At 43.4% G+C, this 67,955-nt stretch overlaps 2 protein-coding genes and 1 long non-coding RNA gene across 4 annotated transcripts; 2 read left to right on the forward strand and 1 right to left on the reverse strand.

Moving 5' to 3' along the window:
- Nucleotides 1-7,418: 7,418 nt before the first annotated feature.
- On the forward strand, nucleotides 7,419-19,889 carry LOC310860896 (uncharacterized protein; the record flags this gene model as incomplete). Its single annotated transcript, XM_083768084.1, has 14 exons — nucleotides 7,419-7,819; nucleotides 8,981-10,262; nucleotides 10,648-10,787; nucleotides 13,211-13,411; nucleotides 14,082-14,406; nucleotides 14,609-14,748; nucleotides 15,250-15,278; nucleotides 15,476-15,510; nucleotides 16,465-16,639; nucleotides 16,968-17,127; nucleotides 18,176-18,305; nucleotides 18,718-18,752; nucleotides 18,864-18,951; nucleotides 19,811-19,889. The coding sequence occupies exons 2-14, from the start codon at nucleotides 9,463-9,465 to the stop codon at nucleotides 19,887-19,889; spliced, it is 2,337 nt and encodes a 778-aa protein (XP_083624210.1). The 5' UTR covers nucleotides 7,419-7,819; nucleotides 8,981-9,462.
- Nucleotides 19,890-19,972: 83 nt separating this feature from the next.
- On the forward strand, nucleotides 19,973-21,751 carry LOC310859667. Its single transcript, XR_014569325.1, has 3 exons — nucleotides 19,973-20,090; nucleotides 20,249-20,370; nucleotides 21,729-21,751. It is a non-coding gene; the product is annotated as an uncharacterized lncRNA (long non-coding RNA).
- A 3,490-nt stretch (nucleotides 21,752-25,241) lies between these two features.
- prkaa2 (protein kinase, AMP-activated, alpha 2 catalytic subunit) lies at nucleotides 25,242-55,635 on the reverse strand. Of its 2 annotated transcripts, XR_014569408.1 has the most exons (11): nucleotides 55,444-55,635; nucleotides 51,664-51,805; nucleotides 49,583-49,676; nucleotides 41,091-41,235; nucleotides 38,637-38,724; nucleotides 37,702-37,926; nucleotides 35,697-35,859; nucleotides 33,957-34,295; nucleotides 32,103-32,229; nucleotides 29,577-31,036; nucleotides 25,242-29,525 (listed from the first exon to the last, which is right to left on the reverse strand). XR_014569408.1 is itself a non-coding variant. In XM_083767734.1 (10 exons), the coding sequence occupies exons 1-10, from the start codon at nucleotides 55,538-55,540 to the stop codon at nucleotides 30,783-30,785; spliced, it is 1,674 nt and encodes a 557-aa protein (XP_083623860.1). In that variant the 5' UTR covers nucleotides 55,541-55,635; the 3' UTR covers nucleotides 25,242-30,782. The 2 variants fall into 2 exon arrangements, 1 of the variants encoding a protein (XP_083623860.1); XM_083767734.1 differs by having other exon boundaries at nucleotides 25,242-31,036.
- Between the last annotated feature and the right edge of the window lie 12,320 nt (nucleotides 55,636-67,955).

Genomic DNA, 67,955 nt, shown 5'->3' on the forward strand with positions numbered 1-67,955 from the left:
AAAAGGCATTTTCAGTATCCAATCAGGAGAGAACTCATACAGATGAATTGAATACACAGGACCACAATGGAAACAAGCTCTGAGGGCTTTTAAACATTGTATAACTGTACTCAATCAATCATAGAGGTGGACAAGAAGTGAACAATGACCATCATTCGAAGAGATCCAACCTGTCACACATAGATTGGAAAATGTCTACAAATGTTACATGACAGTCTTGTTCACTTACCATTGCAACCGTGATCAGCCACCGACATTGGATCATACTGGTGGTAGAAGTCTAGAGGGAAAAAATGCTAAAAAAGATTACATTTGTATAAATGGATCACGTTACATTTCAGTAGTAAATTGGGTTCCTTAGTGAGGAATACAATGACATACCATTTTGTGCACGTCGCTGAAGACCAGGGGGTGTGTTGTACTCCCCTGAGCAGTATCCCGACATACCTGTAGAAACAAAATCAGTACGTTTCACTATAGCTTGACTGCATTGGATCAAACTGGTGGTAGTTTCCTCTAAAGAAGTCTAGAGGGGGAAACAAATGCTGCAACATTTACACAAAACATGACACTGACAGGGTGATTTAATTTGTATACCAATGGATCACATTACATTTTAGTAGTAAATTGGGTTCCTTAGTGAGGAATACAATGACATACCATTTTGTGCACGTCGTTGAAGACCAGGGGGTGTGTTGTACTCCCCTGAGCAGTATCCCGTCTTTTAGCCCAATAAGACATCTTAAGAGTGATGAGGAGCTGTAGTCAGTGTACATAAATTGTGTCCATTTACTTTGCTGCAACGGGCTGAGGAGTCTTCTTCAATGCTGCTAGTCTTGAAACTGTTCTGGAAGAAGAAAAAAAAGGGGGTCCTGATTAATGTGCTGCATTCCAATGTGAAACAAGCTGAAACATTGCATAATTGTACATTTGGATGAACATCAAGCTTGTTCATCATTATAATTTAATAGTATTGTTAATTATAAAATACCAGCATAACCAAACGTCTAACTATAACAGGACCAATGCAGTCTGACTGAGACTTCTCTATAAAACACACGTCCATACTTCAATGGAAGTTAAGCAAGAGAGGCCATTATTTCCTAATGCATTCTTAAAACTTTATCTTTAGCAGATCAAACAATGTACAATTACTTTTTTCTCCTGTCTATCCACGCCGTCTCCTCAACTACGGCTAAGAGCCGCAATTCTTCCTGTTTTGGTATGGGTCACCCGATATGGACGATTGGCTGACTGGCACAACGTCATTCAGTACAAAAGCACGCGATTGGTCTGTTCGTTTTGAAGCAACGCCGGTTAGAAGAAGATAAAAACGTTTCAAAACACATCGAAATGTTAAATAATGTACTGGTTATAGGTCTGAGAACAGACACAGGAACCGTACGGTTCCACTTGTACACTCCCGAGTTAAAGGTAGGAATAAAGGTAGACAGAGGAGCCAGGGGGGTGCCGTACTTAGTTTAGACAGTTTTTGGTTTAGACTAGTCATTGGTTAGAGTAGACCATTGACTAGTCTAAACTAAGTATGCACCCTAAGCCAGGGGCCTCAGTCATTCAGTGTTGTTGATATCTCAAGTTAATCTATTCTGTTGTCTGTTGTTTTGAGTTGTGATAACTGGGTTTGTACTCTATGAGTTATTTACTGTTCAGAGATGAAGTGCACATAATGGCACACTGGGCTATGCTTCAGACTGGTGTGCTCCTGCTGACATTGGGAGGAGTTCGAATCCTGTGAGATGTTGACAATTCTTTATTTATTCAGTCATCCGTTGATGCATTTATTTTGACGCTTTAAATGGGCAGAATATTGTGTGTGAAACTGAAACATTAGCACCATTCGCTTTGATAATTTGGAGCACATTGACTGACCAAGTCACGTCAGTGTAATGTGGCATTTGGGCATATTTAGGTCATGTTATAAAGAAATTGTTACTTTAACCTATCATGCATCATATTTACTATTTATATGTGGCCTGTATGACATTAATTACCATAAGGTGAACTTATATAGGTGATGATGGTGAGATGGTGATGTTAAAAACAAATATGTAGGCTTATTAAACAGTTTTGGAAATCGGTGTGAATCTGAATGAGATTTCAAGTTGATCTAGTTCCCAGTTCGTTTTGAGTTGTGATGGCTGCTTTTATAACCTATGATTTGATTACGATTACAAATTTTCCATACATGGCTAGAATGGCTCACTGTAGTAGGCATAATGTTCCATGACTGGGGAACTTTATGCCGACAAACGAAGGACCAAGTTCGAACCCCGTCAGAAAAAAAACGTTCATTTATTTACGGTATGTATTTATTCTTTCATCGATGCGTTTATATTGACGCATTGCATGGGCTGCATAGTTAATGTATGTGACACATGTTTACTCATAGTTGCATTTATAAAACGAATTGTTGTACATAGACAGTCACAGGAAGAATGCGAGTGTCTTCCTGTTTCTCAACAACAATCACAACAACAAAATACAGGGCTAAAGGGTGTGCAACCACAACGCAATGTGAGTGTCCTTCCGTCTCCCCGACGCTTCTTATTCCAAACGAGAATCAGATCGGTATGTTTTGATAAGTTGGCATTGACGAGGACAGCTACGCAGTGTAGGGTCCGTGTAGGACCACAATGGAACATCAGCCGTTACTAGGACGACGGAGACGCGATTTCAAGTTGATCTGCTTTCACGTTAATCTTTGTCACCCTGTATCGGGCTACACCAGGCATTTCTCGCGCGTTTTGTGTAGCCCGGCCGTTATGTTATGTTACATCACATATTCAGCTATCAAGCTGCAGCATATGCACAAAAGAATGCAGTTATGTCACTAAAGACTAAACACAGTTAATATAAAAGTAATATCGCCAAACTTACTGCAAAAGCGCTCAAAGTAGAATCCGGGGGACGACAGACGAAAGCCAGCCAGCAACCTGAGGCTCCTGAGCGAGCGGAAAGTGGAAACTTCCGGAAAGGGGGGGTGTGTGTGTGTGTGTGTGTGTGTGTGGTTGGAACATACCACTAGAGCTCGTTTAAGTAGGGGGGGGACATTTGGACCGCTCCACTCCTTGTATAGTGACTTGTAGATGTTTTGTGACTGCACATTTGGTACAAACCGCAAGGAAGAAGATTTACAGACAAGTAAGAAAATGTACAGAAAAAACATTTCAAAGTAAAACATTCCAGCATGTGTCTCCACAGTAAGCTGAATAATAAAAAGTGTGAATGGAGTTTCTAGGTGAAAGTGATTTTTTGACGTGCCAAAATCTGCCATTGAGCCCCATGTTAAAAGTCTCAAATTTGAAAGCACTATATTTCTAAAACTATGACACCTTTCAAAGATTCCTTTGCAGGCAAATATGTCCACCGTAAGATGAACCTAAGTAGGCTAGAATGGGGTTGGTAGGTTTAAGTATGTAGGACTAGTAGCATGCCAAAGTTTGTGCTATTGCCATAGAGAATGCATTGGGTGTTTAAGTTAAATAACTCAGAAACTACAAAAGATTTCAAAGTAAAATGTTCCAGCATGTGTCTCGGATCTCCACAGTAAGCTGAATAATAAAAAGTGTGAATGGAATTTCTAGGTGAAAGTGATTTTTTGATGTGCCAAAACCTGCCATTGAGCCCCATGTTAAAAGTCTCAAATTTGAAAGCACTATATTTCTAAAACTATGACACCTTTCAAAGATTCCTTTTCAGGCAAACATGTCCACCGTAAGATGAACCTAAGTAGGCTAGAATGGGGTTGGTAGGTTTAAGTATGTAGGACTAGTATCATGCCAAAGTTTGTGCTATTGCCATAGAGAATGCATTGGGCGTTTAAGTTAAATAACTCGGAAACTATAAAACATTTAAAAGTAAAAAGTTCCAGCATGTGTCTCCACATGCAGTAAGCTGAATAATAAAAAGTGTGAATGGACTTTCTAGGTGAAAGTGATTTTTGACGTGCCAATGTCTGCCATTGAGCCCCATTGTAAATTTGAAAGCACTATATTTCTAAAACTATGAAACATTTCAAAGATTCCTTTTCAGGCAAACATGTCCACCGTAAGATGAACCTAAGTAGGCTAGAATGGGGTTGCTAGGACTTGAACCTGCAGCCTCCTGATTCCCAGGCAGGCTCTGTATCCAGTGAGCCACTGTGCATGCTGTTCTCAAAAGGCTGAATAGATAATGACAGAAGAGCCAGAGACTTGCTTCCATTGTGGTTCATAAACATTAGAACGTCTAGAGATAAACAACAGCAAAATAAACAATAGACAAATCTCCTGTTTTATTTTTTGTATTCTATTTTTGTATCAATGTGGTTACTCAAAGGGAACAGCAGACTGCATTGTGGCAGGTAGCAAATAGATCAGTGACTTAGCACACTGGCTGCATGATCTGGAGGTTGTGGGTTCAAACCCCACTCAAAACTTTACTTGTCAAATTCTGCCATTTCTCAAATTTAAAAGCACTATTTCTAAAACTATGAAACATTTCAAAGATTCCTTTTCAGGCAAACATGTCCACCGTAAGATGAACCTAAATAGGTTTGAATGGGGTTTCTAGGTGTAAGTACAGTATGTAGGACTAGTAGCATGCCAAAGTTTGTGCTATTGCCATATAGAGAATGCATTGGGCGTTTAAAAGTAAAAAGTTCCAGCATGTGTCTCCACAGTAAGCTGAATAATAAAAAGTGTGAATGGAGTTTCTAGGTGAAAGTGCTTTTTTGACGTGCCAATTTCTGCCATTGAGCCCCATTGTAAATCTCTCAAATTTGAAAGCACTATATTTCTAAAACTATGAAACATTTCAAAGATTCCTTTTCAGGCAAACATGTCCACCGTAAGATGAACATAAGTAAGCTAGAATGGGGTTGCTAGGTTTAAGTATGTAGGACTAGCATGCCAAAGTTTGTGCTATTGCCATAGAGCAGGGGTCTGCAACCTTTTCTACATGAAGTGCCGTGTCTTTATTTTCTCAATAGTGAGCGTGCCATATCGACATTACGTTTAATTATGACACCACATTCAAATTATATATTTCCATCCCATGATTGTTCATACACACATAGCAACCTTAATTTTTTTTTCTTTCACATCAGCATGTATGAGTTTTAGACTAAATGTGTATCTGTACCACTGTCTCCCCAGTCAGAGTTCAATGAATGTGAGTTTAAATGAATGTAGAATTATGTGCAGGATGTAATTTGTATACAGATGTGAGTGGACTTAATTTAACTTTAAACCTTTTTATATACATTTAAATTTAAAAGAAAAATCATCTCTCTCACACTTGTGCCAGTGACCACCCTCTGCTGTGCCAATGTTGGCACCCGTGCCTAAGGTTGCCTACCCCTGCCATAGAGAATGCATTGGGCGTTTAAGTTAAATAACTCAGAAACTACAAAACATTTAAAAGTAAAAAGTTCCAGCATGTGTCTCCACAGTAAGCTGAATAATAAAAAGTGTGAATAGAGTTTCTAGGTGAAAGTGCTTGTGCCAATGTCTGCCATTGAGCCCCATTGTAAATTTCACTTTGCGCTTTCAACTATGCGCCCCTATCGGTTGGTGCATTATAACTCTGATAAAATGGCCACCGATCGGATTAAAACGCTTTTTATTGAACAATGCGGAAGATACGGGTACTTTTACCCACCGAGGAGGATTGTAACATCCGTGGCTCCGGGGCGAGCACTTCATATTTGAAATTTGAACATGTATGTAGACGTTAACGTTCTAAATGGGAAAAGTGCATAAAACAGATTGAAGTTCCGCCATGACAGACGAGCACCATGATTGTGTACCATGGCTAAATCGTCTCGTATACGTAATAATAAGTCAACTTTCATCAATTATTTTCCAAATTGAAACTATACGGTAACAATGTAACAAGATTATAATAGAATCTTGCAATAAGGCATGTTTATTTGTATAACAACGAGGCAATTTAAAGTGCTTTATATAAAACATTAAGCATTAAGACTTTAAGATACAGAGCATTAACCACTTCAACCCCAGATGGCCTGGAGTCTCCCAAGGCTGTAAATCTTCTAGGACCACCTGTTTTCAATCGATACTAAATATACTTGCAAACAATTGATCTACAAGCTCACAATGTGTCACAACGAGATGCAATGTGAGCTTGTAGATCGGCATTTTTTGCAGAATGTTCTCCCCAGTACATCCGGCTATCGGTTCAAGTTAAGAGTAAGACACATTATAAAATCACATTTGAATATTGTCTCTGTCGGGTGGAAACCTTATAATGTCCAAAGTCCAAACAGACTATAGCAGTCCCAAGATGCCATATGCATCTCTAGTCTGTTGGCCAAAGAGTGGCACTATAGACTAGACTAGAGCAAAGGTCACAGGTTTGTAACACAATTTGAGTCCTTCCTCCTTTACGAAATGCACCAATGCGGTTTGTTTTTTGGTTTGGTTTCACCACTCCCAATTTCACTTGTGTATATATTTATTATCCTATGAGTTGAGTTCTCTTTCCTGATTTCCAATTGGGTGGTGACAGGCATTTGCAAACTGACCTGACCTGTAGGCTCTTTAGCCTATAATAGGATGCAAGGCACACACAGTTTTCCCAAGCTTTGCTGCAACTATACTGGTTCATCAAGTATGACAATTTGTAATAGCATTCTCTTTTGATCACATTGATTAGGCTATTGATAACTTGGTTTGAGCATTTTATTTTGAGTATAGGCTATTATCTTGTTTTGCACTCCTATAGGCCATCAGTGGTGTACTGTATAGGCCTACTCGTACTGTACTCTACGGTATTTCCAAATTTAAATACTTTTACTTCTACTCCATCTCAGAGGCAAATATTGTACTTTTTATTCCACTACTATATTTGACAAATTGAGTTACTTTGTAGATTTAGTTCATTATTACATTAACAACTTCAGGCCTATAATTTGGCTATTTGAATAATTTTTTATACTAAAGTTTATTGCTTTTTTCAAATCATTTTTTAAATTGGAGATGCATCTCAAAGGAGATGCATGAATCAATCATCAATTTAGACAAGAAATGAACAAAACAAGACAAAGTAAACAATACAATACCATACCAAACTCTACAGAAAAGATTGAAATGGGACATTGTGTATAAGTATACAGCCTACTTTTAGGCTAACAGAGTATTCCAACAGTGATAATACTTTTTACAAACATATGTGTCAGTCCATCACTGGTGGATAGGCCTACTGGCCTACAGTATCACAAGTCATCAGATTCGTTTATATGGAACAGCGCCACGCACACGCCTATATCCATCAACTCGCGGTGACACGCGTTTGCGTTCGTGAGCGCGCGCACGCTGTGCCAGCCAGGCTGCATTCCAAAGGTATGAAACCAAGCTGTTGATCATCACGTCTCCATGTGGCGTTACAAGCTCTGCAAAACCGGCGAGAGACCAGTTCGACGAGACAGTACTGTTTTTTTTTTTTGTTAAAGATGCGAGTCAATTTCCCCACTGGGTCATTCCTATTTCCTACACCGAAACCGTGCCAGCCTGCGCACGGGACGCACTCTTCTTGAGCAGGAGTCTGGTGGCTTATTGTGAATAGAACAACTCCAGAAAGGAACACATCGACGAAGAGCATCGGCAAAGGGACATATTTATCGAAGGCGAAGCGTTATAATTACACACATTTAGCCCTACGGCTACTTTGTATATTTGTAAAGAGTGACGGGGGAATGGATCATGCGCGCAGCATGAGATAGGCTACTGAAGAGGCCAATTGGAGTTGACTTTATACCTGCTGACGTTCAAGTGGATAAAGCTGAATAATGGATCAGGTATGGAGCAGTGTTATTAATATCATGATGTAAACACGATAGGATAGCCCACGTTTTCTTTTCACTGATAGTGCTTCGTGTTATCGTGTATGATATGAGGGTGTCACTTTATTTAATTCCACAACGAAAAGTTGTGATATTATAAAGTAACACAAATCAAGTTCAAAACATGGCAAGCCAATTGGCATCTCTAACATAAATAATACGTTTGTATCTTTTATAGCACTTAATTTCCCCGTAGGCAATAGGCATGCAGGGCCATTCTGACCGGGCACCCATTTTGGTGTCAGCATCATGTTATGCTTTAGCTATTTAAAAATAGCAGATCTACAAGCTCATATCGCGCCACCGAGTGGCGCGATACGAGCTTGTAGGTCTGCTATTTTTGAAAAATCGAAGAACGACTGACATTTTTTTAGAATTTGATCTCAGGTCAGAATTGGTTAATCAGACCAGTGTGTGTCCGGCGGAAACCTCGTATGAATCTGATCTCAGGTCAGAATGGGTTAACATATACATGTACAATAATGATTGTGACATGTATCTGTGTTGGGATCGAGCCCCTCGAAAACGAGATGGTAGCCTACATCTCAAGGGGTATTTTTCCTTGAAACTTGAATCATCATATAAATATAGTAGCCTATACAATAGCATGGTATATAGTGGTAACTATGCTATTTCAATTCTAACAGATACCCTGTATTGTTTGTATTTTCGCATAAGTGTGTCTTGCAGGGAGAGCAGAGCTGTGGTGTGTGTGTGTGTGTGTGTGTGTGTGGGGGGGGGGGGGGGGGGGGGGGGGGGTGGGACAGGGACAGACGCTATTGTTCAGAAGTGATTTAGGTTGATCTGTGACAGGATTCCAAAGCTGGTCCATCCACTTTCTCTACCCACAGTCAGCTGCACAGCAACACGAGTAGACAAACGGCCCATTAGTCAACAACATATCAAAGGGTTGCAAATTACAGTTATTACTGAAATGATTCACCTGAAAAGCATTTCCTTTTCTTGATATCTAGGCTATACAACAGTAGTGAGGAAAACACAAACTACCATTTCAATAAACGGATGCGTTTTTTGCAAACCCAAACATAATGTCTTAATATTGACAGTGATACCATATACATTGTCTGTTTATGCATCATGCATTCCTTTCTCCAGGACGATCTGATGGACTTCAGCGCCCTGCGGGCTAAGTTCCAGGATGAAGTCATCCTCCCGAAGCAGCCTAGGACCAAACCCGCTCTCCCACAGAAACCCAAGGTCGTCTCCCCTCCCCAGAGCCCCACCCGCATGGCTAACAGCCCCACCCAATATCTGCCGGGCTGGGGCGCGCCCGTCCATCCTCACCTCCATCTCCCACACGACTGGACGCTAAGAACTCCCAGGGTGCCAAGGTGGTCCTCAAGGAGGACAAAAAGGAGTCCAAGAAGCCCCTGATCCCGATTAAGAGCAAGGTCAAGGGCGAGACCAAGTCCAAGGGTGGCAAAGACAAAGCCACGAAAGGCAAAGACAAGCAGAACGGCGAGGAGAAGGCGGACGCCAAGGTCAAGAAGCTGCCGCTGCTTCCGGGGTTGATCCGCAAGGTGAGCACCGGCGAGCTGGTGCCCGCCAAGGCGCCGCCCAAAATTGCGCCGAAGAAGATGGGCTTCCTGGGCTTCAGGAAAAAGTCGCTGAAAGAAGAGGTCCCCGCAGTTCCGGCCCATTCCCTCCTCGACATTCCCAGCCCGGACGTCCCTGGACTGGACCCGGTCCTCCTGATGTCCCCGTACCCCGCCCCGGGCCAAACCGAGCCGGAGCTCGCCTGTGACGTGGAGCCCCTCCAGGTGCGGAAGGCACTGGCACTGCCCGTTCCCACCACCATTCCCGACTCCAGTGCTGTAGTGGCCGACGTTACCTTACCCTCCCCTGTCATATGCCCTGTCATGCGACCTTCTATAATGCGCCCGACCGTCAATCCCCCTCCCCCTCCTACTCCTACAGTTGTCCTTCCTGATATCCCAGCAGCCCTGGAAGATCCTATACAAGAGCCTGAACTCCTTGCTGAGATAGAAACCTCCGCTGTGTCCCTTCCCGTCTCTTCTCCTCCTCCTCCTCCCGACTCTGTCAGCCCAACCCCGCCCAGCCCAGAGCCAATAAGCCTACCACCCAGCCCCACAGACGTGGACGTCCCCACCTTTATTCCTCCGCCTGTTGTCCCTCGTCCCTCTCCCTCTCCGCCGCCTGAGGATGCTGTGGCAGAGGCTGAGGTGGAGCCGGCGGAAGCAGGAGAGGCCGAGGCGGAGGAGCCCCCTCCACCTACACCCCCGTCCCCCCAAGCCGAGTGCCCGGTGTCTGCGCCGTCTGTCCTGGAGCGGGCGGAGGAGACGATCCCCGGGAAGAAGACCCCTCCATGTGACCAGAGGATCTTAAATTGCCTGGAGAAGGTCCGCAGAAAGTTCAGGTAAACAACTGTTCACCATAGATGTGTTCTATAACCAATGGCACTAATAACAGGCCATAACAGGTCGAGTAGCAGGCACCTAACCAGTAACCATTGTGGGCATCTCAATTATACATTATATATCTTTTCCAACAAATGTAAAAAAAGGAAATAACATAAACAGTATGATTTGAGATCATTATGAGACCTGGCGTTACCCTTGTTTATGGTCTATAATGACTGGCCATCCACAGGTGTAGCTATTGTGGAAATATTAGGCCTGAAATCATTTTAAAAATGATTATAGGCCTATGTCAGGTTCCCCATTTATAAAATAAAAACATTAGGTTTATATGACGCTAATGAAACACACTAACATATTACATGATATCTTCTCATCCACTAGCCCCGTCACATCAACCACTGTCACACCAACTCCTGAGGAGCGTGCCATGTCTGTCAGCCCCACCCCCTCTTCATACCAACTCCCACCAATTGACTATGACGATCAAAACAGACTGTTGGAAGTCAACGGCTTCGACCACAGTAAGACGGACAGAACACACTGTTTTCCACCACTTCGTGTTAGCCTGTGACTTTACATTTTTTACTTCACCCTGAAGAAAATACACTTCTCATGTTGGCACACCGGATAAGTGTACCATGCAGTCACAAAACCAGAACACTAGCTTCTAAAGGTATTATATGCAGGAGATGTCACCATCTGTACACTTTGATGTCGGAGGGTGCTATCATGTGGTGATTTTATTAAGGCAGTGCTTCTCAATGGTTGATTGATTGCATAGTTTATTAACAAATGAACTTTGGTGGCAAGCTAGAATACGTTTCTAAGGCCTATTGTAATTTGTGGTCAGGTGCTCATTAATGGTGTTTTTTAATGGGGGTATAGGAGTCGTAAAGTTTGATGGCTGGTGGTGGTAGGGCAGTCCACATTTTGGTGGCAGAATAGTTGAATTGGTGTCCAGACTCTTAGGGTTGGAACCAAATGGACCCATAAGGTTGTACACTCTCAGATCTAGGGGGTTCCACAAAATAAAAAAGTCTGAGAACCACTTTGAGAACAACAAGGAAAGAGTTTAAAGAGAACAAAAACAAGCGTGTTGGAATCTCCGTCCTGTGCCAATAATAACAGCAGCAAGGCAGGGTGGAGGAGGACAGGTATGTCAGCTATGAAACATCATTGTTCAAAAACATTAAATGTATGTGCTGTACACTACAGCCTGCCATGTCTAATTAAGTACAGGAGACCAATTGTAATGGAACATTCTTCTTCATTAAGAAGACAGGGCAACAGATCATAGAATCATACATTTAATGTTAAACGTAGCAGTAGACAAGCTTCCAGAGCATTGCAAATATAGTTGTTTTGAATGCTAGACATTTACAATGAAATTTCCTGGACAACTTTATACCAACTAGTAACTACAGTCAATTTGGTATGTACAACTTAAGAGACATTTACATTTAATTTAATCATATGAAAAATGCAAACGATTATGTTGATTGATTGAAGAACAAAAAAACATCGCATGGATGCACCTGGGACGTATCCTCAGTGATGTATCCCAAGGTCATCGGGGTTTCGGGTCTATCGAACATCATACCCCTCACTCAGGCGACCCAGCCTGAGTGAGGGTCGCTAAATCCCGACGTACGCCCCCAGTAGCTACCCTCGATCAGTCCCATTAGGGCAAGACCAGGGCCACACAATCCGTGAATACTTTATTAGCAGATTTGTTAACACTACAATATTGTCTACATATTCAGTATACTGTATGTACACACATATATGAAGTCGTAACTTGTCCCCTATCTGTTGCCATAGCTTTAATCACTTAAGCCCTTCATAGTTAATTATGCGACAAATAATAAGCCCTATTATGTGTCACAGTGCGATGTGTTGTGAGCTTGTATATTTGATCAGATATGTACATTAAGGGATAGGGGCCAGCAGTTCCCAAACCTTTTTGGCCATGCACCCGTTACCCCCCCCCCCCCCCCCCCCCCCCCCCCCATGGAAATATAAATTGCATAAGCATAATATAGAGACATTCCTTTTTATCCACATATGCAGCATAGGCTATATTCTGCAGAATATATTTAAAATAAAACCATAGCACCGCCACCACCATTATCCTTTTCATGTCATGCACCCCCATAGAAGGCGCTCGCGCACCACAAGGGGTTCACGCATCACAGTTTGGGAACCACTGGTACAGGCTATTTCAGGGGGACATTACACTGGATAGAACCACTGGTACAGGCTATTTCAGGGGGACATTACACTGGATAGAACCACTGGTACAGGCTATTTCAGGGGGACATTACACTGGATAGGCTTGTAGTGTAAGACAGGAGCTGAACCCTCCTGTTCTTTCAGGGGGACATTACACTAGATAGGCTTGTAGTGTAAGACAGGAGCTGAACCCTCCTGTTCTTTCCAGGTCAAGCCTCTGTTGTCAGTAGCCCCGCAGAGTGCTCAACACAATGGCCTGGACTGGTTTGCTGTCCTCACAAGTCAAATTCTTCCACTTGGCTTCTTTTGTCCTTCTGTTTCTCCCCTCCCCTTCTCTGGACACTTCCTTGTGAAGAAACACTCATTGTTTCTTCTCCACACACGTTTGCGGTGTCTGTTATTTATTATCACATACAAACGGCATACCTTCTCTGTCAGGTACAAAGACGTTACGCCACGTTTTGAGCTTGCGGATCTGCTACTTTTGATACTTTTTAGTGTGACACTGTTGTGTGATCAAAGTAGGGCATTCATTTAGGAATAATGTAAACACAAAAAGGTAGATGTGCATATCGTATGGCATATTCACTTGCATATCACTTCATATCTAGTTCAAATGGGAATTTGAATAGCAGCCACACCAGAAGTCATGATAAGTGGTACGGTGAAGTACAAATTATTGCATAATATGCTATCATTTATCTTTTTGCAGGGCAAGCATCTCCCCTTTTGGAGGGTATTGCTGAGGAGGAGACCGACTTCATCCCTGAGCTCATGGTGGTGCCACCACCAGCTCCACCCAGGCAGCCTCTCCCAGACCTAGAGTCCCTGGGTTCAGCTCCAGAGAAGCCTGCCAGACCCCCCAGCGTTGACCTGACTCCCTACCTGCCTCCGCCAGCTCTGGAAGACAACAGTATGTACATGACTCCATTGTGAGACAAAGCTATATCGTTGATGTCGGGCAGAAATCTTCATATTCTTACTTTTCGTGTTTTGTCATAAATGGACGCCCTACTTGATCATACTACAGTGTCACTGACAAAAGTATCAAAAGCTGAAGATCTACAATCTTGAAACGTGGCACGACGCGAAGAGATTTGACCTTGCAGATCTGCTACTTTTGCTATTTTTGAATTTGAATCCTGGGAAATATGAGGTTTCCACCCGACAGAGACGATATATTAAATCTCTTTATAAAACGTTAGGCAGAGTTGGGGACTTGGGTGGTGCAGTGGTAAAGTAGCTGCCCACCACCACGGGGTCTGGTGGTTCGAATCCATGCAGTGTATCCCTCCCCGTGTTCAGGGGAGGGAGGCTGAGCGGGGACGGTGATGATTGTTACTGCATGTGATCCTACGGGCTGGGAGAGTGGTGGGCGGGAGGACAGAGGCTCTACTTTATGTCCTCCCGGTGGGGGCTCCTCACTGGCTGCTGACGAGTCAGTAGCATAGCAGCAGTGACAACATGCATAATGTGTACAGTATGTGGGTCTGGAAATAACTGGCACAACGGCTAAATAATGTTATGTTTTCCTTTCTAATGTTTATACGATATATTGTTCCCCCCCCCCCCCCCCCTCTCAGCAATAGATATCCCTGCTCCTCCAGAGTTCTCAGAGGGAGAGGTCAGCGCCGAAGTCCTGGAGGTCGAGGACGTGGGGTCGGATGCGCCCGGTCTCCCCTCTTCAGAGTCGCCAGAACTGGAGTGGAGCAACGGCAGTCTAGACAGCCCAGAGGGACACACCTTCCCGGAGGTGGACAATGCAGAGTTCAACGGCAACGGCATAGCCGTTCCCGAGGCTGAGATCCCCGTGTTTACAGAATATGACCAGGACGTTACGGAGCCGACGCAGGAGGCACCCGACTCCTGCTCCTCTCCCGTCACTCAGGACACCTCCACAATTTCAGCGTGAGACAGACGATAATACAATTATACACACACACAGTCACACACGCACGCACGCGTGTGCACACACACACACACACACACACACCTGAAATCAGTCGTGGCGACTGACAACTTTATTCCATGGGTATTTATATCTGAAACGGGTGAAACTGTCGCCCCGAAATAAGCATTTCTGAGACCTTTTACCTTCTGTCCCACCCAGGCCTCTAACGGAGAACAGCATCTATGAAAGTGGTGACATCGATGAAAGTGGTGACCAGGTGTACGAGAACATCTCCGCCACCAAGAAGAAAGCAAAGGGCGACGGAGGCAAGAAACGCAAAGGAGCACCAAAGGTCCTAAGTAAGGCATCTATCTATACAGTACATAAGTGTTTGTTTAAAACCTACAGTATACAGAGAGTCGGATAGCTGGCCTGTTCTGACATCATTCTGACATCTGCATAGAGTCCATATTTGGGCATGCCTGACAAAGAACTCCATATATGGGCATCGTTCCAAGTAGGCCAGTGCCCAACGGGCACCACTCTAGTTGTTTTAAGTAGTCAACAAACCACACCCATCTGGTCCTCCAAGCGGGCCGACACAAAAGCCAAGAGTTAACTTATTTACTAATATTAGTTCATCCTAGTTACCATTGTTCCGTAACCCTCTATCGTACAATCAACAGCATAGAGATAAGATAAAGTGATTCCACCCTCTATCGTACAATCAACAGCATAGAGATAAGATAAAGTGGCTGAGGAGATGTTTACATGATGCCTCCATTATCTGTTTTATAGAAAGATGATAAAAAAACGATATTGTGTGTTGTTTACATAACTGTCTTTCTCATTTAACGTAGATCCGTATGCTGAGACACAGCCACCAAAAGTAAGTAAAGGTCTTAGTGTGTGTGTGTGTGTGCGTGCGTGCGTGCGTGCGTGTGAATAAGTGTGTGAATGTGAATAAGCTTTAAGGAATAGAAACCCCTCTTCTTATCATGACAAAAGCTGTTTATTTATTGCAGCAGTCTCACAGATCAGCACAAAACCCCATTAAGCCTTTATCTCTCTTCTTTTCGTCAACAGGCTGGAGAGAAATTCAAGACGGGCAGGTTTGGCAAGTAAGGCCTACATTTCGACCCATTTCTGCTCTAATATCAGATGTGTGTTTCTGTCTCATTGTGAATAGTGTCTCAGTTACCCCTTAGAGCAGCAGTGGTTCCCAAACTGGGAGTCATGATTAGCTTAATGTGCAACATTGTTTTCTCACTCAACAGTAAACAGACCAACATACCTGTAGTATACTGTAAGTGTATACAGCATATCTGCAGTTACGATTTAAAGACTTTTAAGTCCTTTTTAATATCTCTAAAATGACATATTAAGACCATTACTGCGACACAAATAACCAACAAACTACACTATAAAAATGATCAAACATTGGCCAAATTGTCAAATATTACCGTAGAATGCTTTGAAAATAGCCATTCTACATGCTCACAAGCATTGTAGCCTGTAGCCTTAGGTCGGCTATTTTCAACATCTGTGGAATGCGAGACAACTAAATGAAATGTTTCAATTTCAAGTGCTTGTCAGGGTGGGGGCATATTTCCCAGTTCAAATACGATTATTTTGGTAGATCAGGCTTTCATATCATATAGGTGTTTTAATGGAAATTGCTCTCAGAAACAGCTCAACTGATTTTGTCCTCATCGTGATGTCACATCAATATCACCCTACTTTGTATAATTCCTCCTCTTCTTCAGTCTTCAGTTCCAAATTTGCATTTCCACTTTGTTTACAATGTCCACCATTGTTGATTGTCCAAGCTGGCATGGAATGGAAACAAGCCTGGTCTTATCTAGCAACAGTATTATATTGACTCAAATATGAAATAATCTGCATATCAGCACCCCCACCACCTCAGGACATTGTGGTACTGCAGCTAAAACTGCTTTCAAAGTCCAGAAAGAAATGACAAGGCCTGGTTATATCAGAGTGGTGATTGAGGCTCAAACCATTAGAAATAACTTTGAGGGACATGGACAATATGATATTAAATATTGTCTCCACAGGACCGAGAAGAAGGCTGCTCCTCCTCCCGAGGGACCCGAGGAGAAGGAGCTGAGGAAGAGAGAGAAGCAGCGGCTGGAGAAGGAGAAGAAGGAGCTGAAGGAACAGAAGGAGAGGGAGAAGAAGGAGCAGAAAGAGAAAGAGAAGAAGGAGACCGAGATGAAGAAGAAGTTCAAGGTGAGCAAGCACTTTTCTTTTTGACTGACAAATAAGGAGAGGACGAGGGCTGTCACGATTACACAATTAAGCCATTTAGGCGGGGGAAAAAAAAGTCTTCTGAAAGAATATATATTCAAAGATTTGTGCCGTATTTTCACAAATTTTCAAAAATAGCAGACCTACAAGCTACAAGCTACAAGCTCATAGCGCGCCACGAGCTTGTAAATCTGCTATTTTTCAATAGTATCATTGGTGTGTGTGTGTATGTGTGCGTGCGTGTGCGTGTGTGCGCGCGCGCGTCACCTCGCACACGTCAACCAACCACCTACCTCCCTCCCTCTGTCAGACCACGGGGCAGGAGGAAGCCATGTACCAGGCCACAGTAACCGTGACAACAAAGGGACGCAAGAATGACCTGCAGGTGCAGAGCGGTGACACCATCAGCATCATCAGAACAACCAACTGTCCCAAGGGCAAGTGGCTGGCCAGGGACGGCAGCAACACATGTGAGTCCCCAACCTACCACGTTTAACCCTAACCGTTTAAAGTAATGCTTCTCAATGTTTTTCATGTAAGGACCGCCGTCTGAAAGCATTTTGTACCAGGGTCTCATCCCCAGAAAAGAAGAACAAATTATAGATTATTCAAAAGTTTCCAAACAATTTTGAGATATTTCAAAACGACGAACAACAAGTGTACAAGCTCGCAGCGTGGCACGAAGTGAGGCGCTGTTTTTACATTTACATTTACACATTTTTAATAGCCAACACGTAAATGGATAAAGTGGTTAAAATGATTGTGATATGTTAACTACTTTAGCTTGGGATCCTTTGCCACCCTCAGGGGCCCCTGGGGGTCCCCGGCCGGACACTACTTTTTTTAAAGACCAGGTGAAAAGGCTTTATATTGAAACAGGGCCGGGTGCTTCCTTTACCCTTAGCTGATAGGAGGGTAGAAAGGTGAGGCTGATTTGAATACAATCAGCCGACTGACAGCTGACAGTTGAGGCACTGTGTGTCCCGCACAAGCTAACGGCATGCTTTACATGAAGTGCAAAACATGCAAGTGATGACATCAGACCAGTACGCTACCAACCACTGAGAACCATAATATGCTGCGTTCACACTATCAGCGACAAAGCAACGGGCTACACGTCTTTTTCAACGGAAGCCAGCGACATGGAATTACAAAGTGATGACTGTCGCTGTGTGGGCGTGACCGCCGTGACAAAAAAAGGCGACTTGGCTTAACATTTTTCACGGCTCCAATGACTCAGCAGTGAAGCGTCAAGCTGTCATGTTTGTACTTTTAATGTTTGTTTAGAGCACTTTTAACAAACAGTTGCTAAGTCTATGGAACTTTGAATGATTTGTTACAGTAGTAAACGTCATGTGATTTCACTACGGTCACGTAAAGGAGTGAGGTCGCCCCTCACTTCACACGTGATTTTTAGTGTCAACAACAATTATCCTAAAGAACCCCAAATTACATTGCGTTTATAATTTGGATTTACTATAGTAAACACGTTGTTATTACATACCTGTGTGTGTGCAGATGGCTACATTGCTGTGGACCACGTAGAACTGGACATCAAGGAAATGTTGGAGCTGGGGAAGAAGGCGGCCATTAACCGTAGAACTAGCAATATCGCCATAGACCCAGAGGCAGCAAGTCCAGCGAGCAGGTGTGTACCAATCGAAGCTTGCATGTTTAACGTATTTGTCCTTCATAGCACGACCAATTTGGAATATTTTACCCAAGAAACACAACAGGCTCTAGTTGAAGTGTGGAACTATGCCATGACGTATTCCTCCAAATATGTGGGTGAACCCCCTTATTTGGGCACAATTTGGGGGGACATACATGCAGACACTGTTCTAAACATCCAACTCCAGGACAGTATACATCCATTAGTATAAAAATGTTGCATTTATATTCACTCAGTCATTCACTACACACACATGGTACAGTGTCTTGCTCAAGTACACTTTGACACTAACTCAGGGGTTAGCTTCCCCACCATTCATCCAGGTTTACAGTGTTACACATTGCAAGTCATGCAGTATATTATATATATTTTTTCTTCTTTTCATCAGGACATCAAACCACTATCCACTCTCAACGGGCAGTTGTAAGTATTTATTTTTAGTTGATATAGTATAGTATGGTAGGCTAGTTAAAACACTATTACTTATCTACAGTATGTGGATTCAATTTGACACGTGTGTGTGTGTGTGTTCAGTTACAGACGACAGTGAAGAGTGGACGAATGATGATGAGGATGTTCTGTCCTCACCTGCAGAAACCACAGACCCCTTCAGTGCAGCAGCGTAAGTCCACACTGAGCTGAACCTCCATTTATCTTTCACCTGAACTCAACATAGCGTAGCTGCCTGTCGGGGCAGGAACCTCTTCTTATCTCCTTTATTTAAGTTGTTTGTGTTTTTTCATGAATTAACTTAGCGTACGTTCAATTGTTAGTATGAGGGTAGGCTTGGCACTTTTTGGCACATTTTGTTGCCCCCCTCGGCGAGTTGCCCTACTTCGCAGTGCATATTGCACGTATACTTAGCGACTGCAATAATATATATAATATATATAAAAAAAAAATTATTATTATGAAAACAGAAGAAACCGTTTTGGAGGTTTCCACCTGACGAGACGATAGCCAGTTCCCTTCACATGGTCAACTGATGAATGTAGATGTATATGCTACGTTTACTGTACATTACATTTACTGTCAGCACGCGACACAGTGTGCTGAAATTATAGAAATTAACACGAGGCTTTACACAAATGGATAAACTAACTGAAACCGTATATACAAAACTAACTCAAACTAAACAAAAATCATGGAGAACATAGGCTTTGTTTTGGTCAATTTATTTCATACTTAAGCCTAGTATTTCAGGGTGGATATGAAATCTTATCTTCCAATCCTTTAGCTGTGCAAACTGTTTTAAATGTATGATGTTTTGTTAAGTTTTTACTAATTTATTAAAAAGAATAGCACTAAAATAACAATTAATATTAAAGCTGTTGTCAGAGCAACTGGCCCACGTACTTCTTATGTACCTGCCACATACTGTATGTATGAACTGTATGCAAGATCTGTGTGCGTTTTGTATTGTTTACATTTCTTTCTTTTGACAAGATTAAGATCTTCTATCTATGTCCTTTCCCCCCCAGAGGTCACACCAGGACACACTCAATGCCAGATATGGGTAAGTCACCACACACTGATACTAGTATAGCTAAAGTATGCTAAAGAGAAATTAATCTGATAAACATAGCCTTTTTTCCATTATAACGAGTCTAGATCACGCATAAAGTTCCCTTAACGACTATATCTGGTTTGATATTTATCATATTTACAGTATAATGCTTTACATTACGTGTTATTTTCAGGAAACGAGGTCAGCATAATCCACCAACACAGTCACAGTGACATCAGCACCGAGGGCCCACAGTGAGTCCGTCTGTGTATATCTGCCTATACTCTGTGAATGTCTCTCTATATATTCTCTCTAATATCTATCTCCCTTGCTTTCTCTCAGCCACTCAAACATGATGTTCATATTTGGGCGAGATATGTGTATGATTTAAATGTCTGTCTTTGTAATGCAGAGCGAGACATGACGCACTTCAGAAGTTGGCCACGTTCTTCCATGCACCCAAACCTATGGAAGAGGAGCCCACTGTGGAAGAGGAGACCACTCCCAGCCACAGTACAGAAGAGGAGGCAGGAGGTGTGTAAATAATGCTTAACTCATCACTTGAAACTATGTATTCCTGAGTGTCTGGGTGTGGCAATGAGGTAAAGCACTTACCCACCATCATGGTGATCGGGGTTTGATTCCTCCATTGGGCAGATAAAGTAAGTAAGCCTTGCCAAGCCATGAGGCCCATAGGACAGGAGCCTATCTCCTGTTTCTGTAGTGTCAGGCAGCTTGATGTACAAGTACACCTCCTGGACATGACTCAGGGACTTATCCAATCCAACCCTTGATGCTAAGTGCCAAGCAGAGAGGCACTGGGTCCCATTTTTCAGTCTTTGGAATGACCCGGCCGGGGATCGAACCAGTCTCAGGGCGGACACTCTAACCGCACTTTGTCACATTCCTAAACCAATAATTTGATGGTCAGCGGAAAGATGCTAATGTCTCCGGTAGGAGACACCGCAAGTCTCCTTCTGGAGACTCAGCCAGTCGTCACATTTTTGGCTTAGGAATGTGACAATGTCAACTTCTCCTTTAAAGTACATGTCAAGTCTAGAGGGTTCGAATCCAGTGCGGTGCGTCCGGTTTGGCTGATCGTCTAGACTCTATTCAAAGTCAATTGGCCGTGTTTGGGGGAGGGAAGCTGCCCAGGAAGGAAGGGTGATTATTTGATGTGGGGGTGAGCGACGCCTGGAGCCAGCGGGGAATGTTGAATGGGAGGAGTAGGACAGAGGAGCTACAGTACGCCTCCCAATGGGGGCTCCTCACTGGCAGGCGGGCCAGAAGCAGTGAAAATACAGGAACAGTGTTGCCAGAGTTTGTGAGGGAAATAAGCCACCAGGTATATGAAAACAAGACCTAAATAGAAGCGATAAAATGTGAAATATTTGGAACATCAAATGTGGTAGGGTGCTCCCTGGCACAACATATTTTCAGGTGGGGTTTATGGATGGACAAATGCATAGGCCTATTCATTTGGGTGTCCACGATGACATGGACATGAGAACCACTTATTTAAACAACATTAGGAAGCAAGCCCAAATAAGCAACTACACAAAACATATTTACAAGCAACTATACAGAAAAACAAGCCCAAAGCCGCGTATAATAAGGAGACATGGCAACAATGGTTAAAGAAAAAGCTAGTAAAAATAATTGGTTACTCTAAATGTATAAAAGACAAAAAGATTAATATAAAGAATTAGCATTTTTAGTCACAATATTAAGTCAACCACACACAGTTGTAATCTACCTATTGTCTAAACTACACATAGCTGGATTAGGCTGTCAATCAGTGAATGGAATGTGCTCCGAGCACCTGACCAGTCTGATAAACAGGAAGTTGAAGATTACAAACTAAACACTATGATGTTTGTCTCTTTCTTTAGGTCCAGTGTTTGTGGAGGAAGAAGAAGAAGAAGTAGTTTGCCTGTGAGTATACGATTGTCTCACACACCATACACATGCGCACGCACGAACGCACATGCGCGCACACACACACACACACACACACACACACACACACACACACAAAGAATGTCAGACATGTTGTGCAGCCTGTTGGCAGACAGGTTTAGTGAGCGAGGGTTGACGTGTTGCATGGCATTGGAGTAGCTAACGTATGAGTCAGTGAGTATGAGGGATATGCTGTCGGGGACTGTGGGGTGACTGGCTGAGTAAACAATTTATACATTATGTATACTTAATCGCACGCCAGTGTTGCGCACACAGAAATTGCAAACACACAAGCCCATGACGGAAAATAGCAAATCTACTATTTTTGGTGGGCACCACTTGCGTGCAAATAAGTATAAATCAGGGGTTAGTGTTTATACAGGCATCAATTAGCTTAGATATTGAATCGCAAATATTTTGCATAATTGTCTAAATGGTTTCCATGTTGAAAAAATGTTCATATACATGTTCATAAACAAAAGCGGAAATAGTAGATCTTCAAGCTAATTTCTTTGTACATTTAAATTATTCGTCGTCGTCTTTACGAACGACTACCTTTTATATTAATGCACATGTTTAATGTAATGTTCCCAATGGTCAACGCCAAAAGCACAATTAAATTGTTAATTATTTGTAGCATGTGTATCATGACTGTTAACCGTCAAGTAAAATGCCATGATGGTGACAGACCTATACTGACGCCACTGTCTGTCTACAGCCCCGACAACAGCTGTTCAACACAGGAAGTGGACGCTGACCTTGACCCTGCCATGATCATTTTACCGCCTCCAGACCTGTATGCTGACATCACCGTTGAGTATACATAGGTCAGTGACATCACCGTTGAGTACACAGAGGTCAGTGACATCACCGTTTAGTACATAGGTGACATCATCTATGAGGACTTAGACCTGAATATATATATATTCGCCTCGGTTCGTCCCGTTCGCGCAATTCTCGTCTTTGCATTGACTTTGTATGTAATCTGACGATTATAAAAACATTTCGTCTCTGGCTCAGTGGAAGAGGAAGTGCTCACGACATTAGTAGGATTAGAAGTCATTTAATATTCTGAATTGATTCATTTTGCATAATATGATTATTATCTACTATATAAAGTTCAAGTTGTCCGTCTGTTTTTTGAGTACAGTAAAAGGGAGTTTCAACCGTGCATTAAGGCAGGGGTTTTCAACAGGTGGTCCGTGGACCACTGGTGGTCCGTGAAGGTATTGCATGTGGTCCCTGACCATGCATTTAGTAATGTAGCAAAGTGAAGAGTTTGTATTTTCTTCCATGGAACAGTGCACTAAACCTTTGTGCACTGTTCCGTGGAAGTGCGTCAATGTTACCAGTCATCATAATTACAATGATGCATTAAATATGTATTAAATGTAGTAGCTGGTAAGGGAGGGGCTCTACTGCTGTAGTGGGAGTCCTGACGTCACTCGCTCATCCCCTTGATTCCCCTGGTTCACGGAAGTAATTTCTCTATGGAGAATAACATGGGGTCATCTGAGTGTAACGGCCGGGATGACATGTTTATTTTTCAAACTGTTCTTATACGAGGCAATCTAAAATCCCCCTATGGGGTATTACAATGCAAATAAAAAGTACATGAACCCGTGGATTTGCGCCCTCTACTGATATTGTCAGACGGTGCTCTATAGAGACCCTGATGTTAGATAGGCGGGTCGTGGGTCCCGAGTTGGTGTTGGCTAGCTAGACCCCATCACGATCCAGTACAGTACTCGAGTAAGTAGTTAGTTACTTTCCAGCACTGCGAAAAGGCGACTATGATCAATGTCAACTGGACTCTACTCTGCTCAGTCTGCTGTAATGTTGTTAACATGGTGAATTCTTTCTTGTCTGCGTCAACAGAAATAAGCATTAGGGGAAACGACATCTCTACAGCTGTGACAATCATCTGCTCTAAAGTGGCTCACCTCACCGTGGAGATACCATGATGGCTGTTATGAACTTCTAAAGATGGCCAATGGAACTTTGTAAGATCTAAAGAATGGAGCTTTCTCCACACCGACCCTAGAACTCTCCTGCAGTATATGGGATTTCCTGTCTTTCTGTAGCGCATGGAACTACGCTCAAGACTTCAACCAGTGGGAGACAATTTTGCTGGTGACTTTGGCCTAATGCTGAATTTATACGTGGTATGAAGATGTCGCACGACAGAAATAGCCAATCTAGAAGTTCACAATGTGTCGCAACGCAACGCATTGTGAACTTGTAGATCAGCAAATGTTGTCGCTCGTGATGCGGTTGTTCGACTAAGTAATAAGGATTTACTTTTTTTTGGCTGCTTCCCAGAAGGAGTCTGTTTTATATATAAATACAGTGCTCACCATACAAGCCAGGTGTTTGGTTGCAAAGTGGCCACATAATCTGACGATGGACACAACTAACAAATACATATTTAGGTTTGGTTTCAACATCTCAGAAAGCTACCTACCGTTCACTCTTTACTTTATCACTGCCTCTTAGGACTGTTCAGAGACATGATTCACATACATACATACACACACACACACACACACTGTACATACCGTACATACATACATACATACATAGTATATAATTATTCCGTTTTTTTAAACATGCAAATATGTTTTTCTTCCTCATTCCATTCCATGGTTGGACTTTATATTAAGAATTGCAGACTTTTTTACAAAACGCTGGTTGCGGTCGCACCTTCCAAACTGAAGCATATATAGCAAAGACATTGTTAACCTTTCTTACACGTCCCTTTTCTGTACTTTTTACTTCCGACGAACAACAATAAGTATTAAGTAACAAAAATGCAGATGAGACAATGAACCACTGTTCCTGTCTACAGTCACAACATCAGCTCGCCAAAAACAACAGATCTACAAGGAGCTTGTCGATCAACTATTTGTGGCAAATGTCCACCCCAGATAGGCATGCTGGGGTTCAAGTGGTTAAGCGCTATAATACTGCTCATGTGTGGGTGTGTTTATTTTTTATCTGAAATAAAAACACAAGACATTAATCTTGCGTGTGGTGTATGTGTAGTACTATATGCATACCGGGGGTTCTCAAAGGTGGTCCAGGACCAGGAGGTCCCCAGCTAAATGACTGGTAAAGCCGAGTGTACAAATGGAACCAAATTGCATTTGTACACACTGGCCTAATGCATAGTAAACTGAGGCCAGGGTCCTTGAAATTAATACTTTTGAGAACCACTGGTACAGTACGCATGAGCGTGACATGTTTCAGCTTGATGTATACCAGTAAGCTCCAAACCTGTTAAAAAAATACATGAACAAAAAAAAGATTTAATGTTTTTGTTTATTTTTGTTTTACAATAAATACTAATTGTAAAGTGCAAATCATCAGAACAGCAACACCATGCAGTGTAAAACAAGAGAAAATCCCCAATCCCCCCCCCCCCCACACACACACACACACACACACACACACACACGAGGACAGGAAGAGACACTAAGTGTGCGCACTCCCTCTCTCACACACACACACACACACACACACACACACACAGAGAGACAAATCATATAACCCTTTCCACAGATAAAACAGAACAGAGCTTGGTTATGGTAAACACTGGCTTTGGTTGCAACTAGAAACATCTTTCAGTCAATGTATAAGCCCCTCTGGCTCGTGTTTCTCCCTGTCCGATAGTAAGAGTATAGAGTGGACCAACATGCCACTATTATGGTAGCTGCATATACACCTGTAATAGTACAGTACTACACTTTAACAGGAGACTATGAATATATCAAAGATTTTCAGCTTTTTAAAGACATCTCGCCTTTAAAGATAATGACCTTTGGTTGATCACAAGGCCTATTCTATATTGTTGTTTTCAAAAGCAGTGCGGCTATCGGATGAATTTTGGCCAGATGTGGCCATGGTGTGATCAAGGCAGCGCACTATACAGGGGTTAAAAAGCCATTTGTGAAAGGACTAATGGTCAAAGTATATATTATAGCTGCTGTTTGCCGTCTGCCGTTGCAAATGTCTAGCAGCAGGGGGCAGAGTTTAACCCTGGCCATGTTTAGTAAGAATACAGTAGCGTAAGTACAGAGGGGGAAAAACACATCCATGCATAACCATGTGATCATTGACTAACGCCCTTTCAAAAGACAACACAAGTAGTAAAGGGTTTCAGCAGAGTTACAAAGAGTTTTCACATGTACAGATTCAACCAGTTGCCATTATAATGTTGATCTCATAAGGCAGAGGTTCTCGACTACTGGTATACAGTATACAGATGTCATGGGATGTGGGATAAGATGAGGGGTGTCATGGGATGTGGGATAAGATGAGGGGTGTCATGGGATGTGGGATAAGATGAGGGGTGTCATGGGATGTGGGATAAGATGAGGGGTGTCATGGGATGTGGGATAAGATGAGGGGTGTCATGGGATGTGGGATAAGATGAGGGGTGTCATGGGATGTGGGATAAGATGAGGGGTGTCATGGGATGTGGGATAAGATGAGGGGTGTCATGGGATGTGGGATAAGATGAGGGGTGTCATGGGATGTGGGATGAGGGGTTTCATGACCACAGAGCAAAGCTGGATATAGAGCACAATTCAACCCCAGTGGGTGATCAATTTCAAGACTGGCACCTGAAACAGGTGCAAAAGGAGACGTAAAAACAACACAAAAGAAAAAAAACACGAACGGATACCGTAGGTTAAATTAACTAGCCTCAAAGGACAAAAGGTGCATGTATGTTCAAGCAAAGCGAACTTGGTTTGTAATCACTCTTCTGATTTTAGGTAGGTGTAGGGGAATGACTGGTGTGGCATAAAACAAATGGTGACAAACGACAGGCGCATGTGGTTATGATTTATTCTGCTCGATGTAGATATTTTGTCACTGTCACACAGGACATGTTAGGATACAGCTCAATACTGCTTAGTTTGGTTTTATACAGAAAACACTCAAACATGGTGTTGTGTATAGCCATAAATCTATTAAAACAAATGCTTTAATAATTAACCAACCATATTAACCATGCAAAAAAGAAGTCCTAATGCTGTCATGGGCATTTTCTTTTGACCATTTATGCAAAACTAAGGAACATTTACTTCCCACTACTTTCAATTTATCACTTTTTGCAACACACATTTCAACTTCAAGTTCCATTGCATTGCAAAGGATGCTACATTGGCTAGCTAAAAAGCTACTGCCTTGCTTGGAGAATAACTATGACCCATTTAGTTATTCTTATAACCAAAGAGACATATAGCATCTGGTTGAACAGTAGTCATTTGAAATACAGTACATCTTATCTCACCATCCACCCACATTTTATACTGATACCAGTAGAAAGGCAACAGACTTTCAATGTCACTGCAAAAGTCAACAAGACACTTGCAAAGAAACAGAGAGAGAGAGAGATACAAAGAATGAAAGAGCAGAGACAGAGGGAGGGAGAAGATAAAAATTCACCCAAGCAGCAACAGCTTGTATTTTACATTCAGTCCTAAAGTATTAGTAAAGTCAACTTTATAGTAGACAACTAAAATGGCAAACACTGGCGGTACAGACATTGCAGAACAGGTCAGAGAGGACTACAGTGTCATGCATCAAACATAGGACAAATGTAACCACACGCCATGGTGGATTCACACTATAAGGTTATAAATTATACTCTGTAGTGTACTGTACGACAGTGTCACCCACAATGTGAACTGATAATCTGTTCTTTTCCGCAAGCAACACGTCACACAATGAAGTATAAATTAAGCTGCACACCACATCAGGGTTGGGGCCAAAATTATTTAAGCTCATGAAACCACTAGAAAACTGAAACACCAACATGGGGTTTTCATTTCCATGTTCTGTGTTTGTGGCCTAATATGTTTTTTTAATTAAGTTCTCATACTATTACTGTAGTTAAGTCCACCTTAAAAACAAAGAAACAAAAAACTAAACAAGAGAGTGGACTAAATGGACAACAGCAATGTCTGAACAGTGTATACAAAACCACCATCTCTACAAGTGACTGACTCCAAGCATTGCTTTTTAACCCGCTCTTTTTCTATCATTCGCTCTTTCAATCCCAGTCCGCCGACGTCAGAGAATACATTTTAATTGGCAATACAATTACAGCATGAACCTTCTTAACCGGTCACTATCATTGTCGAGCCAGTGAGCTCGTTATTAATTCTGTGACAAACAAGATGGATGATACACCTTTCCGCACAACATAAAACACAACACACACACACACGCGCGCGCGCGCGCGTCCATATTCTGGCCATGTCATGATAGATGAACATTCAGCAAAAATAGGCAAATATACGCAGCAAAAACTGGGTGAACATTCTGCAAATCGATCAGCTATTTTTGCTATTTGACTTACAAGGTGTAAAGTGGTTCATGGAAGTGTTTGCATTCTTTTTAAGGCAACCTGGGAAATGTTCCTGTGGCTTATTCTGCGCTACGGTCTACATTCTACAGATACACACCATCTCACATCAACGTCAATGTCTTCATCTCCATCCTGCTTAGCTTCCTTCTCTGGGCCTCCTCATAAGGGCGTCGCCAATATCAACATCAATCGATGTCAAATCGAAAATTGACGTTCAATTCAGTGAATAGAAATTACATGAGGGGTCGTGATTCTCGTTATTTCCTTGTGTTAAGCGCGCACACACAGTCTCTCACACACACACGTCCGAGGGAAGCCACGAGGTGGTTAATGTTACATAATAGTAATAATTATTATCATCCTTAATTCTCATTTGATATTTATAAATTATTCTTCGCAATTAGGCAAATCGTGACACCCCTACCTAATCGTCTTCACACACACACACACACACACACGGGGTAGAAGTAGCTCTGGTCCATAGCTCTAATGCCGTTGCATTTAGAGCTAGGTTACCGACTGTCGACTTCCGGTTTCACATAAATGCAGACCAGCCTCTCATCTGTAGCGTAAATATAAAGAACGCTTTTGCTACTCACCAATACAAAGGCGGCTTGTGTTATTAGAAAGCTATGGTTAAAATGTTTATTACAGAGCTCAATTTTAGAAGAGCTTGTAGATGTGCTAGTGTTCGGCCTCACAAGTATAGTACCAAGTGTGTGGGCGCGCGCGTGCGTGCATGAGTGCGTGTTCAGTCCTGACTATATGAAATGAAAAATGAAGGGCTTATTGGAGACGGCTACATGAACCCAAAATCAAACTAAGCAACCCAAAATGTGCGTAATACAATATGCACTTACTGTAACAACGAGTTGGATTATGCGGTTATGAGATGGTCTGTATCTGTGCTCTCTAAACCTAACCGTTAACCTGCAGCATCACAGTCTGTACAGAGTAGTGGGTAACACTTTCCTTAAAGGTTGGGTCTATAATGCATTGCAATCCATTAACAAGTCATAAGGCTTCATAACACTTGTCGTAAATGTCTATAATTGAATAACAGTCCCCCCCCCCCCCCCACACTAATTATCCATAATATATAAATTATATTCATATGGAGTGCGGACAGATATGCCGTTTCGAGGAGGGGTCAGAATAAATTATGGACTGTTATTCCTCTCAAATATTAAGCATAACAACTCACATAACAAGGTTTTATGAAGTATTGTAAGTGCTGGTCATAATGCATTATGAGCCGAGCGGGAACAGCACAATATAACATCCTTCAGTTATAAAGTGTCTTTATGTATAAAGAGACTTTATGAAGCCATAGTGCCTTGACAGGCCTGACCTTTATGTATAAAGAGACTCTATTAAGCCATAGTGCCTGGACAGGCCTGACCTTTAAGTCAAGTGTTACAGAACAGTGTCATTCAGCTCTATCGTTTCACAACAAGCTCAATCAGGATAAACTCCTCAATGTTGACACAGTGCATAAAATAATGTTTCTACAGTGCCTAAATAAACTATCTTAAAAATAAATACAGATCTGATATAGAAGATAATAGCGACTCCCCTCTCTCTCTCTAGATATATATTATGTATATATACTGTTTGAATAGACTCTTATTTGGTATGCCTTTTCGTCAACCTCTCTCATCTACGTAAAGTGATCGTAAATATAAATATATCATACATGGATAACAAAATTGTCTTTACAAAAAAAAAAAAATAGAAAACCTGAAATTAAAATGTTTGCATGTGTTTAAATGAGGACCGCAAGAGACACTGACCTAGGGCCAGTTTCCCCTCTCTCTGATGTACTCATGTTAATATAGAACTGTGGAGGAGGGGGAGGGGGTTACACTGACCTGGGATCAGAGTTTTGCAGGTAACCTCAGAAGGCTCTTCTTTCCTGTCGTTTCACACACTGTACTGTTTGGTTGACATTTCAGCAGTCAAGTCGGAAATCACAAAAGCACTGTGGGAAAGGAGAACTTGACCTTATCTGACCCTGTGTTCCAAGAACCTCTAACCTTCTCACCCCTGGCCTGGGTCTAAGTTTCACGCTGTCGGGTGAAAACCTCATATATGTCCAAAACCGTTACTTATCTACAAGCTCGGGTTCGAGCTTGCGGATCACGAAAAAAACACACAAAAAGTGTATGGAGATAAGAGGTTTCTGCCCGAGTTTCTATTTGCAGGATCAGTAGCCACACCCCCCCCTCCCCACCCCCCCATATATATCTGCGTCAAAACAAAAACAAAACCAAGCTGTGATTCTGTCAGCCCTTAATGGCTTCCTCTCCGGATCTCTTCCTTTACCTAGGGGTGAGTACTGAATAGCTGGTTTTCATCACCTTCCAAATCTCACAATAAACTATGCTAGCTTATTGTCCACTCAATCCATTCAACTCTCTAATCTTTCAGAATAGGAACAGAGATAAAGGAGAAGGAGCGAAAGGAAAGGAGACTACTCAAGACATTTCTGAGATAGCCTACATAAAGTAATCTGTGATTGGCTTGAATTCCCACCCCCCCCCACCCAAGTGGATTTCACCCGTGATTGCTGGGGAAAGCCGTGGTGGGGGTCAAGTAGGTTGACCTGTCAGCGTGCCAGCGTGGTGATCAGACTGGCACACATCTCAAAGAAGTCCATGGTATTAGATCCTTCGCGCGGGGCCAGCATGGGCGAGCTGCCGGACAGCGAGCCGGGGAGAGAGGAGCTGAGCTGGGGCAGGTCCACAAAGGCAGGGCTGGCCGAGTCGATGCTCAGCCTGGGTCTGAGGATGGCGGTCGTGGAGCCTGACCTCTGCGGGGTGGATGACCCCGAGTTATAGCCGGTCGCCGCAATGATGTCGTCTGGAGGCAAAACAAGGCGAGGTAGGAAGCATTCATATCCAGTAGAATACATAGAAAAGCTGTTCAGTAGTAAACGAGACAGGGTCTAATGACGACGTGGCTTTCTGTGGGATCAGTCTGTTCCTAATATGGAGGGAGGGCGGATGGACAGACAGACAGACAGACAGACAAGACAGGATCACGGAATGGACATAAGGACAGGATGGACATAAGGACACAAGCGCGCTCTTGTGTCTAGACAGATCGGCCCTCACCACGCCATACAAATGGATGGAACTAAACACGTTATGCTCAGTCTCATTTGTAAGGCTAAACGGCCCCCTCATGTTATTAGGAGGGCAGTATGAATCATCAGAACTAAGGACGGGGGCATGTATGATTTATATCAAATGAAACAAGCAACTTAAAAACTGTCTGGGGTGCTCACAAAACCCAGAGTAGAAGCTAAAATGACCCCAAACATGTTGAAAGTTTAAATGTTGAAATATCCCTTTAAGTGAAAAGATTAAACAATTACCTTTGGAATGATGCTGTGTACTCAATGTCACGCTGTCGCACGGAAACCTCAACATTTGTATATTTGTATGTCTGTTCATTTTCCTCATACACTTTTCAAAAAGGATTTATTTAAAGACGTTTACACCACAGACAAAGCCAACTCTTGTCGTGACAAATCATGACAATAAACACAATGTTTTGGGCCAAACAAAGAATTAGAAAGTAGAAAAAAACGGCAGGTTACAACACTTTTTTTGTCGTTTTTCTTCTTTGCAATTATTTGTTTGGTCCAAAATATTGTGTTTGTTGTCATGATTTGTCACGACAAGAGTTGGCTTTGTATGAGACTTGTAAGGTCTTTAAATAAATACGTTTCAAAATGTCTATGGGAAAAATGCATTGGGAATCATTTCCTGGGCCTGGCATCGTCATGAAAGGGGGCGGGACTGAAACGCTCTATTTCGGAACATATTCAGTCCAGTTCCCGAAAAGTTGGCATTTTTTCGGAGATGGATAAGTGCAGTACAAGAGGACAGGGTGTCCAACCGACGGCGGACTGGGCTCCTACCATCGATGCTCTTGAAGTCCAGGAGGTAGGATCTGTTGTCCACCTGGTACAGCTGCAGGCTCATCTTCACCAGGTTGCCCGTCACTGGGTTCTTCCTCCGCACGCGCAGGTGGTACGGGTTCACCACCTTACAAAGCAGACAATAGAGAATCATTCATACTGTGCGTGTGTGTTCCTGTTTAACTCATTAAAGGAGAATTGTTTTCTTACCTTTAACTCTACCCATGTGCTACAACTTTGTAGCTTTAGGATAGAAAAAAACGTGACAGTTTATGGAGATAACTCCCCTGAACAACATTGTTGCAACTCTGTGCAACATTTTACGTTGACCGAAATAATGCAACATCTCCAGTAGGTTGGCTATTTTAGGGATAGAAATGTCAAACAAAACGGTCTCATCAGCTAAAATGGGGGGGGGGCATTTTCGATGACGTCCAACCAGGAAAATAACATCGAATGTTGCGCAACAGACGCTCCAAGCCTGTGGAGCGATGCGATCGGTTTTGACATCAATAAATCTCCGTCCTTTTATCAATCTCTGTCCTGAGCGCTACCATTTGATTGAACGGAGAACTCCATCTTTGCTGCTTGGGGTGTCAAGTGTAGAACAAAACAGCAATTGGAAGAAATGTTGGGAATCACAGAGTTTGAGGATGTCTGAGTGAAATATTTCCAACTAGGAGTAAAACCAAGTGATTAGTGGGGTATCAAGCGTATGGGCATGTGGACGCGGTATGTCGAGCTGAAAGTAGATCTGCAAGACATGTGGAAAGATGAATTGTGTTGGGGAATGTGACGAAGAGCAGAGACAACCAAAGTGCGTGAACTGCGACGGGAACCAACATACAGGAGCAATGCAATGTCCAAAAAGAGTCAAGGAAGTAGAGGTGAATAGGATGAGGAGGAAGGAAAATGGAATGTCATAACACTGATGCCGTTAACACATTTTGGGCGGGAACCCCTTTTGGTGTCAGCATTATGTTATGCTTTAGCTATTGAAAAATAGCAGATCTACAAGCTCATAGCACGCCACCGAGTGGCGCGCTACGAGCTTGTAGGTCTGATATTTTAGAAAAATCGAAGAACGAGTACGACTGACATAGAAACATAGCTTTTTCATAAAACTGTCAGGATGTATAAGACATTTTTAGAATCTGATCTCTGGAGGGAAACGAATGTGTGGCAGAGCAAAAGGATCCTGAGGGGCTTTCATTGCCATGGTTGTGATTGAACCGGTCCGTGCTGTACAAATACCTCGCGAGTCAGAATGGATTAAAATGACGCTTGACGCAGCCAGGAGGTTGTGGAGAGATGGGCAATACTCTGACAAGAGTGCTTTGTGCCAACTCAGCCAACAGGGGATGAGAAATAGAAAAGGAATGGCAGCAGGGGGATAATTAAGGCACTATAAATAATTTGCACGGAAGAAATAAATTTATTATGAGGTTTCTCCCGACCTGTGGAGGGCAGTAAAACGCTTGGCGGCATCAAAACTGAATGAAAAATGAATTAATGTCTGGTTCTCAATGCGCTAGACCCCTAGGAGAAGGATAGGGGAGGTGGAGCGCCACACCTAAAATCAGCTCCATCCAGCACTCACCGCACGACTTTTACGGTGAGTTGGCGGAGCCCGGTATCGAACCCATGACCTTGTGGCTCTACCAACTGAGCTACGCGGACACGAGATGTCCAGTAAACAGTAATGATTCCAAACACTCTGAGGTGCATGCATGCATTCATGCATGTGAAAAAGGAAGTAAGTGTGCCTTTTAGTGGTAATTAGAGCCTGTGTATGTACTGTATGAATGTCATTTGGTATTTTGAAATGGTCCACTTCATGTCTATCCCTTTTACCTTCCAGTCAAAGCTGAGCTGTCTCATGGCTCTGTACACTTCGGCCATGATGTCGTAGGGCCGGCTCTGGCTGCGGATGCCGAGGTGCCACTTGGCCTTCTTCACCGTGGTGGGCTTGGGCCGGGTGGTGTTGAGGGCGTCCAGAGGACAGCGGGCCTTGGGGCTGTCGGCCAGCAGCGGGGGCATCCTCTCCGGATGGGGCTTGACCCCGGGGGGCAGGGGCATGCCTTCCTCCATGAAGGAGCCCTGGGGAGGGCTGGAGGCCAGGTAGAACTCACTGGCCTGGGTCATGATGCGCCGGTTGTCTATGATCAGGTGGTAGGCTACGGCAAGCTGGTCCTGGAGGCGGTGGAGAGAGAAGAGAAACACGGATTATTACAATTCACGAATGGAGTTTTTCTAGCACTGCACTGTCAGTTAAAGTTGGTTAACGGCCAGTCACACTCAGGAGCAGGATAACAATGACGATAATACAAATTAATATGTATTTTCTATTTTGTTTACATAACTGTATCGTTCTTAATAGTTAAGACAACCTGCAGATCTCCGCCTAATAAGCCATCTAAAGTCAGTGTTGTTACTACAACTACACCCAGAGCGGACAATCTGACTCATACCGCCCCAATATGAACAACCGCCAACGGTCTTTGCACTGGTTATGGAGCAACACTCTTATTTATGTCAATCTCAGACTTGTGTCCACCTAGCCCTCGTCCAATGCGTTAGTGAGTAATCACTAACGCCCTGCCAGGAAAGCCCTTGCTGCTCACGGGTAAAAAACAATCCACTGCCGTGGGAGGGGTCCAACTTTACCAAAAATAAACAAAACTACTGCGCTAATCACCGGAACAAAGTTTTTGTGAAAGTCTATTCTCCAGGCTGGGAAGCCTCTCAGCTTCTCTGTATAATATACTTTTTGGGCATAAAATAAAACAAAATATCTTCTTCAGAGCACCCTCTACAGAGCTGGTCAACATAAATTACCCATTGACCAGATCTGCAGAGGGCGCTCTATTTTGTGTCATTTTATGCCCAAGTTGGATCCCTCCCACGGCAGTGGAATTTTTACCCGTGAGCAGCAGAGGCTTTCCTGGCAGGGTGTTAGTGAGAACTCGCTAATGCACTGGACCAGGGCTAGTGTCCACCCAGGTTGGGAGGCGGAGATCTCCCATATGTCTGGTTATGCAAGACCCATACAGTGTCAACCCTCCCAAAAGCCACATCTCTGCCTGTTTGCCACTCTGTCAATCTGTCAGCAGATTTGTCCAACAGAGGGTGTTGTAAAACAACAAACTAAGCGACTTACATCAACTATGCACATCTACAGTATACTGTATGTGAGTGGGGAGAGTGCTGGTGGTGACACGTCGGGCACTGTCTGGTACCATCGCACCAGGCGCATTCGGTTCCATTTATATTCTCTCATTCATACATTGAAGGCTCATACATAGTCTGGATTTACGGTGGTGGGGTGACCACCGAACTACAACATGACGTCACGAGCCGCGGTGAAGAGCAAACCACCGCCACCGCTCCAGCCCTTCTCTCTGTTTTTACTCACCACCGCTCAACGTTATTTCAGCTCCGGTGGTCAGCTCACCACCAGAGCGGTGGTCACCTTACCACCGAAAATCCAGACTATGAATAGGCCTTAACACTCAGGAACAGTGAGGCAGTGAGGTGAGGTGAGCCTACATTAACACTCAGGAACAGTGAGGCAGTGAGGTGAGGTGAGCCTACCTGTGGGTCTCCGCTGTACAGGCTGGCCATGACCTCAGACTCGGTGCATTCAAACTTGTCACACACCTCCTTGACCGCCTCCTCGTCCATCACGGTGGCGTCATAAGACGGGTCCTCAGGGAACAGGTAGCCGGGCAGGTCCTGCTTGAACCACTCGTGCTCCCTGATAAACAACACCACAGACAGACAGACATATATATATCAGGATAATGTTTATGTTTATTCATTTGATATGGACATAACCATTACATTGCTCATTGCACAGTTGTACAACTTGTAGATGTATTGTTTACAGTGTGTTACCACTTGTCCACAGGAGACATTTAAAAAATAATACAGTATATAGTTTAAAAAACACCCAATCGAATACAAAAAAATTATACATTCTAATAATATTTACAGCTAAATTAAAACACCCATTACATAATCTCCATTACAAAAGTGTGATTTGATTTCAACCATAGTTGTTGTACATCATTGCCGTCGGGTGGAAACAAAGCAAAAAATATATTTATTGTTTTACTTTGCACAGTTTAGAGGAAATTAAATGAAATATTTATAAAACAGTGACACTAGCCAATCGGACCTACAAGTTTCACCATGCAATGTGTTGTGAGCCTGCAGTTTGACTATTTTCACTACGGTAGCTTGACACTCTTATGCGACAAAGTAGGGCATGTTTTCATCTGCCCTGCCCCCCCCCCCCCCCCCCCCCACACCCCAGCAATACTAATGGCCATGGCTAATGGGGATACATGGGAAATACAGCAAATCTAAAAAAGAATCCAGGTATCAATGGTCTTTTATTTAGAACAGTAATCAGTTTTCCAGTATGTTGTGACCGATAGCATCAAAACTCTCGCTTTGCGATACTAGCATAGAATATCTGTTCAATCTATGTTTGCACTGTATGTGAGTTCAGAACTAATATCTGACTCAAAAACACACTTTTTTATTGTATATTCTTATCTACTGTATACATTTCTGATAAGTGCATGCGTAAGTATATATGAATAATGTAGGTTTAGTACAAATTATGCACCAAAACCTTTCTATATGAAAATATGTTTACCGTAAATAAAGATTCAAGATTCAAGGTCTATAATGAGTTTATAGAGGCACACAGTCTGTTCTTCTTCATAAGTGGTTTGGCAGAGAAGGGAAAACAACAGATTGCAAGCAGGTGTTGATTAATAATGTCCTCTATTTTATTCATCACAGTTGCAATCGATGCTCTAAAATCTTTGCGAATAAATCAAGGGATCTTTGTTTTATAGACTTTTGTCTGTGTCATTTGTCATCATACTAAGTTAAAAGAATAATTGGATAAATGTGATCTTTTTGAACAACGGATTATGTTCTAGGGATGCTCCTCACTGTGCAAAAGACTGGTCATCTTGTGTTTATTTTCCAGTAGAAATGTTAAAGATAGATAAGAACATTTGTAGTCTGTAGTACTTTTTGTAAGTAAAGCTGAGAACATACAATTTAGCATTGTATGGACAAATGTTTTTGTAGATACTACAAATACCGTATTGTGCAGAATATAAGACGACTCTGATTATAAATCGTGCACCATCTGCACGTGGGTCTGTTTCTGTCCCTGCTGCTTCTCTTCATGAGCAGGGTGTGACAGCGCTGTCAGACAGCCCCCCTCCGTCCTCACTCATGTTCTCTTACTGTGTCACTGGCTGATAAGCCACTCCCAACCAAATTAAATCTACAGTTTATTTTGTCGACAAAAAACATGTCGACAAAAGATATTTTGGCAGCAGATTTTACACTTGGTTGCGGGAAATAGCCAAACTACACACTCAAGCTTGTGGATCTGCTATTTCCAGAGCACAACACCCGAGCACCACCAAACGTCTTGTCTTTTAGTTCTACTGGATCTCTTCTCCACTATAGTCCTCCCTAACATTTTAGACAATTTAGTTATTTAGACAAGATAGTTATCGTGGACGACATTAAAACTGCAGTGAAGGTTGAGTGCGTAGTACGGTACCTGATGTCTTTGATGGTGGCCCTCTTCAGAGGGTCCACCTGCAGCATGAGCATGAGCAGCGAGGCCACGGAGCGGTTGAGGTACTCGGGCATGTAGAACACCCCTCCCCTGATCTTCTTGAACAGCGTGGGGACGTGCTCGTCGTCGAAGGGCAGGGTGCCGCACAGCAGGGCGTAGAGGATCACCCCGCAGCTCCAGATGTCAACCTCTGGACCTGCATACAGCCTGGCAGCAAGCATCACAAGCAAAGGGTCACACACACACAAAGACACAGAATTTACCATTTACAATCTGACATGTCGTCGCCGTCGGTGGAAACCTCATATGTCCAAAACACTTGGAGCTTGTAGATCAGCTACTTGTGATACTTTTGTGTGACTTAAGTTGGTACTAGTATGATCATGTAGGGCAGGGTTCCCCAATTACTTTTTCCTCAAGGGCCATATTTTGACTAGGGTACCAGGCTGGGGGCCGAGTCCGCACGCGCAAGGTCGAGGTCTTGCTCTGAAAATTCATTTTCAGGGCAAGACCCCATTTGAAAAGGATGCCCAGTTTGACATGCATAGGCAGACTGACCTCCATTTAATGCGCAAATGGCCCACGGGCCGCCTATTGGGGAACCCGGATGTAGGGAGTTAATTTACGAACAAACTCCAAAGGTTTCTGCCAAGAGCAACGAGATGTGTGTGTATGGGATTGGGATTGTGTGTGTGTGTGTGTGTGTACATATTTATATATACACACACACAACTGCTACAGAGACAGACATGCTGCTACAGGCACCCAGATAAACTGTACAGTAAATATATAACTATTGTATGCAACTAATATTGTTTCTTATTGAAGTATTGCTTTCTGTATTTATTTTACCATATTGTTGTTATGTAACAAAATAACTAAACCACACACACACACACACACACACACACACACACCTCCCTGAGATGACCTCTGGAGCAGCGTAGTTGGGTGATCCGCAACTCGTCCTCAGGAACTCGCCGTCTGACATCATGTTTGACAGCCCTGTAGGCCAATCACAAGACAACGGGACTCAGGTCATCAATCACACACCTCCATCCATGGTGTTTACTTTAGTATATTATCATCACAAACTAATGCTTGGAAACCCCCTAGTTTGACACGTCACATGCTACATAAAGCATGACGACATTTTGCATTTTTTGCCTTCTATAGGTTGTTAATGGTATGGTCAAATTATGCCAATTATGAAAATTGCTCAACATATTATGCAAGTTAGCATCCGGCAGTTTCTAAATGCTGGGGACCCATACTCAACATTTATAACATCAGTTTCTACATGCTGGGGACACATACTCAACATTTATAACATCAGTTTCTACATGCTGGGGACCCATACTCAACATTTATAACATCAGTTTCTACATGCTGGGGACCCATACTCAACATTTCTAACATAAAACCTTGTTGTACTCAACATGTCCGGGTTCACAATGGGGCTCTATGGGCTGGCAAGTAGAATAAAAGGGTGATGCTGCTTCGTTCACACTGGCCGATACGAAAGATACAAAGTCATATAGTGATGAACAAGTCATCAACAAGCTCCAAACGTGTCTAGAAGGCGAAACTAGAGCTAGAGGAATAACAGGAGCGCATACTAGTCTCATTGGGTGTTATTCGGCTCTGCAACGTGGTAGGCACTGTTGGGTCAAAACATTGCTCATCCAGGAAGTGTGTCTCCGCCCAGTGGATTATTTTACGTTTTGGCCCAAAAAGTGTATTTTAGCCGTGAGGTGGGGTGCTCAGAGTGTTCCCACTAAGGAATGTAGGCTTTCAACTCCACAAAACAGTCTTTGTTTTGGTGAGTAGCCAAAGTGTACTTTATTTTTATTTTACTGAAGACGAGAGGCTGTGCAGCCTGTGAGGTGTGCGCAGGGGTTCGAAAGTCCCTTAGCGTTAAGGAGAAGTCCTTAAAATGCTATGGACCAGAGCTAATGGACATGAAGCGTCAACTGACGGCGAGAAAATGCAAATGTTACTGCCGCAGAATTAGTAAAATGTTCACCAGAGACAGACTATCGTTAACGATACAATATCACAGAGACAGTTGAATATTTTTGGACCACAATGAGATGATTTTTAAGATGACCCAATGTTATTATCCATAGAGAAAAACGTCACTCGTTCATCCCAAGGGATGAACGATCGAGTGACGTCAGAACTCAAATGCTCTATAGAACTGTACTGTTGCTTTGTAGCTGTGCCAGCGTGCGAACGCAGCATGAGAGTGTTACTACTAGTCTGTACAGTAGGCCCCACACGGATACCTTTATCCCTGCTTGACGAGCCAAGCCTGTAAGCCCCGAACACACGGCACATCTAATTGGATGAACCTGCCACCAAAGGCTAAACGCCAGTCTGCCATGTCCAACAGCACTGACCTTAGCCTTTATCTCCTAGAACTCCTTCCTGTCGGAGTGTCCCTGCTCTCTCACACCGTGTACTGGCGTCCTTAGCGCTTAGTCATAACATTTCTCCCGCTGTGACCCCCCCCCACCTCTCGCTCTCCCTTGGTGATCAGATGACACTGGGGCCTCAAGGCGTCCTGCCAGATTGGATATCGGCCGTTGTGCGAGCTGGGAAAACCTTGCATGTGACCATAAGAAGCGTTGTACTTTTCAGGAAATGGAAAAACGTGTTTTCCAGTGGATCCAAAGTAGTGATGATTACGATAGTTGCCAGATTTGATATTGTCGCTGTGCGCGGTGGGAAAAGCTTGTATTTTTCCCCATTTCAGAAAATGGGAAGAACCTGTGTTCCAAGATGGATCCAATGTACAGTAGATATTATTTAGTCACAAGATCCTGTTATTACTTTTTAATTGGTTCAATATTTACCCACGGAAACACATAACCCACTTTTACTTTCAAGCTTGAAGATCTGCTATTTTTGGTACTTTTGTGCAGTATGATGAAGTAGGGCGTTAATTTATGAAGAAACATAAAGAAAAGTTGAATGGGGATACAAGGTTTCTGCCTGACGACAACATGAGTCCTGCCTGTTGCTAGGAGACCTCTCCCCTGGCTCTGTTGAAGCTTGCCACTTTCACATCTACTTCTGATCCCCTTTGGCTAAATTGCCTTCCGAAGTTTGCAGGATTGGTTCGTTTTCAAACAAAATGCCTCAAATCATGAATCATTTGAGGGAGATTTTGCATGCAGATTCCCACTAGGCAGAGGAAGAAATGCCACTTGAACATTTTCAAATAAGCCAGTTGTAAGGTGGCGTTACAACTGGCCCATTTGTGTTTTCACCTATAACAATTAGAATTAGACAAGCGATAGAGGAGAGGAGAGGAGAGGAGAGGAGAGGAGAGGAGAGGAGAGCAGAGCTCTCGGTGTGAACTCTACCAAAGTCTGCGATCTTGGCGTTCTTGCTGTGATCCAGCAGGACATTCTCGGGCTTGAGGTCTCTGTGGACCACCATGTGTCTGTGGCAGTAATCCACCGCCGAGATGATCTGCTGGAACAGACGGCGAGCCTCCGTGTCCTCCACCTGGAAGAGACAGTGGAGACATTATAATACAGCACTGACTCCATACTGTATCAGATATCTGTACATATAATACAGCACTGACTCCATACTGCATCAGATATCTGTACATATAATACAGTACTGACTCCATACTGTATCAGATATCTGTACATATAATACAGTACTGGCTCCATACTGCATCAGATATCTGTACATATAATACAGCACTGACTCCATACTGCATCAGATATCTGTACATATAATACAGTACTGACTCCATACTGTATCAGATATCTGTACATATAATACAGTACTGGCTCCATACTGCATCAGATATCTGTACATATAATACAGCACTGACTCCATACTGTATCAGATATCTGTACATATAATACAGTACTGGCTCCATACTGCATCAGATATCTGTACATATAATACAGTACTGACTCCATACTGCATCAGATATCTGTACATATAATACAGTACTGACTCCATACTGTATCAGATATCTGTACATATAATACAGTACTGACTCCATACTGCATCAGATATCTGTACATATAATTAGGGATGCACTGATCCGATACTCGTATCGGAGATCGGCGCCGATACAGGCTAAAATTCTAGATCGGGTATCGGATCGGTGGTCGATCCATTATCCGATCCGATCCGATAATTATGTGTAATTACAGTATGAAAACAACTCTACCTCCTCTGTGACACAGCAGTGTAGTATTACTGTGGAATGCAGCCAGGCTAGCCTGCGCACACATTAATCTGGTCTAATTGTTGCACAGTTATTTAATAAATAATTCAGTGCATTTATATGTGTGTTTGTTACATTTTGTTTTACAAAGTTGGGAAAGTAATGTTTAAGTCAAGCCTTGATGTTGCCTTAAACAAAATAATGATTCCAGACTCCACACAGTGAGGCATACAGCTTAATAGGTTATTACGTTTCTTTGTGGGGGTATCGGATCGGTACTCTGTATCGGCAGATACTGGACCCCCATGTATCGAAATCGGTATCGAATGCCAAAAAGCCGGATCGGTGCATCCCTACATATAATACAGTACTGGCTCCATACTGCATCAGATATCTGTACATATAATACAGTACTGACTCCATACTGCATCAGATATCTGTACATATAATACAGTACTGACTCCATACTGCATCAGATATCTGTACATATAATACAGTACTGACTCCATACTGCATCAGATATCTGTACATATAATACAGTACTGGCTCCATACTGCATCAGATATCTGTACATATAATACAGTACTGACTCCATAATGCATCAGATATCTGTACATATAATACAGTACTGACTCCATACTGCATCAGATATCTGTACATATAATACAGTACTGACTCCATACTGCATCAGATATCTGTATGGCTGCAGTTCTAAATGTGTATCGTCACTGTCGGGCAGAAACCTCTTATCTCCATATTATAATTTCTTATTTTTTCTTGTAATATATGCTACCATTTGAATCCCAACAACTAACAGTTTTGGACATTCCAGGCACATCTGCCTATCTGGTGTCAACGGTGGACACCTTCAGTTTGAATGCCATTTCACTCGGAAACCAAGAGTCAGGAATGCTGCGATTGTTATTTTATCACCCAAAACCCAATACATTTTGTAACCGGGATCATATAGTTTAGAGAAATGAGGCGCAAATCAAGTTTGTTCTGAGCCAAAAAGAAGAACCCGAGATATTACGATTCTAAAAACCAACCTTCCCACAGACAGCATGAGCCAGCAGAATTTTCATTTCCGGCATTTATTTATTTTTTCATCGAAGCCAAAAGAGATGCTAAGGACATGCATACACGTCCTCTCAATTAAAACCGGGATGTGCCTCGGACGTGTATGCACGTCTTCAGAGTGACATCTGCCCATCTGCTTGGCACTCTAGTGTCTTTATTCTGAAAAATTCGCCAAAAGGCGAGCTCAGCGCAGAGGGCGTTTGGACGCTCACTCAAAAGGCGATATCGGCAGTAAATTAGTTATAGGATGTCACCATTTCTGTTCTCTTTATCTCATTGGTGTGCTTTGGACAGTTCAGAAACCAGCCTACCAGTGATATCATCGATAGGCAGGTTTGGTAATGTGTAATGTAAAACAAGCTTTAATGAATGCGAGAAGAATAGCTTTTATTTCAGCTTGCTAACCTTCTAGGAAGAGGAAAGGCTGTAGTTTTTATTAGCTTGGAATTTCCAAGCTGGTCCATAAGATGTCACATAAATGGTGCCATTGGGGACAGAGTGGCATTCTGACGCACCCCTATTCAAAATACAGTATGAGGCTTCCACGTGCGGATAGGGTTATGGCCTATTCATAGTCGAGTTTTCGGCAACGTCATGTTGTAGTTTACGGTTGTTACCAAAAACTGGACTATGAATAGACCTTTAGGGACAGGTTTAGTAATGTACCGAGTCGGAATAGCAGACTTCAGCATGCAGGTGTTGAGCATTAGTGAGGGAAAATTATATGAAGATAAAGTAAAAAATAGGTGAAGTGCTCCTTTGATACATGTTGTGTGTTATTTAAGCCAACATTACCTGGAATCTATACTTAATTTGACCTGAGATCAGATTCTAAAAATGTCTTCTACATCCTGACAGTTTTCTGAAAAAGCTATGTTTCTATGGCAGTCGATCTTTCAAAAATAGCAGACCTACAAGCTCGTAGCGCGCCACTCGGTGGCGCGCTATGAGCATGTAGATCTGCTATTGTTCAATAGCTAAAGCATAACATAATGCTAACACCAAAAGGGGTTCCCACCCAAAATGGGTTAAGCCAACATTACCTGGAATCTATACTTAAGAAACTACATGAATTTGAATATAACTTTCAACATTTTGGGAGAACAAAATAATACACCGTTTTTGTTGAGGAAAAAGATATGGCTATTATCAGAATGACCCAGCTGGTACTCATTTCGGGGTCGTTACTACGGCTTCTCCCGGGTTGCTGGAGCAGTGTGCGAACATTTATTCCAAGGTCGATGAGACGGTGCCAACACAAACACGTCCTACTCAAAAAGTGAACAAAGTAACAAACACTACTTAACTTTTAATTGCTGCTAAGTGGCCATGGTATACAAGAAGATAATCACCTCTGAGCCATGCGGTTGTCCACAAAATGAAAATAAAAACATAAGTTTTAATTGCATATTTGTCAACCACAACAAGCTGCCAATAACAGCTTTTCCAGTGTCTAGGACAGAAGAGGGACTGAAACTTTATAGCTCAGATTTGTCATCTAACAGTTATTTGTTGATGGTGGGAGGGAACACACTGTACCAGCCAGGCCCCATTCCAGAATCTTAATTGTGCACGTTGGCTTGAGTTCTGATAACTTTATCGTTTAGCTCCAAGGGATTGAAACAACACAACACATGTATTTGTGTGCTCAACTAAGCACTTGGAGACCAAGTGGATTTGGGAGTTTATTGTCCTCGGGTGAGACTGCGCTCAAGCTCATATTAAGAATGAAATGATATTATTATGCAGGGAAGCTCGTCATAACTTCACTGCAAGAAACATGTCTAGTACCTGAGACTACAACTTTTTTCTGTTTTATAACAAATACTATCATTATCATTGTAAGATAACGATGTTTTCATATGAAAGCCCCCATCTTTTATTTTGTCACACCATAAATGTGACATTCATGACAAACCGAACCTCGTGAGAATCGGTTGAGAATTCAGTGAGTTATGATGATTTGAACAGTGGAGAGACCTCCTGCTTCAGTACAGTACATGGGGCAGGACTAGGAGCCTAGGCACGGTTCTGCTCAAAATATTGTGGCCGCGATGACACATCGCTCCAATGAACCGCAACGGCCAATGAGGCATCTACGTTTATTTATCTATGCCATGGGCTAGACACCTGCTTCCCCCATCCAGAATCACACACCCCCTCACCCTCCACTGGCCCACAACTGAATGCAGTTTCCAGACACAGACTCCCCCCAGGACCTGACAAATACCATCAGCTGTCCTACCGTCTCTCTCAGAGAGGAGAACATACAACGGGAATAGACCAATAGACCAATATTTTATAATGTAAATGTAATTCTGCTATATTTACTCCCCACTCAGCACAATTAGACACAACGATCATTAGCCATTAAACATTAAGAGCAGGGAGATAGCAATAACAATAGCAACACCGCCCCATGTGGAACAGAACTAATAGCAGATGCTACTAGATACCAACTAGCTACTAGATACCAACAGACCAGGTACACAGACAACATACCAGGTACACAGACAACATACCAACAGACCAGGTACACAGACAACATACCAACAGACCAGGTACACAGACAACATACCAACAGACCAGGTACACAGACAACATACCAACAGACCAGGTACACAGACAACATACCAACAGACCAGGTACACAGACAACATACCAACAGACCAGGTACACAGACAACATACCAACAGACCAGGTGCACAGACAACATACCAACAGACCAGGTGCACAGACAACATACCAACAGACCAGGTACACAGACAACATACCAACAGACCAGGTACACAGACAACATACCAACAGACCAGGTACACAGACAACATACCAACAGACCAGGTACACAGACAACATGCCAACAGACCAGGTACACAGACAACATACCAACAGACCAGGTACACAGACAACAGACCAACAGACCAGGTACACAGACAACATACCAACAGACCAGGTACACAGACAACATGCCAACAGACCAGGTACACAGACAACAGACCAACAGACCAGGTACACAGACAACATACCAACAGACCAGGTACACAGACAACATACCAACAGACCAGGTACACAGACAACATACCAACAGACCAGGTACACAGACAACATACCAACAGACCAGGTACACAGACAACATACCAACAGACCAGGTACACAGACAACATACCAACAGACCAGGTACACAGACAACATACCAACAGACCAGGTACACAGACAACATACCAACAGACCAGGTACACAGACAACATACCAACAGACCAGGTACACAGACAACATACCAACAGACCAGGTACACAGACAACAGACCAACAGACCAGGTACACAGACAACATACCAACAGACCAGGTACACAGACAACATACCAACAGACCAGGTACACAGACAACATACCAACAGACCAGGTACACAGACAACAGACCAACAGACCAGGTACACAGACAACATACCAACAGACCAGGTACACAGACAACATACCAACAGACCAGGTACACAGACAACATACCAACAGACCAGGTACACAGACAACAGACCAACAGACCAGGTACACAGACAACATACCAACAGACCAGGTACACAGACAACATACCAACAGACCAGGTACACAGACAACATACCAACAGACCAGGTACACAGACAACATGCCAACAGACCAGGTACACAGACAACAGACCAACAGACCAGGTACACAGACAACATACCAACAGACCAGGTACACAGACAACATACCAACAGACCAGGTACACAGACAACATACCAACAGACCAGGTACACAGACAACATACCAACAGACCAGGTACACAGACAACATACCAACAGACCAGGTACACAGACAACATACCAACAGACCAGGTACACAGACAACATACCAACAGACCAGGTACACAGACAACATACCAACAGACCAGGTACACAGACAACATACCAACAGACCAGGTACACAGACAACATACCAACAGACCAGGTACACAGACAACAGACCAACAGACCAGGTACACAGACAACATACCAACAGACCAGGTACACAGACAACATACCAACAGACCAGGTACACAGACAACAGACCAACAGACCAGGTACACAGACAACATACCAACAGACCAGGTACACAGACAACATACCAACAGACCAGGTACACAGACAACATACCAACAGACCAGGTACACAGACAACAGACCAACAGACCAGGTACACAGACAACATACCAACAGACCAGGTACACAGACAACATACCAACAGACCAGGTACACAGACAACAGACCAACAGACCAGGTACACAGACAACATACCAACAGACCAGGAACACAGACAACATACCAACAGACCAGGTACACAGACACCATACCAACAGACCAGGTACACAGACAACATACCAACAGACCAGGTACACAGACAACAGACCAACAGACCAGGTACACAGACAACAGACCAACAGACCAGGTACACAGACAACATACCAACAGACCAGGTACACAGACAACATACCAACAGACCAGGTACACAGACAACATACCAACAGACCAGGTACACAGACAACATACCAACAGACCAGGTACACAGACAACATACCAACAGACCAGGTACACAGACAACATACCAACAGACCAGGTACACAGACAACATACCAACAGACCAGGTACACAGACAACATACCAACAGACCAGGAACACAGACAACATACCAACAGACCAGGAACACAGACAACATACCAACAGACCAGGTACACAGACAACATACCAACAGACCAGGTACACAGACAACATACCAACAGACCAGGTACACAGACAACATACCAACAGACCAGGTACACAGACAACATACCAACAGACCAGGTACACAGACAACAGACCAGGTACACAGACAACATACCAACAGACCAGGTACACAGACAACATACCAGGTACACAGACAACATACCAACAGACCAGGTACACAGACAACATACCAGGTACACAGACAACATACCAACAGACCAGGTACACAGACAACATACCAACAGACCAGGTACACAGACAACATACCAACAGACCAGGTACACAGACAACATACCAACAGACCAGGTACACAGACAACATACCAACAGACCAGGTACACAGACAACATACCAACAGACCAGGTACACAGACAACATACCAACAGACCAGGTACACAGACAACATACCAACAGACCAGGTACACAGACAACATACCAACAGACCAGGTACACAGACAACATACCAACAGACCAGGTACACAGACAACATGCCAACAGACCAGGTACACAGACAACATACCAACAGACCAGGTACACAGACAACATGCCAACAGACCAGGTACACAGACAACATACCAACAGACCAGGTACACAGACAACATACCAACAGACCAGGTACACAGACAACATGCCAACAGACCAGGTACACAGACAACATACCAACAGACCAGGTACACAGACAACATACCAACAGACCAGGTACACAGACAACATACCAACAGACCAGGTACACAGACAACATACCAACAGACCAGGTACACAGACAACATACCAACAGACCAGGTACACAGACAACATGCCAACAGACCAGGTACACAGACAACATACCAACAGACCAGGTACACAGACAACATACCAACAGACCAGGTACACAGACAACATACCAACAGACCAGGTACACAGACAACATACCAACAGACCAGGTACACAGACAACATACCAACAGACCAGGTACACAGACAACAGACGGAAGAACAGAGACTGAGGTGACCGTAAAAGAAACCTGCCCAATTGGTCAGCTGATTGCCTCGTCAGTGTACAACGTATGGGTCTTGCATAAAGCCGTACACACCCACAAAGCCAAAACATGGACCAACATATACAGTATATTTACAGTATATTATCTATACTATATCATATTCTGTAAAACACTTTGCAAAGTTTGTTTAACCACAAAAACCCTGTATATGTATATATGGTGCTATATAAATAAAGTTTATTATTGTTATGATAGAAAAGATGTACTCAGGCCAAGTGCTAAACCATCACATTAGATGGTTCTGAAAGTGGTTCTGAAAGTGGGGTCCGTGGACCCCCTGTGGTCCATGGGGGGTCCCAAGCTAAATTAGTAAATACAGCATCAAAATCATTGTAACTACTTTATATGTTGGGCTAATAGCAGATCTGCAAGCTCACTATGTGCTTGTCACTTCATGCTGCGCTGCGATTTTTGAATAGAAATGGTGCAACCACTCCAAGGAACAGCAATGTCCATGTCCTGTGTCCTATGTGTTCATATGTATGTGTTAATGAGCACGAGTATGACTATTAGTACCAGTAGGGGCGCTATAGAGAGATAGTGCTGTACTGTTGCCTGCTAATGAGAGAGAGGGGGGGGAGAGGGGAGTTGCACCACTCAGTTCACACAGGTGTGATTTTTTAACATACATCCTCGCTTCTGGGTGTCCTTGGCACAAAACATTTTGAGATGGGGGTCCATGGCCATTCACGCTCACACACACACACACACACACACACACACACACACACTTGGGGCTTCTTGGCACAAAAAAGGTTTGAGAACCAGTAAACCACTGCATTTGATGCCTTACCCGGCCATGTTTGCAGATGTAGTCAAAAAGCTCTCCTCCAGACACATACTCCATTACCATGAAGAAGTCTGTAGGGGTGCTTATCACCTGGTATCTGACACACAAAGAGAGAGAGAGGGGGGGGTGGATTAGGACAAATATGTCTGACCAAAATACCTTCGGAATTGTGGCGACAATATGGTAACGTGTCGATAATCTCTCTCTTTTGTCTTGTTCATGTGCAAACAAGGACTTTTGGTCGTCGCTAATACTTGAATTGTGCAAGGAAGGATATTTGGAAAGCACAGGTAAGCGAAGCATCACTCCATATCATTAAATACTTTCCATAACTCATCACCTCCAAGCGTGGAATTCACAAGACTGGAGCAAAGAGAGAAACACATACAGTACACTAGTACAGTACAAGAAACACAGTCAAACACACAATCCTTCCTAGATTATACAGAGCACACTTTAATGTGAAAGAGAAAAATAAATGTGTTGTTTTCACACAGTTACTGAACCACTACCCAGTTCAGGTCGACACGTGCAGAGTTATGTGTAAGTGTGTGTGTGCTATGTGTGTACTGTATGCATGTGTACGTGAGTGATTCCCTTGCCGGCCTAAGTTCTGACAGAAGACACTTGGGCAGAGTGAACACATGTCTGCCATAGCTCACAGCGTCAAAGTGGGCCAAGCCTAACCCTAGCCTAAAAATAACGAGAGAGCGAGAGAGAGAAAGACAAGCGTCCTGGAGTCCTGGAAGTAAAAAGAGATTTGTTCAAGGAGGAATCACTTTAGTTTCTATTCACTTAGCTGGGGATAATTTCCACTTGCCTGACTCAAACTGTACAGGCAGCCCATTTTTACAGTGTGTGTGTGTATATATGTGTGTGTGTGTGTGTGTGTGTGTGTGTGTGTGTGTGTGTGTCCTGACTCCTGCCCCCTCGGACCCCTATAGGCATGCTCAGTACAGAGCAGCTGTAGTAAACAAACAGAGGGACAAGTGAAGCGTGCCGCTCAAAACACACTGACTGCAGCACAGAAAAGGCCCTGGGCTCACACAGCACATCAAAATGATTCATTCATGGAAGCTCATGCTGGGCAACCCCCTAGGCCTACATCACATCTTTGACTGACTTTTGGCAATCTCTGCTTTATAGAGCTCAGGTTTTAGTGGGAATGTCCGCCAGTAGTATAGAGGGTTATGTGTGTGACGTCATCATGAAACCCGGAAGTTATGCAGGAATGCCGACTGAGTGGCAGAACTACTTTCTGACAGCCCATACATCCTTAAAATCACTTTGCTTGTCGCTTTGCCACTCGATTTTCCATTCGCTTTATGCATACGTCCTGAAATCATTGCTGATGTTCACAAAAACCATTCCCTTTATTAGTGGTTTTAAATCATTTTAAAATGGTGACTATCTCGTCATGATTTCTGCTGAACGACAACTGCTTAACGGTTACCTATGATGGCGCCCATTCAAACAATGCCACCTCATAAACTAAAGGGCGAGCTCTCGTGCACACGCATACGCCTCGTTGACGGCAGACTGCTGGGTGAGCGAGCACTGGTGCTTTGGCATGGGGGGCATCAGCTATAGCTATAGGTTGTCTCCATATATGGAGCTCAAGGTGAAAGCCTTCGTTATTTCACCTAGGGCTCCATATATGGAGACAACCTACAGACGAATTCAGAAACGGGTCTCATGCGAACGTGTTTCCTGTAGGCGGAGACGACATCGGCGGTGTAAACTCGCAGGTCTTCTACTACATTGATTGGTAGAGTGACTGATGTTAGTCTGCTCAAACGTTACTCTTTTACCTGCTTGTTTACTTAAACGCCTTAAGACGAGCCTGCTCGTGCTCGCCATGAGTACCCAGCGTAATTAATTTATAGGATGAGTATACCCGTCCTAGGGATCCAATATGTTAATTTTAAATGTATAACACCTCGTGCATTTGGGATGCACTACATTTTGCACATAATGATTTGGGTGCCCTACCAGCTACTGCGACGTCCTGGTTTCATAAACCGTGTCACCACCCCTCACCCTCACCATTGTATTGTCAGTAAAATGTAAAATGTGTGACATACAGTTTGATGATGTGCGGGTGTCTGAACAGCTTCAGGTTCTGGATCTCCCGCTTGATCTTCCCCACCACATCCAGACTGCGGATCTTCTGCCTGTTCAGGATCTTCACGGCCACTTTATGGCCCGTCAGCTGATGCTCTCCAACTGAAAAGGGAAACAATACAAATATAAAAGCAGATATAAACAAATATTCAAATAGGAAAAAAGATAAGATGTAGGGAGGTAGGGGGGGGGGGGGGGGTTCATAGGTATTATTACAATATCCAACTCTACTATATACACAATTAACGCATCAGGCAGGATTTGATGAACACGGTTGAGAACATTGGGGTCTGGATTAATTTGGAGGAATATCACCTTTTATTTTCCTACTGTGTAAACCAGTGGTTTGCCAGGGCAGGGACCCCCATAAGAGAAGGTTTTTATGGCTCTAGCAGTGATTCTCAACCCGTTTAATTTCAAGAAGCCCCCAGTTTGACATGCATATTAGTCTACGGCCCCCCATTTAATGGCATTTCTATCTCTGGGACCCCCAATTTATATTGTAAAATCTATGTTAATTTAACTCCGCGAGTGTACAAAACTACAAATGAAACAAAATGGTCCATTTGGTTCCATGTGTACACTCTCAGTGTTACAGACCCAGGTTCCAATCCAAACTATCATTTAGCTGGGGACCCCGGAACTCCATAAAGGACCCCTGAGGGTCCCCAGACCCCACTTTGGGAACCACTGGTGTAAACCACTTAGGCAACAATCTCCCATGTAGGGGAGGGTGGTCACTGGCATGCCATACAGTAAGATGATTTACTGTATTTTTGAGTGGTACTAGCCACTCCAAGGAACAGCAATATGCGTCCCTAGGTCTGTTTTAGTGATGCTAATCTTGGGGGGGGGGAAACGACCCGTGGGTGCCCGCATTCATGATAATTTGACCCACCCCACCAAAAAAAGTCTGCATTTCTTTACTCAACCCGCGGGTTGACCCGCAGATTACAGTTCAACTTGTGTATACCATTTGACCCGCCACACCCGATCACTGTCTGATGCACAGGTCTGTCTGTTTGGGCTACCAACAGGTGACAAAGTGGCTGTTGAGCTTCACACTGTACAGGTGCGTGCATGTTGCAGGTGCGAGTTATGTAGTGCAAGTATAGTGCTGTACACAGTACAGTGTTGTACAGGATGGTGTACAGTACAGCACAGTATGAGTAGTACAGCACAGTACAGTATTAAGTGTATCACTCGTACAGAGTACAGTGCTGTGAGAGTACAGATTCAGATTACAACACAGTACAGTACAGGGTACAGTACAGAGTAGACTACAGTACAGTACAGAGTAGTACCATACAGAGTACAGTGCACACAGATACGTTTTTGAGTGGTGCTAGCCATTCAAAGGAACAATGTGGGTCCCTATGTTATGTCTCCATGTCCGCTTGAGTACGGAAATACCGCAGTGACTCAAGGTGTCACTGTTGAGTAGCCTAACACACACACACAGTTCAGAGTAGACGGGCGAATTTTCTTTTGTAATTAATTATATATTTTTGAGGGGCGCTAGCCCCTCCTATACACAGGTTTAATGTTTGTATATAGATCAATGTTTGTTTTGTAAATGCCATTGACAATGAAGGGAAAATCAGAATGTAACTCATATTGTCTCTTTATTGTTAATGGCATTTAATGTTTGTGTTGGCACCGTTTGTTTTACATCACCATTACATCACCTAATCAACATGAGTTAGACTTTAATATATTAGCACCCCTCACTTTTTTTTTTACCTAATAAATGTAGTTACATTAACTCCCCTCATATATGTATGCAAATTACATGCTGCACATAATTCTACAATCATTCAAACTCCTAACTTTGACAGGGGGTGGAGTCCGTGAGATAGGTGGGTTATTGCTCTCAATTCTCAGAGTCTGATCGCCAGTAAGATGCCCTGAGGGCGAGAAGCGACCTAGGTCACGTGCACGCCGTGTACGCATCCGCCTGGGTGACGGCGCTGGCACTTTGGCATGGGGGATATAACTTTGGGGAGGGCCCAACTAGAGTTTGAATGGACAGGTAGGCCTATCAGTCAAAAGGGAGACATCGAAGAGGAAGGACAGGTAGGGATGGATCAACATATGGAATGTCAGAACAGGTCAGCTCCATATATGGGTTTGAGGTAAGATGTAGAGTTGCTGGCCGGCTCCATATGCAGATCTAGTCTTCTCCATGTATGGCTATCCAGGGTTTGATGAGGTCAGTGTCGTGATCTTCATATATGGAGACGGCCATATTTGGAGCGTGTCACGAGGCGCGATGGACTGACAGCCATATATGGTGGCGAGGTGTGACGTGTCACAAGGTGTGACGTCACGAGGTGTGATGATTGAAGGCCATATACGGTGCCGTGACTGACTGTCTGACGGAGCAACAGGTTTTCAAAGTAATTTGCGACCTCCAATCGCAATTCCCTCATGATGCGAAAGAAAATAATGCTAAGATAAAGAAAAACATTAAGGTTGTTTATTATGTATAATTATGGACAATCAAAATATGTTGGAAATGTTTTGTTTTGATGGGGTGTCACAATCGACAAAAAAAATGTTGATATGGCACACCGACTATCAAGAAAATAAAAACATGGCACTTCATGTCAAAAAGCTGACCCCTGGTGTAAACCGTTGCTGGCCTCCTATTTCTGTCTTTGAGGGGAGTTTGGCCTAATGTAGCCTTGCTTCATGGTCGGAAGGGGCTGCCTGATTCATCTGGGAAGAGCCAGCTGGTGACCTCCTCGGGACATTAGTTAGTTGACACCGTGTCTGCCTGCCACATTTTAGTGACAATCAACAACGTTGCTATCAAATAGCCTTGGAATTTAACTTTGTCGTGATGATAATGATGATGGCATGTTATGTCAATGTATCAAATATCATGGCCAGTTTAGCCTGATTGTAGTGTAGAGGCTCTAGCCTACTCACTGTACACAACCAACCTGTACAGTAGAGGCTACATTATACTATAGCAGATTAGAATCCTTAGGCAGCAACAACCATCGCGAGAAAGAAGAAGCCCCCCATAGTGGCTGAGTGGCGTTAAAATTCCACAAGGTCACGCAGACATAATGAAAACTGTAAACTGAGAAGCTTAGAATAGAGAGCAGAGCACGGGCATTCAACACTACGCAAACTTTACGGTCCCCTGGCCTGTTGTGCCTGGTCGTCCCCCAGTCTGTAGACGGCATATTATTTACTACCAGGTGATAAGATAACGTAATCAGACCATTTATAATTATAGCATTATCAAGGATATCTCGAGATAACATTATTCTATGGCGGTGGGTTTAGGGTTTGTTTACTCTTCAAAATGCCCATTGCTGCTGGACATTACAGTCCTAGAAAGCAAATAAATAATAATGATAATAGTACAAGCCAGTGGGTCTAATTGCAGGCTATCTAATGCAATTGCTCGCAGTGTCGCTGAGCGACAAACATTTAGCTTTGGTGAAAGAATTTGCCTTTGAAGCCGTGCTATTCTCGAAATCCCTTAACGTCACGATCCATTCTGTCGCTAATGGCTACGGGTGTACAGCTACGCAAACTGCGCACATCGACCCCACCGGTAACTTCAACCAGAAAAAAGGTAAACGGTGATTATTTCCTCTGGGAAATACACAGCGTGCACACACACACACACACACACACATGCACACACACAACCCCACGCACACACGTTTGGATTCCGCACGGCCGCGGCGTGACAAAGAAAGGAACAACAGTGACTCAACTCTTTACTTTGCCGAACGTTCCGACTCCCAGCGTGTCTCCGAGGATGTAGTGTCCGATTTTTACCCTGCCTTCGTGCTTTGGCTGCCGCTCTGCCATCTTCTCCGTTACCGACAGCTCTGTCTGAGGCGAGGCTGGGCTTCCTCCTCGCCTCGGTGTGGTGGGCGGGTGTGTGTGGGTGCTGGGTCGGTGGGTGTGTGACTGTGTGTGTGTGTGTGTGTGTGTGTGTGTTTTGGGTGCTGGTGGGTGGGTGGGTGCTGCCTGCCTAGGGCTGCACCGGGAGGCGGGGCCGTGAATTCCCACACTCACTCACTCACTCAGTCATCCAACCATAGACTGTAAACATCCAACCTAAACCCTGAAACATACATGACTGTTGACTGTCATGTCGTGACAGACGACCGTCGTGAGTCGTGAGAGCCCGGAGCCGTGGCTAAAACCTTAACCCAGCCCGTCGGAGGCGTGAGAATGGAATGAATCCAGCAGGCAGGGCAGGGGTCGTAAACGTTTTTTCAGACCGCGACCCCATATTCATATTAAAATTGTGTTGACAGTGCATGTAATCAGACAGTAGTGTTGTGTTTATTTTTATTTTATTGGATTGTTAATAGGCTATGTATTTTCAGACATTTAACCACTAAAACCCTCAATTAGTAAACTTGACCACCTTTTACTCATAGGCCTATACCTACTTGTTCTGCTCTTTTTTCACTCCGTGCCATTTTTGGCTAAAGTTCTCATCAGAATAGGGATATGCTATAGGTTAAATTGGTTAATGTAAAAAATAGATCAAGTTCCTATCAATCACACAAAGTTTTGTCTGACCCCCTGTACTAACTGAGGACCCCTATAGGGTCCCGGGCCCCCTGTTGAAGACCTCTATGGGATGGGATGCTCGGAACATCCTGTCATTATCAAGCATTTCGGAAACATTGTTGGCAGGCAAATGCTTTGGCCGGGCTCATTTAAGCCGAAAATCAGATGTGTCTCTCTACTCTCTGTTGTTTTGCCAATAATATTTAAACTAAAATATGTTGCCTGCCAACAACAACCCAAAAGGGCATGGGTGGCATGTTGATGGGTGGTCTGGGCATAGCTATGGTACACATATTGGAGTCATGTGGCAGCCACGTCTATGGACTTTTAATGTTTGCTTTAAGCAAGTCTATGGTGTAGAGTAGACTAAGTAGATTGCAATATTTAAGTATCCCCCACACACGTCATGTGGCAGCCACAGTGGGCGCCCCTCACTTCACATGAGTGTGATTTTTATATTAATTGTGGATAATATACCGGTATGCTACATATTCTCACACACACACACACACACACATTTTAGTTCTTTATTTTAATCCGCAAATTACAATTACTTTTACAGCTAAACAAATATAACGGGGTTGACAGTTCATGCGCACCTACCTTCTCCACACAGACAAACTGCCTATAACAGGGAAGAAAGTGACATACAACAACAAAACAAAATGTGCCGGTCACTAACACGTTCCAAATTACTGTAAGTGTGAAGTAAATTTATTTCATTTTCAAACCGTAGCCTTTCTCTCTGTGTTGTTATTTAGCCTTCCAGAGGCTCATTTGGGGGAGGGAGGGGTGGCTGTGTGACTGACGGCGCTCGCAGCTCACCTCTCCGTTCTCCCATATAGTTAAAGTATAGGTAAAAATCACACCTGTGTGAACTGAGTGGTGCAACTCCCCTGTCCCCCTCCTCTCCCCTCTCTCTCTCTCTCTCTCTCTCTCTCTCATTAACAGGCAACAGTGCAGCACTAATACTATCTCTCTCTCTCTGTTTCTGGCACAACAGAACAGTGCCCCTACTGGTACTCTATACTATAGTGGTATATACTGGTGCTCATGGCCACATAGGTAGGTGAACACGGACATTGCTGTTCCTTGGAGTGGTTGCACCACTCAAAAACACAGTCACACACACAATGCTGTGCGTGTCAGTGCTGCAGTTGAGAGGAAAGAAGGTGAGAAATGCATGGCATGCTGTTGATATTTTATGGGGGTGGTTGCCCAGGGGGGTTGCCCAGAGCGCCAGTTGGCCCAGCCCCGTCCCTGAGTATTCGGCAAGTTGTTTGGCTTTGCTCTTTGTCATGCCATGCAGCTATTGTTAGGCTACGTGGTCAGTTTATGTGGGCTACATGGCCCAGTCTTCCAAATATCAGTATAGTGAATAAACATCGGTACCAAAGATTTGTTATGATTCTAAGTAATGGTTGGTACTTAGAATGTTTATCTTAAATGACTGGTCCATGTACAAATCAAATACACAGACCACCTCCAGAATCAGGACCTGCTTATGACTGATGTCAACAAACAAAAACAACATAAGATGTATTTGAGATGTTAGCAAAGACATCACATCATGCACAACTAACCCAATCTGGTAACACTCTTGAAGGTTTATACATTGCTGCACTGGATGGCATACATGTTTAACTGCATCAGACACTAGGTCAACAATGCGGTCGTGGCAACTGGCAAGCAATATACAAATTTATGTTATGTGTGCAAATGGATTCTTGGTGTTCAGAATCATGGTGGTTTATACATCAAATAGTATAACAGAGTACACACACACACACACAGACACACACACACACACACACACACACACACACACACACACACACACACACACACACACACACACACACACACACACACACACACACACACACACACACACACACACACACACACACACACACACACACACACACACACATATTTATACTCCTGACTAGTGATGAAATTGTAAGTAGGCTAAGACAAAGTCTAAATAGCATACAGATCAGGCAATACTTTGCTCAGTATATTCCTTGAAAATGGTAGGGTAACTAGTACTACTGATAATAAAGATATCTGACTATAAAATGTATTGGACCAAGTTGGAGGCCATGCCCCTGATGTCAAAAGGTATGTTAATACCTGTTTATTAAACTCACACCAGGCTTTTCTAAAATTCCATGATAACCGTTACCTCTCCAATGTTATTCTCAAAATTAATATTGATGCAATCATCAGGGATCTCCATCCCTGATGATGTCACGTGATGTCACGAGGCATGACCATATATGGCCTGTGGGTGACTGACTGATTGACAGGAAATGCACGATTTCATAGTGAATGCGACCTGCAAAAATAATGTTGGGCACGATTAATATTTAGGGGAAGAAAATACAAACAACTGTTGGAGATATATCATACCTCCCTGGCTCATCCTTTCACAAGAAGCAGTCTTTCTTGACTAATTACTAATAAACACAAAATGGCTATAGGTCTACATTAAAACTGTGAAACACTGACCTCTGCTGGCAATGTGAGAAGCAAGTTATTAAGTGCTTAAAGTGGTGTTACACCCTCCTGGCTGCATCTTGGAAATAGGTCAACAAATTAGTTCATCATGGTGTCATCTGGCTATTAACTACTGGTTATAGAACTGATTTAAGACAATGTATGGCGGCAACCTGTTCATACTTTTAAGACTGGATAAGAACTGTAGCTGTGTCGCAAAGCAAGCATGTGGCACCTTCCATGATTTGTCTATAAGGGAAATAATCAGCATGACGGAGGTATAGTTACAGTAACATGGACATTGTAATATTTGGAATTCTATTCTATTAGTCTATTTAGGTGATGTTTTAGCTTTGCTTTTCTTTCCGTTTCCCCCTTTTCCCATTGTAATTCTTTTTTCTAAACTTTTTTTAAATTAATGGTTAAGGCCTATGCCCTATGTCTATTGTCTATGGGGGAGGGAGGGAGTCTGTCAAAAAGAAGGGGTGGATATGTCCTTGAGATCCGTGAGATCTTATTAATGCTCATATCTTCTTGTGGTCATGGGAGGCTGACATTTGGCCATCTGTTGGCTGATACATTTTTTTCTGGGAGACATCCAGATTCAGTGATGGAAGAACAAATACTCTGTTACAAGCAGAACTTATTCAATAAGTAGGCTACGGTATACAAGTATCAGCATCAACTTAAGGGGAATACCACTCATTTTCAACAAAAAAAACAACACTATGTGGAAATAATATAAAAAAAAAGTCCCCCTATTCTGTGTTGCCTTGGAGGTCTGAAACGTGATCAGTAACATTACGAAGTACAGATGTCACTGAGATGTAGGCCTACTTCATAAAAAACTTCATAGAAAACAGGCTGTCTTTCTTTATATGTGTGACTGAGGCCTAAGAAGTTTCCCATCTCTTTTGCGTACACACACACACACACACACACTCACGCACGCACGCGCACGCACACACACGCACACACACACACACACACACACACACACACACACACACACACACACACACACACACACACACACACACACACACACACACACACACACACACACACACACACACACACACACACACACTGTTGATGACATTAGGCATAATGTCTATCACGTGCTGTTTACATATATAAGTATTCGATCAATCCTCAATCGATGGAGAAAAACATACCGGTAATCATTTCCAACTCGGCAAATTGTGCTCTTTATTTGGCCCAATGTTATTATCGTCATTTCCACCACTAGATGGCAGTAATCACTAAGGGTTTGACTTTGCTTTTCCTGCATAATATTGCGGATAGCTCTTGTCCTATATGAACTTAATTTCGACAAAGCTGGTGAATCATGTGGATGCATTGAATGCAGTGACTTACAGCAGTGTTTACATTGAATTCAGTTACTTTTTTCTCCAGATTTTTATTAGTCATGCTGTACATCTTTCCACTGTTGTTTTGTGGATATGTAAACGTTGAACACTAGTGTTTACATTGAAGTCAGTGACTTACAGCAGTGTTTACATTTTCTGCATTTGCATTTTTTGCTTTTTCTTCTGTATTATTATCGGCTAGTCTATATTATTTCCTGTTTGTTTTAAATGAAGTTAGGGTTAGCAGATTTGAACATAGCCTATACAAAACATTGAAAATGTTGAAAAAATTAGGACTATTCAAGTAAGAACAACTTAGGACTAGGTCATTATTATTATAATTGATATTGCTATGCATTTTACTGTGTTGTTTTCTGAAAGTTGCTCCTAAAGGGTATAACTTGAGCCTGGGGGCCCTTATATCGACATTGTTATTATTGTAGCAGCAAATGAATCAGTCATTTGTATTTAAATTCACAGTTTTGCAAAAGGTGTTTTGTTTTGGATGCTGGTGTCGAAACTCTCACTGTGTGGAACTCTTCTCTCTTCTCTCAATTCCTTTCCCTTCCCCCCACCCCCTTTACCCCTAACTGAATATGGGTTTTTTTAAACATAGAAGTGTATATTTGTACGTCTCTAAATGTTCTGATTAATTGAAAATGGTGGACCCTGGGCCTAAGGTGCTTTATCATGCGGGTGTCGTCCACTGTCCACACAGTAACAGATGTCAATCAATCAATCCTGTAGCCTACTTCTTCTCCCTATATCCGTAGTTTATTGTATAGGCTACTGAGATGTACTGTTATGTTATTGTCATGCGCGTTTCTATTCTATTCTATTCTATTCTATTCTATTTTAAGCGTTTATGGCTTTAAACTCACGGTTCAGTCGTGACTCGTAAGCGTTACATGCTCCTGTCATTTGAAAGCGTTAACATGATATATTGACGGATGAAAATAGATGGCATAAATGTGTTGCAGATTTGCAGAAAGCACGCTGTTTTTCGGGCAGCAGTCCAAAGTGCGCTCTATTGGCGAGCTCCCCTGTGGTGCGCCTGTCGTGCCCGCGCGCGACCGCTAGGCGCGCCTCGCTCCTGCTCCTCGTTGCCCCCTCGCACCCTCGGCCTCAGAGAGAAAGTTTTCCACGGAGGGATGGAGGTGATTACCCTCCACTAGCAGAGAGGGAAGAGGAGGGCTGAAGCTGCTGAGAGAGGGGACTTGAAGAGAGAAAGGGGGAGGAGGAGAGAGAGGAAGGATTGATATAACAAGAGCGGCTCTCAGCGCGAAGCGCTATTTCTCACCCTCCAAGCCTTTGAGTCTGAAAGTAACGAGTCTGAACGGGAGCTGGGCTTTCCATTCATTTTTGTTGCTCAGACAACTCTTTTTTTTTAAACCAGCGACGTAGGGGTGAACATTTATTTTTTAACGATTGTCCAATACAGCCGAGTTTATTTAATTTCTCTTCTGAAAGTTTAAAATACGAACGGGGGACATCTGATCGCATCGCTGGGCTGCGCGGCTGATCTGCAACTTTTTACGAGACCTCCGAGTTTTGGGAAGTTTAGTTTCCCATTAGAATTGCATGACATTTCTGCAGCTGGCCGGTTTACCTTTACTGGACTGACAATAAGAGAGTTTCTTTTACCTAAGTGCACCGGCGTGGGATTTTAAAACCTAACAAAAAGAGGGGAGTTCTCAAATGCAAAAGTATACGTATGAGAAAGCCATGGCTCAAGAGACAAGGAACGGAGGAACCTCTACCTTAAACAACAACAATGGTATTGACAACAGCAAGAGGAAACTGCTAATAGGTCTAGATATCTTCTGCCTACTTCTTGGTGAGTTATTTTCCCCCTTTTTCTTTTTCGAACATAAATGCATGTATATCAATGTAAACAATAATTTGACTTTGTATGCCTTATGATTGATTACACACACATTCACAAAGCCATCATCATTCACGACCATTCATATTTGACACCAAACACAAGAAGAGATCAACACAGTTCAGTTGGAACCCGCGCTTTCTTAATGATTGGTAATTATTGCTGCTTATCATTTGAAAACGATGACTATTGCCTTGTTATCAGTGGCGACAGAACACAGGGCTGTCTTATCAGACAGTACAACACACACCGCCCCGTGCATGCCTGGAAAGCAGCGCAGGACAAAAAATGGACTAAAGCCTCAGTAAATTACAGTAATATACATTAGTTGCGTGCCGGTATGTGAGCTTGTAGATCTGCTATTTAGGACTACTGCAACACCAGTGGGAAACTACAGTAGGCTACAAATCAGGCTTAAACCGAATGTTTCACGGTTGTCACTCATGGTTTGGCAACAACACTGTTTATAGTACAACACTGTTTATAGTATAAACAGTGTCATTGCCAAACCATGACTGACACTGTCATATGATGGAATATTCCAAAACAATTCAAGTAGGCCTAAAGACAAAAAAAAAGACGTGTAATAAATATAAAACAAGTAGGCTTATCAGAGATAATATAAAAACAAGCAAAGCAATTAAGCAACGTAGAATCTTGCTTGTATATCCGTGATCAATATATTGATCATTTCAAAGTCCATTTGATCGTCACAGTTTGGCCCTGCGGTTTGCTGTCCAGTGTGTGTGCCTGCCTGGGGCTTCAACGTTTTGAAGCGCTGCATAAAACCTGCCCGTTTTACTGCCCTTTAAATAGCCTGTGACCCCCCTCAGGTGCATCCATAACCCTGTTCCTATGCCTGGGGTGCAGCCATAATAACCTAGCCCTGTTCCTCTGCCCCTGTACCACCCCCGAGATGCAATGCCTTTCCACTTAGAGCTGTCCATACGATCCCGGACAGAAAGATGCAGCATGCCTGCAGAGAGAACTGAAATCTAAAAAACAAGAGATTGGCCGATTTGATTACATTTTAAACATGCTGCTCGACAGTGATTCATATTTACATTCACCATATGGGACTTAGCCTACTTTCTCCCGTATAGACAAACCGACTCTTTGTGACATGTATTGTGTGTCCTCGCAACTTGTTATTCTATGGGTGTCTCATCCAGTGTGTGTGTGTGTGTGTGTGTGTGTGTGTGTGTGTGTGTGTGTGCGCGTGCGTGCTCGTGCGTGCATGCTTTTGTGTGTGTGTTTATGTGTGGCTTTGAAAGCTGATTTTCTTTTGGCTGTTGTCACTGTAGCCCAGTACTCAGTCAGTTCACAGCAGTGCCAGCAGGCCCCTCTTCTCTTTTCATTTCCTCTCTCTCTCTCTCTCTCTCTCTCTCTCTCTCTCTCTCTCTCTCTCTCTCTCTCTCTCTCTCTCTCTCTCTCTCTCTCTCTCTCTCTCTCTCTCTCTCTCTCTGAGAGGGATTAAGGGAGTCAACTCAAGCCCAACTTCTACACATTTACCTCATATAGCAAAGCCTCGGCCAGCTGCCCCTGATCACTCCACATTGAATCACCTCTCTTCTTTCTCTCTCACCCACCCACCATCTCTCTCTCTCTCTCTCTCTCTCTCTCTCTCTCTCTCTCTCTATCCAGGGAAGCAGGGGGGGGGGGGGAATGCATGGAATAATTGCTTAAGCATGTGTTGTAGCGAGGGAATGCGTCTCCACTCAAAGAGAGAGAGAGGCAGGTAGAAAGGGAGAGAGAAAAATAAAGCGGACCAGTGGCTGACCAGGCTTAAGGGGGAGCAGGTGGGAGCCACTCTTAACAACAGCCTTGAAAAACGTGAAACATTAATGTAGTATGTGAGAAACAACTCACAGTAGAATGCCTGGACCCTAAACATCGAAGATTGTTAACGTGCAGACTCAAGACTAAATAATCTGATTTGGTAGGTTGATCAGATGTCAAAAAGTGACATTTCCTTCCCTCAAGAACAGTGGGTTCTCAAAGTGGGGTCCTGCAGGGTCTCCCAGGGTTCCTTGGGGCGGTTCCTTGGACCTTGATTCCATGTGTACACTGTCAGAGTTAAGGGGGGTCCTTGAAATGTAAAAAGTTTGAGAAACACATATCCAAGACATTACAAATGTTGAAGCCTGACCGTTGGGTTGGTCCATTGATGCAGTGCGGTGCAGTCACAGCAGATTGCTGCTGGCAGACAGACACACAGGCCCCAATTTTCCAGTGGGGGTTTATATTGGTTTGCCTATTAAAGGAACCTCAGACACAGATACACTGTTTCATCTGTAGCCATATAAATGTACGCAAGGCTTTGAGTCCATGTGCAGCCAATTTCCTGTGTAAACCGACTTCCTTCACACTGTATACCAAAGCTGCGGGCTTTGGGTCTTCCTTTTGGGCCGTAATAGAGGATACAAATGCACGCACGCACACAACGAATATGTATGAGCTCCAGTGTTTCCAGAATTTTGGAGAGAATCAAGCAACCAGGTCTATGAAAAGTTATTGAAAACAAGCCCAAAATAAGCGACTATAGGCCACTATGAACATTCATTTCTAGATGGAGGGAGGAACTGCAAATAAGCAGCTACACACACTTCAGTTGCTACCCGCAACTGACATGCACGGATTGCACGCGAGTGTGTGTTTGTGTGTGTGTAAGTGCCACTTGTGCATGCGCACACACAAAACAGTCACACAAGGATTCCCCCCTTTGTTATGCTAAACGTGGACTGGCTGATTGGTTGGCCTGCTTTGGTGGTGGGTGGATGTAGGGAGTTGTGGGGAGAGGGAGGGTGGTGAGAAAGACAAGCAGGAGGAAAAAGGGGGAGTTATCAGGGGGTCCAGAATGGGGGGAACAAGGAGGAATGCGGGTGTGTGTGGACTGTGGAGGACAGGGAAGCATGCAGGTTTTTCAAAGGGTCCTGTCCCCCCATGTGTGTGTGTGTGTGTGTGTGTGTGTGTGTGTGTGTGTGTGTGTGTGTGTGTGTGTGTGTGTGTGTGTGTGTGTCTGTGACAGGAACGAGAGAGTGAGAGAGATATACATACAGTGCCCAATAGAACAAGGCCATTAATAAATATTGCATTACCTTTTATCAATTATGTTTAGGTGCAGACACTCTGGCAGGCCATCTGCCAGCTGGTGTCAGACGCACGCACACACGCACGCACGCACGCACGCACGCACGCACGCACGCACGCACGCACGCACACACACACACACACACACACACACACACACACACACACACACACACACACACACACACACACACACACACACACACACACACACACACACACACACACACAACAGTTATTGACACTCTTTTGTATGCCTGTCTGCCTTCCAGGCACATAAGTTCATGCTCTCAGAGAGACCCTTGGGTGATGCTAATGACTCTATGCACAGGGGCCATCTGAGACCACTGTAATAATCACACACACGCATGCACGCATGCGCGCACACACACACACACACACACACACACACACACACACACACACACACACACACACACATAATACGATACGATTCCTGCGTCTTTGTGCTTCTGATCCCCAACCACTGATATTAACTGTTATTAAAATCCTAATTTACCTGTGTGAGTGTACAAATTAGCCCTGCATTCACAGTTCAGGATTTTGCAGTGCACTAAATGAAAGCTAATGGTGCATTAAAACACAATATTTGCTATTTGCCATGCAAAGAAGTATACAAAGCTTCACAGTAAAGTGGTTAAACCAGTGGGTCGTCATTACACTTTTATGAGTTTGGCAGATGCACATATGCAGCATCTGCTCATTTCGACTTGGCCACGCTCCCGAATGTTACTGAGTAGCGGCGGGATGATTTAGCGACATAGTAAAAAGCACGCACAAACACCATAAATATACAAACTAGACCACAGGCTTGGGAGTATCATACTTTTCTCCTATATATGACCTATCACTCTATATACATTGCATCATGCATTGTCCCATGGCTTCCCATCATCAACTTATAACCCCATATGTTGTTGAGCTGTTTTCTCTCTACATTAAAGCGGCACTATGTAACCTTTTTTTAATGAATAAAATATAATCTTGTCTTGTTCTGTATGGTAGCATATGTTAATACAATATAACGTATACAATTGGGGTGGTTGTATTTGGTCCCTCCATGCTCTTCTATTGAGACATTTAGATTGTGTCAAAGGTCATGTCTCACCTAGCCTCGGAAACCCAGACATTTTTATTTCCAGGGAGAAAGAAAAAAAGTCTGGGGCCGAGTCCACTTAGCGCAAACGTCGCTTCCTCGCTGCTGATATATTGATCGTCTGCACCTTTGTTAAATTCACGCGCACACACACGTCACACACTCCTCTCTCTCTCGCTGTCGCTCTATTAGTCTCATGTCCTGCAGCTGCATCTAGTTTCTCCCGGCGGATTCTGCCAGGAGCTGCCTATGCCATAGAAAGCATAGGTGAGTTCCAGTCTATGTCTTACGGTACCTAGACACAGGATCTGACACAAAGTTTGACCCGACGGTCGAGATTCAATTTATCCCCTGAGCAAGCTGGCAGGCTCTATTAGCTCAATTAAACATGTCATCACTTGTGCAGGTCAGGAAGCCAGGTTCAAATCTGTGGTAAAATAGGAAAGTTACAGACCGGTAGTCCATCTATCCATCTTCAACCGCCTATCCGTAGTCGGGTCGCGGGGGCAACAGCTCCACCAGAGTGTTCCAGACGTCCCACTCCAGAGCAACATTAGTGACTTCCTCCTGGGGGATCCTGAGACGTTCCAAGGCCAGTGAGTCCATGTGTTTCCTCCAACTGTGCCTTGTTCTGCCCCGGGGTCTCCTCCCAGTGGAGGATGCCCGAGAGTCATCCTAACCATCTAAGCTGGCTCCTTTCCAGGCAAAGAAGCAGCGACTCTACTCAGAGTCTCTCTCGTGTGACTGAACTTAGTTCTCACCCTATATCTAAGGGAGATGCCAGCCACCCGTCAAAGAAAACTCATTTCAGCCGCTTGTATTCGCGACCTTATTCTTTCGCTCATGACCCACACTACAGACCGGTAGTACAGCTTTAAATGTGAAAACAGCAGACCGAGAACCTCACAGCGCGTTGAGCCTGTTGATCTGCTAGCTTCTGCAAATGGTCTTTCCCAGAATTCGGATGCTGGGGTTTAAGTGGTTAATGAGCGGTTGCTGACTGTGGGAGAGAGACACAATGGCGAGGCGCCAGTTTATGACATTTTTCAGGAAAGACTACTTTCTAAAAGTAGCCCTCACCTAAACTCTGATTATGTTTCACACAATGGGGGATAGAGATTATGTGTGTGTGTGTGTGTGTGTGTGTGTGTGTGTGTGTGTGTGTGTGTGTGTGTGTGTGTGTGTGTGTGTGTGTGTGTGTGTGCGTCCTCTCGTGTGCATGGGCACAGGCGTACATTAGTAAAGAGCACGACGAGAGGCAACATGAGAGACAGGACTACATGGGTTTGGATGACGTTCAAGGATTGGAGCCCCCAGGGTTCCTCTTGCAGTGCAGAATCTCAGGCTGTCCCAAGACTGCTGTGTGTCCTTTGAAGTACAAGAGGCATTCCAAAAGCCCTGCCTGCGTGTTGTTATAGTAGCTAATCGCTCTATATTAGGTATCGTTGTCGGGTAGAATTCTCTTATCTCCATATTCTAACATTTTGTGTTTCTTCGTAAATGAACGGCCTATTGATCATACTGCAGCGCCACGCGAAAGCATCAAAAGTAGGAGATCTGCAAGCTGTTTGACCTTGTAGATCTGCTACTTTTGCTATTGTCTTTATATTATTTGATTCTGAAAAAGTAACAGTTTTGTTAGCCGACAGAGATGGTATGCGGTGGCCTATTTGATATCGGGGCGTAAAGACGAGGGTGTGCGGTTCGCTTATGAATTCCTCAAGAACCGAG

The sequence above is a fragment of the Protomyctophum parallelum genome (assembly GCF_964188405.1).
Source record: "Protomyctophum parallelum genome assembly, chromosome: 6".
NCBI lineage: Eukaryota > Metazoa > Chordata > Actinopteri > Myctophiformes > Myctophidae > Protomyctophum > Protomyctophum parallelum.

Bases quoted from the DNA above. Each gene is read 5' to 3' on its own strand.
- prkaa2 (XM_083767734.1), bottom strand. From the start codon at position 55,540: ATGGCAGAGCGGCAGCCAAAGCACGAAGGCAGGGTAAAAATCGGACAC. The intron at 49,677-51,663 runs GTATGTCACACA...TTTGTGTGTCAG, and splicing joins CACCCGCACATCATCAAACT to ATACCAGGTGATAAGCACCC. The intron at 41,236-49,582 runs GTAAGGCATCAA...TGTCTCTTCCAG, and splicing joins ACATCTGCAAACATGGCCGG to GTGGAGGACACGGAGGCTCG.